This window comes from Anopheles darlingi, chromosome X (genome assembly GCF_943734745.1).
Source record: "Anopheles darlingi chromosome X, idAnoDarlMG_H_01, whole genome shotgun sequence".
NCBI lineage: Eukaryota > Metazoa > Arthropoda > Insecta > Diptera > Culicidae > Anopheles > Anopheles darlingi.
The window spans coordinates 11454687-11522744 of record NC_064873.1 but is presented as its reverse complement, the minus strand read 5'-3'; the positions used below and the strand labels follow the sequence as shown (position 1 = coordinate 11522744).

Here is a 68058-nt window from a genome sequence, read left to right as displayed (position 1 = left end):
ATTTTTGGCTTATTTTTGAAGTTGAATAACTGGTGCTTTTTTCGATTTTCCCTCAAAGAACAAGTTTTACTTAATTTATAATAAAAAGTATCAACAATCTTTGAAAACTGGACAGGGTTATGTACAGATTAAGTGTTTAAAATCAAATCATTTCAATCGATTGATTCAGATTCAGTTCCGTAGTATACGATGGGCACCGACTTTGAAAACGTAGATTTTGATAAATGTTTTGAAAAGCGGTCTTTCAAAAATCAATATCTTTATCAGTTTTGCTTCAATTTATTCAAAAATGTCACACAATATTCTTGAAAGAATCAGCATTCATAAAAAAATATGAAAAGTAAATGTGGAAAGAAAGTTAAATACCTTAGCCCACACTAAGTCAATACTACTCTTACACGGAGAGACACACGAGCTAATCCCAAAGGCTAGCAGCAATGGTCTCGCAGCATATCTCTTGAACCGTTCCCAAATGATAAGGAGCTGCATTCACCTTTCGTTAGTCTATTAATATTGCATTACGTTACCTCTCTTTGTAACATCGTTTTCGAGTGTAGCGCTCATGTGGCCTCAAGTCTTTCCTCTTGTGTAGTCCTCTTTAAATCTGCGAAGCAACCTCAACGATCGCGAAGCAAAGATTTGTAAGATGACTACATTTTATTACGCACAGGCAAAGATGCATTCGATACATCTTTATGGTTAACATTATCGCACGTAAAAGGAGGCATGCGATATTATGTTGGTATGTGGCTTGGCGTCTCCATCATTCGATTAGACACGGACCGTTTTTGCTTTGAGAAATGCGGTAAAAGGATTGCAGAAATTGCCGCCGGTCTGGGGAGAAATACAACCTTTCTTTTGTTGAATCGGACTGATTTATCATCGTTGGTTTCATCGTTCGTACAAGAAGAGTAAACCTTTACGGTCAGCTTGCGGAACGTTAGTAGTGGGCTAAAGGGTTAGAAACCGCTTCATGGAAAGCTACTCACGGCAAACATGTGATGGAGGAAGGAAACGTTCTATAACTCTTTACATATAAAGGGCAAACCATTCTTACATAAATGTATGGAAAAGGAAGTTTGGATAAGGATTCTTAGTCGATTCATGCTGGTTGATGCGGCATATCCACAGACCAAAACAGCAATTATCTGTTAGCAAATCATTCCATATGTATTTATAGCTTAAAGAGATGCATTTTCCTTTTCTATTTAGGAAGAAAAGTTAAAAACTACAGTAGTTTGAAACGATCTCCGAAACCGCGATCCCGTTGCGAGAAAAAGCAAGCGCTAATCCCTCTCTCGCTCGATCATACAGGCGAGATGCGAGAGTCTGCCGCTGCTCTCCGCGGCGGGCTCTCTCGGGCGTACACACTTGCACGTAGGCACACAGCCCACATAGCAGTGAGAAGACTTCTCACTATAGAAAAATCGATCCGAGATCCAGCCGCCAACGGAACGATACATACATTTGGCAAATATGTTGGCGGCCCGATTTCGTCCACTAGGGCCGGAACAAAATCGTCTCGATTTCAACCAATCAAACGTGACCCTTTCTCTCGCTCTCTCCTCTAGTCCCCTTTCTTTCTTTCCTATACTCTTTCCCTACCCAAAATGAAGTACGCTTTGATTGGTCCGTAAGCCATCGCGCAATGGCGGTGGCGTTTATTTTTCCTAATTGTTTTGAACCCACCCCGTGACGCCATAACACTTTGGTGATGACGTCGTCATGGTGTGACGTCGTCATGATGTGATGTTCGCCGTTCTTGCTGTTGGTGTTGGTGGCGTCGTCTACGTTGGTTTGGTGGCGTCGCTGTGCTGGCGTCGCTGTGGCGGCGTGATCCGGGCTGCATACAAGAACTTTCCTGTTCGCGCTGATGATCGCTGTAGACTGCACCGCGTACACCGATCGTTGGCGCGGTTTCTTCCATCGATGCACAATGCTCGGGCACATGTCGGAGAGAAAGAAAACATCAGAATATTAGATCACTTACGGGGCAACGTAATGTTGTTTTAACTTACCTTGCAGATTGCAGTCAACACCTAGAGTATCACAATCACTTTGTATCTATATTTGTTAACTTTTCTAACACTTAGCCGCACTTGCACTGCACCGTCAGCGGAACGCGTGCTTCCCGGGACTTAGAAAAATTTCGACTGCCGCGATCGGGACTTTGCCGAATTTCGATCGGGGTTGCTCCGTTTCGTTTTTCTGTTCCCTTCTCTTGCGCGCTGCCGTTCGAATCGCCCCTCGACTCTTGCGCCCTTCCCACCCCTCGTAATCGAAACCCACAAGCTCGCGTTCGTTTTCGTTCGCCCTTCTTCTCTTCCCATTCCGCCCTTCCCCCTCCGCAGCAGCGTCCCACAAGCTCGCGCGCGAAACCTCCTCCTCCTCGCGGTTTCTTCCGCTCTTTCCCCCGCTGCCTACGAGCGGTTCCATAGTGAACGTCGCATTTGCCCCTTCCTCAACCCCGTCGCAGGCCGCGGGGGTTTCGTTTTCAACCTCCTCAGCCTTCCTCTCGCTGCGTCGCAGGCAGAGGGGTTTACTCATTGTTCATTGGGAGGCAATGTACAGCGAGATTACGCGCTCTCACGGCTTCCGATCTCTTGTGAGACCCCACAAACCATGGAATCCATGTTTTCGTATGCTCACTGTAGGAGTGAGCGCGACGTCCGATGAAACAGCGCTATACGAAAGCGCCATTTGCAGATTTGTGTGTGAGCGCGAACGAGATGGCTGATGAGACGGCAATACTTTCGGCCGCGTTCATCGGCGCCATCATGATTCCGCTTGAAACGCGCCGAACTTTGTTCGAATCTGGATGCGACACCGTGATTTGATTTACCTTTTTTGGCACAATTACCGCGATTTCCGACAATAAAAGCGCATCAAATGGTCGTACGATAATGGTAGACCTTGTCGCGAATGAATTTGATCTGCTTTTCAGTCAACTTTAGCCGTTTTATCTATTGCACCGCAGCTGTTCGCATTCAATGAAACAGCCGCAAGAACTTGCATTTTTCCATGTTTCTAGCCCCATTCCTTCGTCAAAAAGGATTGCATGATGTACATGTACAAATCTACAACATTTTTCCTGATTATCCGAGTACATTTACCTGCCACAATTTGCCACAAAACGGCGAGGAACAGAGCTGTTTTTCTTAACATAAAAGAGACGGAAATGATGATCCGTTTCTTCGCACTGTTTTCCACGGCTGTAACGAAGCAGATCATCATCGATGCACCGGTCAGGATATGAAAACGGCGTTAGAAAAGATCTGTCCTGGAAGAGCTAGGCAGTGATGAAAACGCAGCGCGATCTCCGCCCACGACAGCAAGAAAAGACGCGCGCGTTTCTTGCGTGGACGAGAGTTGGGAAAGGGGCGAAGATGTCCATCTTCACAACATTTGAAAGGGTTAAGAGTGGAGCGGGAAAATGGCTAAAACCAATGGATGTTTTTGCATGCTTGTGCAGTTGCCCAATCAGAAGAGAACAACAAAACAGCAGCAGAACAATCGGCAACAGCATCCGGTGCCAAGCACGAAACGCAGAATGCAGAACAAAGGACAATAATCAGCGCAGAATGTAGGAACAATGGGGAGAGGAGGGGTTTGTAGCGAGGAGAGCGTGTGCACCAAGGTGTTTACTACGCATTGGTGATAGCCACCGAAAAGGGCGTTGTCGATGCAGCTAACAGCAGAAGAAAACGATCGCGAATTGGTCGTGTGTTGCCGCATTTTGATAGGCGGAAAACATGCTCAAGAATGGCTGAGTTTTGTGCTCAAAACGGCATCTTTTAATGTTGCATATTCCTGGGAAAACCAACGACAATTCGTCGATAGCTCTTCTATCTTTGCTGCGCAAGAAAGATGCATACGAAGTGCATCCATCCAGACGCACATTGCGTATAGCGATTGGCCAAAAGTTGCGTTGATTTGTCATCACCGTTTTATGGTGCAATTGATCTGCACAATGTTCCTGTTGTGCGTGATGATCGTGTGGGCGGTTTCCAATACGCACATGATGCGTGACACCATTTTTTTGTTGAACATAATGTTTGTTTTTCAGTAAAATCAATGTGAATCATGATGATCATTCGAAGGCATGTTTGTGACATTGTGAACAATTCAAAATGTATGAACTTTTTGTCACAACGCACGGTCTCGATTTCACGTATTGATGTAGCGTTTATGAACAGGTGATCATCAGCAAAGTAGTTAGTTCAGTGTGTTGCGTGTTAGAAATTCCCATCCCCAATCCTATCATCTCCTTAACATCATTCCACTTCATAGACATTCATTCATCAACATTCATACACAACGCAGACAAACATACCGACAAATCTCGACCACGACCACGACCTACGACGATGACGACAAAGCGAGCTAGCTAGAACGGGGAGGGAATGAGACAGACAGAAGATCGTCGATCCGAAATGGCGGCGATCGCCATTTCTTTTTCGTTTTTGAAGAAAATTTTTGGCCACGCCTTTTAAAAGCTCTCCAAAAGTTCTTGTACAAAGTCGAACTCTCATCACTCCGAAGCCACATGTCAAAGCACTACAAAGTCGAACATCAGAGCTTTTTTCGGCTTTGTACAAGATGTTCGGCTTTGTACTAGATTTTTTTTTCAAAAGCTCTCAATTTGGTTTCTCGGGGAAGCTCTTTCCATACCCGAGAAACCAAATTGAGTGATTTGAAAAAAAAAAATTAATACCATCTCGAACTTCACAGAAAAGCTCTGATGTTCGAGTACACACTATTTTGGCAGGTGAGTAAACACTGATGAGAGCTCCAGATAACACTAACTTTTTGAACCCATGAATCTAAACGTAAACGGATGAACCCTGAGAACTTTTAAGGCGTGGCCAAAAATTTTCTTAAAAAACGAAAAAGAAATGGCGACCGCCGCCATTTCTGATCGACGATCTTCTGTCCGTCTCATTCCCTCCCCGTTCTAACTTGCTCTCTCGTCATCGTCGTAGGTCGTGATTTGTCGGTATGTTTGTCTGCGTTGTGTATGAATGTTGATGAATGAATGTCTATGAAGTGGAATGATGTTAAGGAGATGATAGGATTGGGGATGGGAATTTCTAACACGCAACACACTGAACTAACTACTTTGCTGATGATCACCTGTTCATAAACGCTACATCAATACGTGAAATCGAGACTGTGCGTTGTGACAAAAAGTTCATACATTTTGAATTGTTCACAATGTCACAAACATGCCTTCGAATGATCATCATGATTCACATTGATTTTACTGAAAAACAAACATTATGTTCAACAAAAAAATGGTGTCACGCATCATGTGCGTATTGGAAACCGCGCACACGATCATCACGCACAACAGGAACATTGTGCAGATCAATTGCACCATAAAACGGTGGTGACAAATCAACGCAACTTTTGGCCAATCGCTATGCACAATGTGCGTCTGGATGGATGCACTTCGTATGCATCTTTCTTGCGCAGCAAAGATAGACGAGCTAACGTAGGATATAGCACAGCTTATAGTTGGTTTTCCCAGGAATATGCAACATTAAAAGATGCCGTTTTGAGCACAAAACTCAGCCATTCTTGAGCGTGTTTTCCGTCTATCAAATTGCGCCAAAACAACACCAATTCGCGATCGTTTTCTTCTGCTGTTAGCTGCATCGACAACGCCCTTTTCGGTGGCTATCACCAACGCGTAGTAAACACCTTGGTGCACACGCTCTCCTCGCTACAAACCCCTCCTCTCCCCATTGTTCGTACATCCTGCGCTGATTGTTGTCCTTTGTTCTGCATACTGCGTTTCGTGCTTGGCATCGGATGCTGTTGCCGATTGTTCTGCTGCTGTTTTGTTGTTCTCTTCTGATTGGGCAACTGCACAAGCATGCAAAAACATCCATTGATTTTAGCCATTTTCCCGCTCCACTCTTAACCCTTCCAAATGTTGTGAAGACGAACATCTTCGCCCCTTTCCCAACTCTTGTGCACGCAAGAAACGCGCGCGTCTTTTCTTGCTGTCGTGGGCGGAGATCGCGCTGCGTTTTCATCACTGCCTAGCTCTTCTAGGGCGGATCTTTTCTAACGCCTTTTTCATATCCTGGCCTGTGCATTGATGATCATCTACCTCGTTACAGCCGTGGAAAACAGTGCGAAGAAACGGATCATCATTCCCGTCTCTTTTATGTTAAACAAAACAGCTCTGTTCCTCGCCGTTTTGTGGCAAATTGTGGCAGGTAAATGTACTCGGATAATCAGGAAAAATGTTGTAGATTTGTACATGTGCATCATGCAATCCTTTTTGACGAAGGAATGAGGCTAGAAACATGGAAAAATGCATGTTCTTGTGGCTGTTTCATTGAATGCGAACAGCTGCGGTGCAATAGATAAAACGGCTAAAGTTGACTGAAAAGCAGATCAAATTAATTCACGACAAGATCTACCATTATCGTACGACCATTTGATGCGCTTTTATTGTCGGAAATCGCGGTAATTGTGCCAAAAAAAGGTAAATAAAATCACGGTGTCGCATCCAGATTCGAACAAAGTTCAGCGCGTTTCAAGCGGAATCATGATGGCGCCGATGAACGCGGCCGAAAGTATTGCCGTCTCATCAGCCGTCTCGTTCGCGCTCACATACAAATCTGCAAATGGCGCTTTCGTATAGCGCTGTTTCATCGGACGTCGCGCTCACTCCTACAGTGAGCATACGAAATCGTGAATTTCATGGTTTGCGGGGCAGTGAGCATACGAAATCGTGAGTTCCATGGTTTGCGGGGTTTTAGAAAGATTTTGGCCACGCCTTAAAAGTTCTCCAGAAGTTCATCCGTTTACGTTTATATTCATGGGTCAACTTGTACAAAGCCGAACTCTCACTACTCCAAAGTCACATGTCAAACTGCAAGAAATTCGAACATCAGAGCTTTTCTGTGATGTTCGGCATTGTACAAGATTTGTTTTTTCAAAAGCACTCAATTTGGTTACCGTGGCACCAAGGTGTATAGATGCTGCCACACGGAGCGAAAATTTGCGCGCAAATTTGCACATTAATGCCAAAATGTTTTCGCTTCGTGTGGCAGGCGTAAAAACCCGAAAATTTATGCCGAAATGTCAAACGTATTGTTTTCATCTGTGTTTTGGCCGCTGAAGTTGATTTCCGAATAAATTTTGCAGTTTTTAACGATTTTGTTGCTGTTGCTGTTATATTTATATTAAAAATGCAAAAACAATACGAAAAGAACCTACATTTTCGTAAATAAAGCGTTCGATAGCGTCAAGGGTTCAGCGAAAAAGTCCGCGGACGTATAAAAGTTTGACAGCGTGCAAGGGTTAAGCGAAACCGTTTTGGCATTAATTTTTTCGTTTGCGCTAGAGTTTTCGCCCCGTGTGGCCACGGCTTATCAAATAAGAAGGCGAAATAATTCGTAATTGAGGGCTTTAAATAGGCTTTGAGGCACTTGAATGGCCTTGAGACACAACGGAAAGGCAAAAGGGCCCATGTAAATGGGAGGAATGGGAGTCACTCCATACAAATCCTGAAACTATTCTCACAGCGTGGTAGACTTTATTCAAGAACTTTCATGAGTTGAATCAAGGTATTTTAATTACAGAGGTAAAGTTATAGTTCCGCACCGTCCTTGAGACACACAGTGTCTGTGGAAAAACTTGTGCCTTTTTGCCTCGGCACTGCCACCCTTGCTGTGAGTCATCTCAAAAGAGGCACACAGCGGCATGATGGTAACGGGAAATCGAGTTTAGTGGGTGAGAGTCCCGCATTGTTCCGGAGGGCTTTTTCAGGTTCGTGCAATAGTATTCTAGTATGAAAAAAAAAGATAAAATAAAAAAGATACCATAGATGTTAGTGACAATGGTTTGGGATCGCAATGCAATCGGTAATCTAGATGATTATCTTTACAAAGTGCATCTGGATCAATCAATATCAATTGTACTACGGTGTCCGCCGCTTTCTGGACAGTTGCCTCCTGCCTAATGTAGTTTTTCCGGGTGCATCACTCGACCGTTTAGCGAGGCAATATAGGCCCAGGACTGATGAGGCAAATATGTGATCAGGAGGAAAAAGGATTTTATTTTGTCGCCCGTTTCATTGTCCTAGCATCAAAAATTGTCCGGTGGAATCCTTTCACAGACAATGTAATGTGAATCTCTTTTTACTGGATGTCTCTACGTTACCAACTAAACCGTTTCATCGCAATGCCCTATTTTTGTTGTCACAGCACGGTACAACTGTCGCTATCTTCCAATCAGGCAATTGCTTATCTGCTACTCAGGGTTAATTGGTTAACATCCGCCTTAGAACAGCCGAATATGATGAATCACATTGCACTCGGGCGCAGGATCCTTTTCTCATTTAATCACTCATCTCATCCCTCCCTATCTCCCCACTCCACTACCAATCTGATTTTTGGTTAACAAAGCGGAAGGCGCGTCTTGTCGACATGCAATTCGGCTCGGCTATAGCAACAGTCCATCTCGCTCTGGGACCTATGTTTGTGTTGTATAAGATCACCGAAGGTCACTATCGCAACCAATGGCATTGAACAGGACGAAGTTTGACTCGAATGCCGGTTAATCCTATTATCCGAAGTTAATAACCATATCGGTGGAGGATTGGTTGCGAACGAAGGCGCTCACTTCGGGAGCCCTTGGGGTGTTTATCGCGTTCGCAACTAAAGGGAGGAGGGTGGGATGTTGTTGAAGTAATTAAAGTTGCGGCGCGATGCCGTCCGCCGCTAGAAATCGTTCAGCGATGAAGACGAGTGTGCTGAAGGCGAGCAGAGCGACGAGTACCTCGAAAACCCCCAACAGCTGCACAAGATGGATTGGAGCCGGTTGGGAGGCAGCGATGGTGGCGGTGTCGGCATTCCCCTCTCCTTGGTCACGGTAGTCACCATAGCGTCCGGCCCAGCGCTTGAGTAGCCCGGCCGCGACGATCTGTTCGATCTGGTCGTCGAACCCGGGCGTCAGCATGGAACGCTTTGGGTAGAGGATGGTGACGGTGTAGAGGGCTATTGGCTGGCGGGCAACACGCACCCGCTGCCCATCCAGTCGATGACGCATATTGTGGTAAGCCACGTGGTCTCGCGTACACATGCTCACGTCCGGATCGTCCGGGTGTTCACCGACCCAGCGTAACCGGGCCGCTATGCTATCCGGTACAGCCGGCAGGTAGCGAAGGCGAGCCAACCGGTGCGGGTACGGTTCGAAGTAGCGCCGGGCGGAATCGCTGATGTGGAAGGCGGCCCGCGATTGATCTATCTCGGCGAGCGTTGCCATTGGCGGTCGGCCGCTTGAGCGCTGCAGATAGCGATAGAGCGAACCCTGGTAAAGGATCTGTAGCACCAGACAGAAGTTGATCCAGAGCAGGAGCAGTGTCCGTGCCAGGCACGCATGCGGTGGAAAGGGTAACGGGTTGGCGAACAAGACGCGCACGAGATTGAGGGCCGGTTCGGTGGCGCTGGCAAATGCGCGCCGCAGTATAGCCGGCGTCGATCGGCGGTTGAGCGTTGCGCTGACCAGCAGCCCGACCACGATGTATACAAGCGTCACGTACCAGATGATACTCCGGAACGGCTGAAATAGCTTTTCGAACGAGCTGTATGGGCGACCGGGCGGCACAACCAACACCAGCGTCGTCGTAAAGTGCACCATGCCCGCCTTCAGCATGGCACTCCGCTCGTACGACACGCCCAGGCAACCGATACCGAAATCGACCTCGGCCGTGTAGATCATCCGCATCATGCCGGTACTATTCTCGAACGCAGCTCTGCCCCACTGTTGTGCTCGTGGCGGTATCCGTAGATCGACAGTGAACTCGAGCTTCTGGGCGAGGCATTCGAGAAGGTCTCCCTCGAAACCGCCGAGCCGGTTGGTCATCGTCGCCGGCAGCAGCATCGTGAACGGGCGCGTCTCGAAGGTACCGACGCGCAATGGGCAACCGTGGAAGCGGAGGTTCTTTCGGGGAAAGAAGTCGATCGCGTAGAGTGCGGTATCGTTTGGCCAGTTCAGCAGCAACACCGGTTTCGGCACCCGACACAGACCCGGCGAGAATGGCAGGTACGTCCAGAGCTGGATGGTATTGATTGCAGTGGTGTAAGCTTGGCGGATGGCGACCACCACGTTGACAATTTCGCGTGCCCACAGATCGTTGAAGAGGCTGTTGACCGTGGCGAGCGCGGTTTCTTCGGCAATCAGCACGATCACGTAGTAGCCTGATACGTCGTAGCGGTTGGTGGTGGCAAGACGGTCGTAAACCGTGCGTAGCGCACCATAGCTCTCAGCTAGCAGCAGACAGTGGGTCCAGGGTGGGGCCCACCGGTGCCACTGCCGACTACTGCCAGGTGCCTCCGGTCGCAGCTGCACTACCAACTGACCGCGCACGTGGTGGATCAGAAGTTCGGACAGCAGATCCTGCAGCTGGCCCCTTCCCTCTACTGTCTCGCTGTGCAGAGTGACGAGGGTGGTGGTGTAGGGGCGCAGGAACTCGGTCTGCAGCACCACACCCAGTACCGTACCGAGTGGTGTGTGTAACGTTGTTGGTAGCGCCGCTCGTTGCCGCAGGATGCTAGTATATGCTGGATTAGCACTGAGTATCATGAACAGCGCCACAAGGTGTACAAACGCCATCGTCGACGGTATGATCGGGCGACCCAAACGGCACACACACCAAAGAGTGGTGGTGCCGTGTCAGCGGTATTGAGCTTAAATACTGGTCACCCTCTCACCACTGCTCACTAATGAGCCCTGAATAAAGGGACCATTGTCCTGGAGCGAACAAAAGGTACTCAGCGCGGATGGGCGCTGGTCAGTTGAGGCGATGTTACTGTCATGGTTGGTACTGCTGCTGCTGCTATCGCAGGTGTGTTTGGCTCGAGCAGAACTGTGGCCCGTTCCGGTGAGCCCGGCCAGTGAGCAGTTGTTGGCGCGCGTCGTGGCCGAGATGCTGCGCAGCTACTTTCACCATCCGTATCAACCGGTCTACCTGTACGCGGACCTCACGGACCACGGGCGGCGCGATTTGCTTGACCAGATTCTGCAGCTGATCGGCCCGGAACTGATGCTTGCCTGGGATGTGCCACCGGTATCGCCATCGGTTCCCCGTCTGTTCAATCTCGTGCTGCTCGATAGCATGTCGTTGGGACCGCTGTGCCGGGTGCTGGACGAGCGGAATGATCCATCCGGTCGGTACGTAATTGCGCTGACCCAGCGCTACCCGACGCAACGTCTCCTCGAGACGCTGTTGATCCGGTTATTTGGGGAGCTGTTCGAGCGGCGCATCCTCAACGTGAACGTGCTGGTGCACGAGTGGACGACGGTTGCGGTCTATACGTACTACCCATTCGCACCGGGCCAGTGCCAACAACCTCGGACACGGCTCGTTGCCCGGTACGGGCCCCGCGAGCGTACCTGGCCACCGGGCACGATGCGTACGCTGAATCTGTTCCCGGGTCGGTTGTCGGATCTGCACAACTGTACGCTTCGAGTCGGTACGTTCGAAGCAAAACCCTACACGATGATACGGCGCAAGGTGGACGGGTACGGGGAGCTGGGTGGTTTCGAGGGTGAACTGCTGCGATTGCTGGGCCAGCGTTTACGATTTCGCGTCAACCTTACCGAGTCGCAGCATTGGGGCACGATCGGGCCGAAGGGTAATAGTACCGGTATGATGCGGTTGGTGCAGGATGAGCTGGTTGATCTGGCCATCGCTTGCCTGGCAGTCGATCCAACCCGCAACACCTACCTGCGACCCGGTACGGCCCACTACACCTCGACCATCCGTATGGCGGTACCGCAGGGCCGACCGTACAATGCGTTCGAGAAGCTGTTCCGACCGTTTCGCACCGACTGCTGGATCGCCATCAGCTGCTGTCTACTGGCACTAGTCGGGCTTGTGGGCGGTTTCGTTATGCTCGGTCAGCAGTCGGTCCGTGATTTTGTGTATGGAGCGGGCGTGCGAATGCCACTGCTGCGTGCGCTCTATCTCATGTTCGGTGGCTCGGTGCAGCCTTGTCCGCGTCGTAATTTTGCTCGTACGCTCTTTATGTTTTGGCTCGTAAAGACGCTCGTGTTGCGCACGGTGTATCAGGGCTCGCTCTACCGGTACTTGCAGCGGAGTGCATACTATCCACCGCTGGCGACACTGGATGACGTGTACCGGTCGTCGCTTGACCTGCACATGGTCGACATCGCGATGCGATTCTTCGTTGATCGACCGGAGCTGCGGGCCCGGGCCCACTTTATACCGGCCGGACTGGATACGCTCGGTAGGATGGTGGCCGGTATGGCCGAACGGTACCACGACCGGGCCGTCGTCTGCCCGATCGATATGGTCGCGTACACCAATCGCGTCAACAAGCTGGCGCAACGGCGCCACATGGTGCATGTGACACGCGATTCGATTACCATGTTTCCGCTCACCATCTACTACCCACAACGGTCGATGCTAACCACGGCGTTCGACCGCGAGATACGTAAGATTGCCCCGACCGGTTTGATGCAGTACTGGGTGCGCAGCTACGGAGACTATGATCTGTTCGGACCGGACACGGATGATGGCTCACAATCGTCGACTGGTCGACCGCAGCAACTCACCAACGGCCATCTGGCCGGTGCTTACCAGGTGTTGGTCGTTGCGCACACCTGGGCTGTGTTGCTGTTAGTGCTTGAGCTGGTATCGCAGCATCTGCGCTGGCTGCGGCAACTGTTCGACTTCTTCGAGTAAAGCACTTGATGCCAGCGGGGAAACCAGAGTAGCCGTTTGTAATAATCGTCTAGTAAAGCGCGCTTTCAATAAAGTCCTCGACGAGATTCTGCTGGTTTGCGATGACAGAATGGAGAATTGGATCAACGGGAATTGCGCCAAACAAGCGAACGAAATAGGAAAGTAAGTCATCCAGCACGTGTTTTATCGTCCGTCAGAAGCCCCATACCAGGGCTCCTCAAGGAAACCCGAATGGACCTTTTTCATGGGTGTTAATCCCGGCGTTTCCACAGCACACGTACAAGGTTTTTGCTAAAAATGGCTACACGGTTTGGATCGCAAGCGTTAGAGAAGTGTAGCGTTTTTGCGATTTGTATGCAATTTTACTAGTAGTTTAAAATCAATACCTCACTTCGTGGATATTTCGAAACCAAAGTTTGATACGCGATCCAAGGACATACAATCAATAGAGATTCGAATGAGTGAATCGGAATCATTTCGGAATATCAACTACAAACTAAACGTGTTTCAAAAACTAAGCTACCTAGAGGGGAGTTTTCAGTGCTTGAAACACTCCTCTTCCTGCGAAGCAGCGAGAAGGAAGGCAGAGGCAACTGAAATCAAACCTTCGATATGCGGCAAGACGAATAGGGAACGAAAACGAACGCTAGCCTGTGGGTTTCAATTACCCAGGGGAGGAGAGGGTGGTATGAGCCGAGGGTGGTATGAGCCGAGGGGCGATGGGCGAGTAGGGAGTAGAACAGAACGGTAGAGCAAGCAATACTGGAGTGCCTTTGATTCTCCGTGGAAAGGAAAACGCTCGGGGTGCTATCGGCAGATAACATCGCCAAAGAGATGTGTAAGCCAGAGGAAACCTGAAACGCAGTAAACAACGGAGTGATAACCCGCAAACTGCAAAAAAATGGAGAGAGGATTAGTCGCACACTTAGGAGTACCTAGCGAAAACACTACGTCTTATGTTGATGTTTTCGATACATTATTTAAGGGGGGCTAAGGTATTTAATTTTTTAGTTACATTAACTTTTTACATTTTTTCATGAATGCTCATGAGTATTGTGCATTGTGCTTGTCTCAAGAGAATGTTTATATCAATCGAGGCAAAACTAACAAATTTATTAATTTTTGAAAACTCAATTTTCATACAAGCTTTCAGATATTGTATTTCAAATATTTTAATAATTAATACTTTTCTTAATTTGTTTTTTGAGGAAAAATCGTAAAAAGCATCACTTTTTCGATTTCAAAAAACTATCAAAAATCGAAATCGAAACGGGGATACCTGGATAAACTTTGACAAAAGAATATTGATTTATATATTTCCGATGATTCAGCAGAATGCTATGAATGGCATCAAAAGAAGTAAATATTTGTAGAAACCCCTTTCTACATATGAATCCACGAATGTAGTTTTTAACAAACTTTCCACAAAGTAGAACTAAATATGTTTTAAAAGCTGTAGTTTAATATGAAATTTTGGTAAAAAATAAAATATTCATCTTCTTTACAAAAAATCTTAAAAAATTAGCTTTTTTAGCACCGAATTAACCTAAGCCCCCGTTAGGAAAAAGACCCAAATTTGAAACTGATTTTACTACCAGGATGACGACGTATAACGACTAGTTCGTTGCAGAGATGCAACATGTTTGTATGCGACATGCTGAAACCACATCGCTCCAACTGCGACGAAAATAGTTACTCCTTAGTCACGACGTGTCGAAACACAAAGAAGCCCAAACTGAGCAAAGGTCAAAGGAAAATTATTGCGTGTGGCTTGGTTACTCTCATCTCGGATGGACTATTTTGACAAGTGTCAGTTCAGGTGTCGGCGATTTTCAATGCTCAAAACAGTCCTTCTAGGGTGGCTTTCACCAAAAATTGGTGAGCTCGGCAATTGACAACGAAATGGGCACGCCCATTGGGGAAGCGTCCCTCGAAAGGGGGAATTTGAGGCTAATACTATTGTCTAGGGCTTGGGAGGAACCGTTATGAACCCCACACAATCCGGGCACTTGACGGCCCTTCCGGCAGCGAGCCGGTGGTCGGTAAGGAGCACATCCTCAGGATGGTCGCTAGGAATCGTGTGCGACTTCAAAAGAGCTTCTTCCGATGCTTGATTGATGGTTTGTGGCACTCGCACTGTGTCAGACCGAGGGTGAGACCTATAATTTGTATCTATTTAAGGTCGATTTCCGACAAGATAGCACCCTAGGGGTCGTACGGTTTGTGGTGTTGGAAATGGACTTCCCCAGCATACCAGCATTTCGGAAAAGTTGTCCAACGTCTGGTCCAACGTCCGGTCGCCTCCTGTTGTCGGAATCGATTAGCGTCCAGCGTGTGCCATTAGCCAAGGCACCCGGATGACTAGGCACATTCGGGGTTTGGGGGTTGGGCTCGAGACGGGGGGGGGGGGGGGAGGTAAAGGGGACGCGCTTGGGTATATAACCTGCCTTCATCCACCGGATCCGGCCGCTCACTGGCCAACAGCGTCATAATGTGGTTCCCGTACGTTTCGTTTCTGTTGCTGAGATTAGTGGCCGTTATAACGGCCCCTATTGCGATTGTCTTGTCTCGTTTCCAAGACAAACGTCAGTCTGGTGTCGGTATTGCGAGTGTCTTGCTTGACACCGATTTCTGTCTTGGAAACGAGACTCAGCTGTCTTGTACTCAAAGCTACCAGACTGGGAGTCTGCCAAACAAGACTGCGATTTAAGATTACCGTAACAGTTTTTTGTTTAGCAGACTGGCGGTTGATTTGGAAGAATTTAATGGAATTAATCAATAACCTATTACCAGTAATCGATTATGTTCAATTGCACGAAATGGCACATTTTCTGAGAACCATGTAATGGGCTCAAACCTCAGCATTTGCTTTCGTAACGATCGAGTTCCTGAATAAAAATGCATCAGAGATTGAGAATAATTGAACAAATATTGTACGATTGAAAACATTTTTTTGATGAATTAAAACACGTTAACGGTAAGGAAACTCAAACTGCGCACGATTGTTTACAAACAAAGCTGCGATTTTGATGGCTTTTGACAGCCAAATGAACACTTGTTCATTCAAGTGTTCATGCGACTCTCGCAATACCGATTTTAGACAACCAAGACTCGGCGGTTTTTGCCAGACAAGACTGGTCGAGTCTTGTCTTGGAAACGAGACAAGACAATCGCAATAGGGGGCAACGTTGGTGATGGTGACGGAACCGCACAAGTCGATGATAACGACACGACCGTCAACCGGATACTCGCTGATGGAGATCCGAGCACACACCGTCGGCAGTCAGTTGTCGGTGGTGCTGGTCGAGGTGCTCGAACGCTACTTCGTACGCAATCACTCGGTAACGATGATCGAGCGGTTGGCGGTGGAGGGCCGCTTGACGTACGAGCTGCAGTCGGACATCGTAGACCAAGTAATGCAAGGCACGGCGGACAGCATTGCTTACATCTTCCGCTCACCGGCTGCCCTCAACCGAGTACGCCGTCCTGCTCGCTTCAACCTTTTCTTTCTCGACGGGTTTGCGGCATTCGAGCGCGTGTTCGCGGCGCTCGATCCCGCCCAGCACGATTACTTCGGCTACTACCTCCTAGTGTTAACTCAGCTTGACGATCATTTGCTACCGGCTACTCTGCAACGGCTCTTTGCCCGGCTGTGGCGGCTGAACATCGTTAACGTTAACGTGATCGCGATGGTTCGCGATGGTGATCGCAGCCGGTTGCAGCAGGTCCTGCTGTACACCTACTACCCATACCGGGCGGATGGTTGTGAGCGCATCACACCGCAGCTGCTGCACCGCTACGAGCAGACTGACGTAGATGGTTCCGGATCGTCGTCGCCCGCGCTTGAGCTGTTCCCGGACAAGCTGGCCAACCTGTACGGTTGTCCGCTCACGGTCGCTACATTCCAGCTGCCGCCGTTCGTGATGCTGCAGGGCAATACGTCGGATGCAACGGCAACACCAACACTGATCGGGCTCGAGGGTGATCTGGTGCGCGCCCTCGGAAGGAAGCTCAACTTCAGTCTACGCGTGTTGACTCCCCATGATGGGTACCTGTGGGGTCGAATAGGCCGGAAGAACGATCCGGACACCGCCACCGGCTGTATCTGGCTTGTGCGCACCGAGCGCGCCAATCTGACGTTCGGTCGATTCGCGATCAGGGGCGATCGAAATGCGGTGATGCGGCACGGTCTGAGTTACTATGCGATCCGCATGATGGTGGCGGTTTCACCCGGCCGGGCCTATACACCCTTTGAGAAGCTGTTCCTACCGTTCGCGCCCCGCACCTGGGTCGCCGCCCTGTTCATGCTAGCCGGTGCGACCGTCTTTATCGCCGGGCTCGAGTGGTGTCGGGTGTCACGAGCATGGCTCGCCTTTCTCTATGGGCGCCGTGTCCGGGCACCGCTTCTCAATCTGCTCAATGTGTACTTCGGGGGACCGGTGCCGCGTGACCCAGGCCAGACTTTCGCTCGCACCATCCTGATGCACTGGATTCTGTACAGCTTTGTGATGCGCTCGGTCTACCAAGGTCTACTGTACGACTATCTGCAGGCACGGCGCAACTACAGCCATCCGCGTACGCTCGCCGCCCTGCTCAATCGGGACTTTCGCTTCCTATCGATGAACGGTACCGCCAGCTACCTGCAACCGCTGCGCGGTATACTGGAAAGGTGAAGAGGGTGAAGCAAAACCACGCGACAACGTCAGTGCTGCGTTCTACTGAGTATTTTTTTTCGCATTCACAGGACGCACTGGCTGCCGGATGATGATGTGTACGTGCAGCGTGCGCTGGATGTGCTGGCTGGATATCGCGACCGGACTGCGCTCATCGTCGATAGTGATCGCGTAGCGTACTACAACCGAAACCATTATCGCACCGGGCACGTCCATCTGGTCGGAACCGTGTTGGTGCGGCTACCGATCGGGCTGTACTATCCGCGCAAGTCCTGTCTGACCGACACATTCGATCGGTTGATCGACCAGATGGTAATGTCGGGCTATTTCACGCACCATTTGCGCCGTTACGTAAGCTATAGCTCCCTGTACCGACAAATCCAAGCCGCCAGCCATCCTTTACTGGCGCCGCTTACCAACGATCAGCTGTTCGGGTGCTACGAATTGCTCGGTGGGTTCCTGCTGCTCGCGAGCGCCGTTCTGCTGGCCGAGATGGCTGCACCGACTGTCCGACCGGTACGTGAGCGCTCTTAGCCCCGTTCCAGTCGCGGCGTATCCGTGCCGACCTACAACCTTTCGCAATTCCTCGAAGTGCTCGAACGCGACCACGCACTCCGACAGATGCTGCTGCCTGAACTCGGTAGAAGGAGAGGGCGCAACAGGGCGCAGGCGCACTATAAAGTGGGCCGCCCTTCGTTGGTCGCCATAAAACCCGAATGCAAGATGACGAAGCAGACCGTATAGCGGTCGCTCTGGTGTTCTCGTAGTACCAATACCAGCAGTCGTACTTCATCAGTAGGAGCAGCAGCAGCAGCAGCAGCGATAATACGAAGTTGCTGCTTCTGTGGTCAGAGTCCGCACCGTGTCAGACCACGACGCTCGTGTTGTCAACGCTTTGCTGCCGATATCAGGATGCCTTTCTGTGAGTGTGTATGTGTGTGTTGTCAATGATGGCGATATCAGGATGCCTTTCAATGTGCGGGTGTGTGCGTGCGCGCGCGTGTGTGTGCGTGTATGTGTGTGTGTGAGAGAAAGAGAGAGAGAGATAGAGATAGAGAGAGAAAGAGAGAGAGAGAAAGAGAGAGAGAGAGAAAGAGAGAGAGAGAAAGAGAGAGAGAGAGAGAAAGAGAGAGAGAGAGAGAGAGAGAGAGAGAGAGAGAGAGAGAGAGAGAGAGAGAGAGAGAGAGAGAAATAATATAACTATGTGTGAGTCTTAGGACCTCTTCTGTACGGCGTGTCTTGTCGTCTTTTAGGGCGCTCCCTGGTCAAACGTCCTTTCTATTAAGAGGGAGGAGCAGCGCCAACTCGCACGCCCTCTATTGAGCGCTCTCTCTCTCTCTCTCTCTCTCTCTCTCTCTCTCTTTCTCTCTCTCTATCTCTTCTTTTCTCGTGCTATTATACGCTGCTCTTTTTTACAGCTACTGTTGCTGTAGGGTTATTCTCGCGGTTGAGTGTGCATTCGAGTGACTGACTGTTAAGGAGCGCTGAACCTGATCAGATCGCGGTCTTCAGTCTCCGTACTACACATAACAAACAAGTCAAGATGATAAAGACAAAACCAAAACCTACAAAAAGATATGATAATAAACAGGACAGGACACCTCCCGACAATGGCCTTTTCAGCTTTCCTCTTCTCCGGCTGTGCGGTTTTGCCTTGCTTTCTGGGGGCCGTTGATATGTAAATGGGGTGCTGTCGTCGTAGTCCGGAAACTTTTGCCATTTACATCAAATCATCCTCCGCTCATGGTTCACCTTCCACCAGAAGGATGACATCCCTCATCCCCATGGATATGCCCTTAATACTCCAACATTTTATCCCCTTCCGATATTCGGAGGAATCGATTGATCATCGCCCGCCTACAATGAATTGGAAATAGAACGTAGAGTCCATTCATCTCTTTGAAGAAAGAGCGATAGAGAGAGAGAAAGAGAGAGAGAGCGAGAGAGACCGAAAGAGAGAGAAAGAGAGAGAAATAAAGAAAGAGAGAGAGCGAAAGAGAGATAGAGAGAGAGAGAGAGAGAGAGAGAGAGAGACTAAAGGCACTAAAGATGTGTCAAGGCATACTCCCCCAAAATATGGGTGGTGATGAGGGTTGCAGGCTGGGACTCAGGATGTCAGATTTATGTAATCCGCCGATCAATCAATGTGGCTGCCCAATGCGGTGTCTCTCGGTGCCCGGTGGTAGTATTTGCAAGGACTGCAAGGCTGTCAATAAGGACACCCCATAGGACCGCAGAAGGAGGATCACGAGGGTGCGACACGCTTTTGAGGGCAAGTGAATACGCGAGCGGATAATGTTTTCATTTCACTTGACACTCTGCGAAACGACGAACGATTTTAATGAAAATTGCGGCTAGGTAATTAAACATCGTACATGAAGGGACGTGGGGATGAAAGGAGGGGAGTGGGCGGGTATGACAAGAGAACAAGGATGGTGCTGAATTAATTTGATTACTCCACTATTTAAAAATCGTCAATTACTGCGTTTCTGTGCCTTCATCCATCGTCCGTACTGCATGGATGTTTCAAACTCCAAAATGCGCGTCCTGTCCGAAATAGGATGACCAAAGGATGTGTAGCTGGTCCAACATGCCATTATTCACTCCCCCACTCGATTCAAACTCGCTGTTATGACCGCGGGCCAACTTAGTTTCCCAGCTTCTTATTCGCCCTGAGCGGTATGAGCGTTCTCATTATGTTCCTTCCCTGTTATTCCAGATGTGAACGTGTGTGAGCATGCGGGAAAGAGAAAGAGGAATAAGCGAGAGAAGGAAAGGAGAGCGAGTGCCTCGTTCGAAATTAGACATTATACTCGACACAAGCGACACTACCGCTACCGCGCGGTTAAAGCGTCTTGAAATAATTTAGCGAGATCCCCTTTTGGCAGTAGTTTTGCCAGAAGCGAGAAGGGGGACTATTCTGAGCGCTTATGAATTGTATTCTCCCCACACCATCCGATCCTTGCTCCTTTATCGATCTTCTTTTCCTTCTTTTCTTTCTTTTCCATCTGTCTGTACAAAGGGTTTGGCTTTTTTTCGCGGTACGCGGATGGTTCTTTCCGTTTTTGCATCCTACGGGGTGAACGGACCCCGGTAACCAAATTGAGTGATTTTCTAAAAAAAAACTTCTACAGTATCGAACATCACAGAAAAGCTCTGATCCCCGGTAACCAAATAGAGTGATTTGAAAAAAAAGTTAATGCAATCTCGAACATCACAGAAAAGCTCTGATGTTCGAGTTTGCACTATCTTGACATGGGAGTTTGCACTAATGAGAGTTCGAGATTGCACTAACTTTGAACCCATGAAACTAAACGCAAACGGATGAACTTCTGGAGAGCTTTTAAGGCGTGGCCAAAAGTTTTCTTAAAAACGAAAAAAATGGCGATCGCCGCCATTTCGGATCGACGATCTTCTGTCTGTCTCATTCCCTCCCAGTTCTAACTCGCTCTCTCGTCATCGTCGTAGGTCGTGGTCGAGATTTGTCGGTATGTTTGTCTGCGTTGTGTATGAATGACGAATGAATGTGTATGAAGTGGAATGATGTTAAGGAGATGATAGGATTGGTGATGGAAATTTCTAACACGTAACACACTAGCCGTGGCCACACGGGGCGAAAACCCTAGCGCAAACGAAAAAATTAATGCCAAAACGGTTTCGCTTAACCCTTGCACGCTGTCAAACTTTTATACGTCCGCGGACTTTTTCGCTGAACCCTTGACGCTATCGAACGCTTTATTTACGAAAATGTAGGTTCTTTTCGTATTGTTTTTGCATTTTTAATATAAATATAACAGCAACAGCAACAAAATCGTTAAAAACTGCTAAATTTATTCGGAAATCAACTTCAGCGGCCAAAACACAGATGAAAACAATACGTTTGACATTTCGGCATAAATTTTCGGGTTTTTACCCCTGCCACACGAAGCGAAAACATTTTGGCATTAATGTGCAAATTTGCGCGCAAATTTTCGCCCCGTGTGGCCACGGCTACTGAACTAACTACTTTGCTGATGATCAACTGTTCATAAACGCTACATCAATACGTGAAATCGGGACCGTGCGTTGTGACAAAAAGTTCATACATTTTGAATTGTTCACAATGTCACAAACATACCTTCGAATGATCAACATGATTCACATTGATTTTACTGAAAAACAAACATTGTGTTCAACAAAAAATTGGTGTCACGCATCATGTGCGTATTGGAAACACACACGCACACGCGCACACGATCATCACGCACAACAGGAACATTGTGCAGATCAATTGCACCATAAAACGGTGGTGACAAATCAACGCAACTTTTGGCCAATCGCTATGCGCAATGTGCGTCTGGATTGATGCACTTCGTATGCATCTTTCTTGCGCAGCAAAGATAGACGAGCTAACGTAGGATATAGCACAACTTATAGTTGGTTTTCCCAGGAATATGCAACATTAAAAGATGCCGTTTTGAGCACAAAACTCAGCCATTCTTGAGCGTGTTTTCCGTCTATCAAATTGCGCCAAAACAACACCAATTCGCGATCGTTTTCTTCTGCTGTTAGCTGCATCGACAACGCCCTTTTCGGTGGCTATCACCAACACGTAGTAAACACCTTGGTGCACACGCTCTCCTCGCTACAAACCCCTCCTCCCCCCATTGTTCGTACATCCTGTGCTGATTGTTGTCCTTTGTTCTGCATTTTGCGTTTCGTGCTTGGCACCGGATGCTGTTGCCGATTGTTCTGCTGCTGTTTTGTTGTTCTCTTCTGATTGGGCAACTGCACAAGCATGCAAAAACATCCATTGGTTTTAGCCATTTTCCCGCTCCACTCTTAACCCTTTCAAATGTTGTGAAGATGGACATCTTCGCCCCTTTCCCAACTCTCGTCCAAGCAAGAAACGCGCGCGTCTTTTCTTGCTGTCGTGGGCGGAGATCGCGCTGCGTTTTCATCACTGCCTAGCTCTTCTAGGGCGGATCTTTTCTAACGCCTTTTTCGTATCCTGGCCTGTGCATTGATGATCATCTACCTCGTTACAGCCGTGGAAAACAGTGCGAAGAAACGGATCATCATTCCCGTCTCTTTTATGTTAAGAAAAACAGCTCTGTTGCTCGCCGTTTTGTGGTAAATTGTGGCAGGTAAATATACTCGGATAATCAGGAAAAATGTTGTTGATTTGTACATGTACATCATGCAATCCTTTTTGACGAAGGAATGAGGCTAGAAACATGGAAAAACGCATATTCTTGCGGCTCTTTCATTGAATGCGAACAGCTGCGGTGCAATAGATAAAATGGCTAATGTAGACAGAAACGCAGATCAAATTCATTCGCGACAAGGTCTACCATTATCGTACGACCATTTGATGCGCTTTTATTGTCGGAAATCGCGGTAATTGTGCCAAAAAAGGTAAGTCAAATCAGGGTGTCGCATCCAGATTCGAACAAAGTTCGGCGCGTTTCAAGCGGAATCATGATGGCGCCGATGAACGCGGCCGAAAGTATTGCCGTCTCATCAGCCATCTCGTTCGCGCTCACACACAAATCTGCAAATGGCGCTTTCGTATAGCGCTGTTTCATCGGACGTCGCGCTCACTCCTACAGTGAGCATACGGAATCGTGAGTTTCATGGTTTGCGGGGTGGTTTCAAAAGTAACCCCAAATCGAACTCTCACTACTCCAAAGTCACATGTCAAACTGCTACGAAATCCAACATCAGAGCTTTTCTGTGATGTTCTACCAAGTACATGTTTTTTTTCAATATCACTCAATTTGGTTACCGGGGTAATACTTAGTCTTTTACCGAACTAACGGTTAGAGCAGCGGCTTGCTTATGCCCATGGAAAAGCAAAAAGTTGAGCCGGCTGAATGGAATGGATTAATCAGCGCCGGGAGATCGTAAACAAACTCGTGGTGTTTTCTGTTCAAAAAGCCGAGGAAATAGAATGCGGATTACTTCCGGATTGTAATCATCCTAGCCCCCTCCAAACCCCCATATATATGCAATTAGCTCGTATGTCAAATGGCTGTATGGTGCAGCATTCGCGACCAAGCGTACGTCCGTGTCGGTAAGCAGTGCTTCGATTCGGGGAGTTATTGCGATTGTTGATTGTGGCAGAGACGGTGGGAAGGGGGGGGGGGGGAATGAGGGCGGAGAGGGTTCTTTACCGTTTCCAACTACTCGCCTCACGGATGAGCACGGACGAGTGAGAATGAGAGTGAACGAACGAAACGGATCCAACAAGCGGCTCGGTCGGCTATGCAACGTTGTTGGCAAGCGATAAATAATTCATCTTATTTTATTGCCATTTGTCTACTGGCAGAGTGAGTCCCGGGTGCAAGGAATGTGCCCTGGCATGTGGCCCCAGGCCACAAGTCCAGCGCACGGTAGGCAGGACGGGCGCACGGAATGGAGCACTGAAATGAACTACGTCTTCAAGATTGTGCACACCACAGTCGGGAGCGGGAATGTGACAGAGGACGGAGAGGACGGGTGGCACTCACTCACGGGTGACTGGATATGTGCGCCGACAATAATGGAGATGTCTCGTGGGGGTGGGGTTGGCGTCTGAACGTACGAGCGGCCGGTCTTATAGTAATTGATATCGATATCGGAACGAATGCATTGAAACGCATCGGCCTGGTAGACAGCCGTACGGCAGGACGTACAGTGTCTTCCCGCTCGCTCCCGGAAGGATATAATGGATGGCACCCACACACATACGCGCGCACGCGCGCATACACACACACACACGCACACACACACGCGCGCGCAGGCAGTTGATTTGAAATGCGTTCAGGATGACCTGGCTGGCAACAGCACTAGCAGCAATCGACGCAGAACGACGGCCGCCGTCACCTGAGACCAAACTCACCAAACCGGGGGGGCCTATTCTAAAAGGGGGAGTTTGGGGGGGGGGAGGCTCTCGAAACCAGTTGGACAGAATCCTGAATCGCATGCAGCATCCAGTGTTGAAAACAAAAAAAAACCACACACACACAAACCCATACGGGGATATTTATATTGTGCGACATAATCGGAAGAGAGAGGGGAGGAAGGGGGGCCGAGGATAATTTATGCATAGAAGGAAGGATGCTTCGTGTTCGTCGTGGCCAACGACGGTGATGCTGCGTTCTGGTTATTGTTTTTCGTAGCGTGATTTGTCCAATCGATGGGTGCTGGGTGAAGGATGGGGTGGTAGGTGGGGAGTTGCGGTTTTAATCGGTTTTCCGAGGCCCGCTCTTAGCCCGCCAAGGACTTTTCGACCGAGCAGACCGCATCCTTAAGCCAAGAGAGGGTAAGGGTATTGCTCCGTTCGATGCCTCCGTGCTGGAGCCAGAATTCTTCTTGAGGCAGAGTAGATATTGCTGCTGCTGCTGCTGCTGGGGCGATTCGGACCGACCCGACTTCTTTAACTAACCCTCTCACCACCCTCCCGCTCGCGCTGTTTCCTCCCGGTTTTCTTGGTCGTTTGAAGTTAAATATTTGTCTAGGACACGGCTACGGCCACGGCGGCAAGGAGCAAGGGGGTGTGGAGCTAGGGGAAAGTTTTTGTTTTTACAGGCCGGCAGTTTAAACCAGCAGCTTTTGCACACGTCGACACGGGTTATGGGGGAGGGGATTGCGATGGCTAGGAAGGCGGATCAAGGGCCCCAAAAAGCGTGTCGCGTCGCACACACACACACACGCAGGCCAGATGCTTAAGTTTTAATGACGGCCCATGCCTGTAGCTTGATCTCCAAGATGCTGCTGAGCCTAGCCCTCTGCTGCTCACTTGACACTCCCGCCCCTACCGCTCTACTCGCTCGTCAAGGGTGTGTTTGCCCAAGCGATTAGTAGGCCGTTCAAGGCTGCCAAGTATCCCCGCCCCGGGCCGGACTGCGTCGTGCGTTGCGAGGGCCAATTGATGTCTCTGCGGAGAGATGGGGGGGGGGGGGGGGGGTTGCCTCTGGGGTTCAAACTTGTTGGCTTACTGTTTAGTACTGGATGCTCCTACCCTTGCTGCTGAGCTCATGCAACCAACCTTCTCCACCTCTTTCGTTTCCCTTCGAACAAAAGCATCCCCCCTACCCCCAAGGGCCAGCCTCTGTTTGACCACAAAACTTCTTAGGTCTCAGCGAGCTCAAACGCCCCACAAAAACCAATGCTCCCAGTGCTCCAGGAGAGTTTGGTGCAAACACACACTACTACACGCTCCTCCTATCTGCGTGCGTGCGTTTTTGGACGCACACAACGGAGCCAAAACGATCGGCGATTAGTGTTTGCGAAGCTGCTGCTGCTGCTAGTAACGGTAACCATCCGTAAGTGCAAACAACAGCGGCTCCGAGCGGCGCTGCAAAGAAAAGAAAGGGCGTCCTCGTACAACACCCGCCCGCTCTGAGACAAAGGTTCTGTCAGCCGAAAAGGGGGTGGATGTACCTCCGGGTGCCCGATTGAAATCGCACAGAAATCGAAACGCGATCGCTACGATCGAGATGATGAACTGAAAGCTGACAAGCTTAAGCTCCAGGCAAGGCCGCAATGGCGTAATGAAGCAGATCATTTTAACGAAGTGGCATCCCCTGCTCAGCGGATCCCCTCCGCAGCGCAGCGTGCGCTGTATTGGTCATGATTCGAACATGACTTGGTGCTTGCCAAAACATGCATTCACTCCAGGTCCGGGTTTTTCTTTTTTCTTCGATTCGTTGTCGCTGTTTTGGCTTCAGCCTTTCACGGTAGGCTGGGTGGAGGGCCGGAAACGATGTGGATTTGGGGGAGCTCGTATCGAACGTATGCAGCAGGAGCAAATCCTATTTTGCAATTCTTATTTAAACCTTATGGTACTTCAGGTTCGGTTCGGCCTCCTAGAAAGGGTGGTTTCCTTTTCCCCTTTCGGCCTCCTAGAAAGGGTGGGGGGCACCCGTAGTTCTTCGTTTTGCTTCGCTCGCTCGCATTCTCTTCCCCCCGCTCAAACCAAGTGCGAAAAGCTACGAAGAAGCATGGTTTAACATTGGCCGTTCAGTTCAGTATGAGCATCCGAACCGTCCGCCCGTACGCTAACTTGCACCCTTTTGTGTGTCTGCGTGCGTGTGTGTGTTTATGTGGAGGGGATGGGGAACCAGGGATGGGACACAAGGAATCGATCTAATCCATAACATTCATTCACTTTATTGGAGCAGCATGTGAAAAGGAATGTGCTTGAGAGGGAGCGTTCGGCTCGTTATTGATATGGGACACTCGAGACCTTCTTGGCTTCCACTGCTCTTCCCTGCTCTAAAACAACTTCACCCCATTCACCCCGCTCTCGGGGTGCATGGCGGTGGTGGTCCCGAATCGGTGATTTTCCGATTGAAATCCCACCAATCCCGGATACCTTCCGTTCAACCTAACCCCCCCCCCCACCCACCCCTCCAGGCGACAGACTCGGCAGTCTGCAGTAAGCGCCGTCGAGGTCGAGTTCGAGTCGGTCGGGTCGCCACATATTTCCAACGCGTCTTCCCCCCCCCCCCCCTTCCCCTTCACCCTCCTTCTATCCGTCCCTTTATGTTGCGGAATGTTAGTTAGAATGAGGAGAAGGAGGGACTAGAGGAGGGTTACCTCTGGTTAAGAGAAGGACGAAGTGTAAACACTTTCACGCTTGATTTAGTATACGCCACGACGATGACGGTGACTTGCCAGGTTGCGGCTGCTGCTGCTGCTAGCTGGCTGGCTGGTTGGCTGGCTTGCTCGTTGGCAGCAACAGCATCTTCGGCTCAACTCGGACCGAGTGCAATGTACTAGACTTCCGGACACCGAAGGAATCTGGTTGCAATTATTAATCATTGGTATCGGGGTCGACTTGCTAGTTGCTGCTGGTGGCAGTGGTAGTCGTTTCACTATCGCCGGGAGAGTATAAGGACGAGACAGCCACAGGTTTGTACTTTTTTTCTATCTACGCAGCAGCATTTTCGATTGACCGCGTGCGCGAACGCTTTCCTTTGATTGGATTGGTGTCCTGCAGCTATAGTAGCTGCAGGTCGTTTGTCTCGTAGTTGTTATAGTGTCTACTTCAACCCCGTAACCGTACGTCGTTTGATTTTCGAGACACTTTTTCGTTTTTAACGCGGGGAATATTTGATCCAAGCACAACTTGATCCAAACCCGCATTAACCCTGGTACCAATGGATGTTTCGAAATCCTTCGAACCAACGGATGGGTCTGGTCAGACACCTATGCATTTACGCGTATTTATATAGGCGTATATGGTGTGTTCTAAGCACTTTTTCTACCTGTTGGTCGCACATAATTATGTTGTAGTTTCTCTTTTTTCATATGTGTTTAGTATATCCTCAACTACATGAAAACTCAAACATATGGCCTGAAACTTAAAAAAATCGTAAAAACAAAACACATTTTTGTTATCTTTGTGAGGGTTGGCTCTTGTGTGAGGTTTCACTACTTTATATTACGATCCAACTTTATCATACAATCCACTTCACTATAATATCGTAATTCGTATATCAGAATAGCTCTACGGCGGTAACAGGAGCTATGACCGGTCGCGTGCGCTCTTAAATACCGCGGTGCGGGTGAGTTCCAGCCGCGTCCCGGCACCCACACTAGCGCCCTAATTACGCCTACCCAGATGACCGCGTCTGTATAGGTTGGGCCGCTACATCTTCTTTTTTCTCTTATTTTTGTACGTATAAATTTAGCATATAAAATCGGTTTTCAATGGGTTTTATTATTAACCAAAGCCGATAAAAACCTTTTCATTGATTTTGAGCCCGAGAAAAACAAGTATTTGCGACTTTTGAGTGTTGGTGACAGACTGGCGAGTTGCACGTAGAACAGAAAAAAATAGTTTTACGGCCTAGCTTATTACCTCCGTGTAAAAAAAGGCGGCAGTCTGGTTTGCTATCGGTGCCGCTGATTTGTGTAGCCAGTACATTTGCTGGAAGATTGATTTGTTTTCCGAAGAATGCTTTAATCACTGAGCGAGCTTGAAAATGCTTGATAATATGTATATTATTCATACGTTTCTCAATGTGAGGTAAAACCAATGTTTTGATAAACTTATCTAAAAACCGCATCTACACGGTGGCAACGTGAAAGTGACACACTTATTCCAGGGCCCCCTGTACTAATTCGGACAGCTATAATTCAGATCTTGGTTTACAGTTTGAAAAAGCAGTATTTTTACTGCTGGGTTTGAGTGTTGTTCACCCGGAAATTGTAATGTATTCTTGCAGAGAACAAATCAGAATGTTGTATCTTCAAATCCTTACCAACATTTAAATAAGAGGAAGGCTGTCACATCTGAATTTGAGCAGATTATGCGCGTACAGAACCATCAAACGATTCAAATATAGTGATATGGTTGTCCCCAAATAGAAACCGGTAAAAAAACGGACTGTACGAACTCTAACGACAATTAATGCGGTGATGGAGCGCATACGACGAAATCCGGAACGATCGGAAAGAAAAATGGCTCATGGCATGAAAATGAGTCACACCTGCATGCAAAACATAATAAAAAATACCTTAGATATAGTCCTTTCAAGAAGCAGAGGATTCATGGGTTGACTCGCAAAAACCTCGCCGACAAGTTTGCTAGATCTCGGATGCTGCTGAAGACACACGCTGCTCACAACATATTTTTTCAGACGGCAACAGAAGACTTTGGAGGCAACTTTGAACAAGCAAAATGATTGGGTGCATAATGTGTCTTTTCGCGGTATTTCAACCGATAAAAAAGGTGCGGAGCGATATCAAAATGGCTCATATGTGACGGTATGGAGCGTCATATTTAAAGAAAGAAAATTCCCACTGTTATTTATTGATAAAGTCGAAAAAATCGAAAAAATATTATTTGGAGATCGTTCTCAAGCTCCATTTGATGCCTTGTGCGTAGAAAATATAAGAAAAAATAGATTTTTGTTTGCAACAGGCTTCAACAGCTGCGCATAAGGCATTGACTGTTCAGACATGGTTAGCGTAAAATTTCCCATGCTTTGAAAGCTCATCGGAATGGCATGTATCTTCTTCAGATTTAAACCTACTCAATTTTAAGTATGGGGATACTTGCTAGGGAAGCTGGTTGACACAAAGAATATGACTTTAATACGTTAAAAAAACGTTTTGTAAAAATTTGAGACAAAATGCCGAAGGAAGACGTCCGTGCGGCTGGCAAAAGTTTTGGAAAGCGATTAGGGGCTGTAATAAAAAACAAATGCGAAAGAATGGAAATGAATCAATCAAATTGAAACTATAGCGATAGGACATTCTGTTAAAAATGAGAAATACGTGAAAAATCACATAGTTTCCATTGTATGACAAAATTTAAGTGTAGCAATTGCACGTTGCCACCCTTTAGTGTCTCTTTTATTGTTTCCTTCACCTATTTTACAAATGGAAGGGGCTGCTATTTCCGTAATGTCTAGAATATTGAAGGAAAAAGCAACAATCCAGCGTCGTGTTGGCGGTTTCATAGTGTAGCCCTTGTGTGCAAGCTAATACATATATTTTTAGTAAAAAATGAAAAACATACCATGCAAATGGTTCAAATCACATGTTTTCCCATAAAAATAAATGTTAGTCTGACCAGACCCATCCTTTGTTTCGAAGGGTGTTTTTCAAACTGTCATTTTTTCACGAATTTCAAGGACTTTTTTTTTTAAACAATAGTGTTATCAATTGAAGGCTTATAAAATGTTAGTAAGCTACCTAAAAGGCCAAACCTCTGCAAATAATTGAACTATAATAGAAATAACAAATGAAAATGAAAAAGGTCTGGCCAGACCCATCCTTTGGTACGAGGGTTGAATGCGCCCAGTCTCAGCATCTGCAGTAGTTCCTCCATTTGTGAACGTAAAATCTTTGTCATACCGTTATAGCCCAGTGGCCCCGACATTACCGATAATCACAATATTTCACCATTCCGCCAACACATACGGACAACCCTCCCCTCTCCCCTCACTCCCATTGGGTGCCTCAGCAACAACTAAAGAAATGAAACAAAAAGAAATTGCGTAGAATAAAATGGAAGAAATCAGCCCCCCCCCCTCCCCGGTCGCCTCCGCCACGGGACGGGAATTCAGCATTTTGCATATGACGGCTCGCTACGGGAAGCGGGAGGTCTGGAGGCTGGAGGTCAAAATGCTCGATAAATAGACACACACAGCACACAGCGGGGATGCAGCATAGGAACAGGAGGAAAGATTGATGGCACCGCGCGCCGCAGCGCAAGCCGTGAAGGACGGAAGAAGAGGACGGGTGCGCTCGCAAGTTAGGATTGATGCGCGACGAGACAAGAGAAGAGCGAGTCGAATCGAGGGTGATGTTGCATGGAGAAGTGAGACGCATGGTGGTCCTGGGTGTCCTGCGTACAAGTGATTTTATTCCATTCCCTTGTCTCGTGTGTAACTACCACGACTTCATATCTCCCTACACTTCATAACCACCCCTCCCCTCCCCTCCGCGGGGCGGATGTGAGTGGAGGGAGGGGTGGTCGTGTGGTCGGTTTGATCGCAGCAATACGCGAATGATAATAAAACGGTGGTGAAATCACTTAAGTGCATCCTCATCATCATAATCATCATTATCATCATCATCATCATCATCGTCGTCATGAATTTGATTAAATTTTGAATGTACCCCCTCCCCCTACCGTATCGTACCATCCGGACGCGTATACCATCTTCGGTGGTCATCTTCGAAACAAAAAACGGGACGACGACGGGGCGACTGTTGGTGCGCCTGTTGGATCGATTGGATCAAACGATAAAGTGACTTGGAACTGACTGGCTTTAGGGACCAGTAGTCAGTCCGAGCTACAGCATAGTAGTTGCTGCTCAGTACTGAGGAGTGCTACAAACATCTCCCTCATCACCTGGTAACACTTCGTCTCACCTCTAAATCGACCACCAGGTGTCCCGATTTGGCAGCGACCAAAGATTGGACTGACCAAACTAGTGGTAAATTCCAGCGTGTGGACCAGTGTGATTTCAATAATGGTGTGATTTCAATAAAATGGTGGTGTGATTTCAATAAAATGTCTGAATTATTTTCGTAGTTTTCGCTCTTACCACAATAATCGGCAAACTTAAACCACTGGACAAATTGCCGTTGTAAAATAATGTCGCGACTCAAGCAATCTTCCTTTATTTACACAAACCAAGCGTTCTTTGGTCTGATGGGCATAGAAAATAAAAGTACCACGGTAGGCGATGACGAAAAAGAATTGGTCCCGTTGGTCTCCACTTCAGAGTATCGAATGGCCGTCTCTAGCGTCAAGTTGAAGAGCAGGCAAGTCAGCCCATCCCCCTGACACAGCCCGTTGGTGGTAGCGAAAGGGCTTGAGAGTTTTCCATTCACCTTCACTTGACATGTAACGTTGGTCATGGTCATCCTTACTAGCCTGATCAGTTTAGACGGTATCTCAAAGGCTTTCATGGCATCCTACAGTTTTACCCTGTCTACGCTATCGTAGGCAGCCTTGAAGTCGATGAAGAGGTGATGCGTAACTCTCTTAAATTCGCTCATCTTCTTAAGGACTTGCCTAATGGTGAATATTTGATCAGTGGTGGAACTCCTTCTGCGAAAGCCTCTCTGATAGCTCGGTGGCAGGAGCAAGCTCATGTCTACCAGTGGAGCCTCTGGTGTGTCGTGGAGTTAGTCGTTTAATAATTCATCAAAGGCTGGGCCCATCGCAAGAGGCCCTCTGGCTGGTTACTGATCAAGTCACCATTCTTACTGCGACAGCAGCATACCTTAGGCGCCGATGTATTTTGGCACCTCGCTATCGCTTGCTAAAATTGTTTTGTGAGCCGTGTCGTACTCTGTTTTCCTCCAGCTCCCGGATTCGTTTTTCTTCCCATTATCGCTTCTTAATCCGGTGGAGCTTCTTCTCCTCTTTTCTTAGCCGTTCATAATTCTTGGTACGCACAGTTTTTACGTTCCGTCACTAGTCTACATTCCTCGTCACCTTCTCAGGGCTATCGACCAATGCCCCAAGTATGACGTCAAAATCATTCTTGGGGACTTCAACCCCAAAATCGGTAGGGATCCAGTGTACCGCCAATACACTGGACTTCACAGTCCACACGAGCACAGCAATGATAACGGTAGCAGGTTGATCAATTTCGCAATCGCGAATGACCTGGTGATCGGAAGTACCAAATTTGCGTGAAGGGATATCCACAAAGCAACGTGGGTATCCCTAAATGGAGCCACTTCCAACCAGATAGATCGGGTATTGATCAATCGCCGCAGAGAATCGAGTATGTTAAACGTCAGAACTTTTAGAGGAGCCACTCGGATCACTATCTGGTTCGTTTAGAGATCCGATGCCGAATAGCTTGCACCCGAGAAACGGGCAAATATAACAAGCAGACTCGATACAATACGGCATCCCAGAAGGACAGCAATGTCCAAGCAACTTACGAAAAAGCAATCAGGGATGGCCTGCTACTGACCCAAGAAAGCAATACGAGCGAGCGATGGCCCGCTCTAAAAACATGCATAAATAGCTGTGCCGAAAACATTCTAGGACGCCGTCGTGGCAACACCAGATCTGGCTGGTTCGACGAGGAATGTAGACTGGTGACGGAACGTAAAAACTGTGCGTACCAAGAATTATGAACGGCTAAGAAAAGAGGAGAAGAAGCTCCACCGGATTAAGAAGCGATAATGGGAAGAAAAACGAATCCGACAGGCTATTTCGTCCGGAATCATCGTGAGGTGTCCACGGCGCGTGGTCTCACAGGGCAACAGTCTCTTCCAGCTCCTCGGCGATACCCTACACGTTGCTTCGGCAAACGTTTCTGACTGGCGCGGCGTAATCGGTCGCGACTAATCGCCGGTGGTACCTTACATCTGGTGACAGCGTTGGGATCACGGTCAAGTGGGACTGCGATACCCGATCCCTCGCGTGTGCCGGTATACTGCAAAGTAAGTGCAGTTATTTTTGGAATAGTGTGTGCTTAGTGAAACTGCGATTTATCGCCGAACGACGAAGCCACCAACACTTACTGTACCAGGCAGCCGAGCGATTTTTTTTTTGTGTGGGAAGCGGAGAATTAGTGCAGCGGCGTCTAACTCACCGACACATCGAGGACACTCCAATCACAACACCTCGGCCAACCGATAAGTGCGGAGTGAAACCATTGAAGGAAAGTGTGAGTAAGATCGCGAACTTGAAACCGCCAACAACTGTGAGGGAGGTCAGGTCCGTGTTGGGGACGGTCAATTTTTACGCCATGTTTATACCTGGTGTGGCCCATATGCGCAAGCCGTTGAGTGACTTGCGCAAAAAGGGGGGCAAGTTCGTGTGGACAGAGAAGTGTCAACAATTATTTGATAGCCTTAAGGCCGCACTTGTGAGTGAGCCGTTGTTGTTAAGGCCTAATTATGCTGACACGTTCGTTTTAACCACCGATGCCAGCCAGTATGCGATCGGGGCAGTGTTGTCCAACGAGAAAACCGTGGAACAGCCTATCGCATTTGCTAGCAGGGCACTAGTAGGAGCTGAAGAGCACTACCATACGATTGAAAAAGAACTGCTAGCCGTCGTTTGGGCGACAGCATACTTCCGATATTATATTCACGGTCAGCGTTTTATTGTATACACTGACCACCGGCCCCTTGTTTCTATGTGGCGACTGAAAGAGACGTCAACAACGTTAACCAGGTTGCGTCTCAAGCTACAGGGCGTTGACTGCGACATTCGTTACAAGCACGGGTGTGAGAATGTGGTGGCCGACTTTTTGTCGCGGTTACCAGCAGACCAGGATGAAACCGGAGAACCGGTAAAGAAGCACACTCCGGTCGTAGCAATGATCACCCGATTACAAGCAAAGCAACAGTAAGCAGAAAAGGCCGAGATTCAGGCCCTGTCGGAAGTACCGGAGGAGGAGGAAGTTGTGAATACAGGGACGACGAAGAAAGAAATATCCGACTGGGATGGTCTAATGAACCTCCCAGTCCAGGAGGAAGAGGTTGATAGGGAAAACTCTCTCGATCTAGAGTTATATGACGATTTTGTAGAAAACAGTAGACATACGCAAGATCCGGCTACTAAAGAATCTCGACACCGATCCCTCCAGTTACAGACTCACGATTTTTAATAGCCGAACTGTTACGAGCGAGATTTCTAGATTTTGGACCCCGCCTCACGGACTAAACGGTTACACTACCGAGTCTGTGGTGCACATGTCGAAGGCGAAAATCGCCGGGGTGATTTTGGAAGGGAAGAAGAACTCCCTAGTGGATAGTAAGCTTTTCCTACGCAAATTTTCGAGGTGTCTCGAAGTGGTTACCTCTACGGAACGGGAACTGTCTATTCTGTCCTTCCGTAGAATTAAACAGATCGAAGTGCTCGAAATGATACAGTTTTTGGGGGAGCGAAAAGGAGTTAATTTCGCTCTCTACAACGCCAGCGCGGACCGAGTCGAGGTCACTGAAGAGGACGTGCCAGCGTTATTGAAGGAATTTCACGATGCGCCTCTAGGGGGGCATATTGGCGCCAAGCGCATGTGGAAAAAAATTGGCGCTATTTTTCGATGGTGAAACACGAGACACGACATCGACACTTATGTCGCCAAGTGTGAATCGTGCCAGAAAAATAAAATCGGCCGATTCAACAAAATTCCTATGAAAATAACAACCACGGCCGCGGCGCCATTTGAAAAGGTGTTCATGGATATCGTGGTGTTACCCGAAACCGAAAGAGGGAATCGGTACGGGTTAGTGATTCAAGATGATCTTACGCGGTATCTTATTGTAGCACCGCTAGAGAATCAGGAAGCCACCACGGTGGCGAGAGCTTTTGTAGAACATGTAATTTGCATGTTTGGGGTCCCCGAGGAATTGGTCACCGATCAAGGAACCAATTTCATGAGCCAAGTAATGATCAGCGTATGCAAGCTACTGAAAATTAAGAAGATTAATACGAGCGCGCACCATCCCCAAGCGAATCTAGTAGAGCGAGCTAACCGAGAATTGAAAATGTATCTCAGGCAGTATGTGGTAGGGGACCCATACGCCTGCGATCTGCACATTCCCTACTTTTGTTTTGAATTCAACACTACTCTGAATCCATCGACAGGGTTCACCCCGTTCGAACGAATGTACGGGCGTGAACCCCAACTGCCCACCTCTTTTTATAAACAAGAGAGTCACGAAGTCAACTACCACATTTATGCGGACGAGTTGCGCAAGATCTTCCGACACATCCACGACGTTGCGCGGGAGAACCTTAGGCAGTCCAAGGAAAGGCACAAGGCAATCTACGACAAGAACGCACGAGAGTGGAGTCCCATGTGGGGGGGTAAGATTTTGGTCCAAGCCAACCAAAAGGAGACCCTATACGGTGCTGGAGATATCCAGTGGTCAGACGGTGGTGATAAGAAGTAGACGCAGGCTAGAGCGGGTCCACGTTAATCAATTGAAAAGATTCCGGGAGCAATAGTAGCAACTTCAGGATCGTGGAGGAATTAGAGAAAGCATGGAACAATGAGATGATAATAGTCGCGTAGACGCCCGACAGTAAGGACGGAGAAAATAACGAGCAACGAGGTTAGATAATGAAGAGCAGGAACATTATCAGGAAAGCGAAGAAATCAAGCATAATAACGATTAAACACACTGAAACAAGGCGAAGACGTCCTTTAATGAATACAAGAAGATCAGAGAAAAACGAAACAAAAGAAAGACTATTTTTGTAAGATCTCAGTTGTCGGTAAACTTCATGTCGACAAATGGAAACGGAAAACATCAGTGGACACGGTATCAACTCTGCCCCCGGAGTTGCGTAAACCGGGCAGCGACAATTGGAGAGAGAGTCGGGGAGACATGATGGCATTCAACAAGACAGATGGAGGGAGGAATAGATGAAAGCTGGTGATCGAACTACAAGGAGCTGAATTTGAGTGGCGCTTACCCAACGTGTGCCTTCATACTCGGGCAATACGGTCTCGGTGGCGTGAACGAGTCATCAGTAACCGAATTTGGACACATGGAGGAATGTAGGGATCAATCTCGAAGGACGAAGTGATCAGAATCGCTTCTACACACGCAAATGGATCGCACGTCGATTGTCGATCTGAGTGTATCATAAGTGAACTCATAGTCGATCTAGCACATTCTCTCATACTCGGCGCAGGTGTGCTACACGAGAGCTTGAGAAGCACGGTCTACGTCCGTGGACGCATCAACCGATCTGATTACTCGGCCGTTCAACTGAGCCGAGAATAATCTCTTCATACTCCCAGCACCACCACCCAGTTCATCCACCAGACATGTTAGCCAGACAGTGGTTTATCTGCCATTCAACGCCACCATGGTCTTACCACTCTTTTCCCCAAGCATCTACTCTACCACAACCAACAAGTCATCGGAATCAACGAGTTGAACAATGCATGTCGATAGTTACCGTTTATCTGAGATCAAGGATAAGGATTTGAGTTTTTTTTTTAAGGAAAGGTATAGGATTAGTGTCAAATCAGCAAGACAGAAGCATCGTCAGACACATAACGTTCCCCGTTCGTATGTCGATAGACAGGACGTCGGACCACGCTCTCGTCTTCCGGATTTTCGTTGTTTTAGATAGTGCGTGTTTTTAAGAAAGAAAATGACTGTTTGATTTACTTTCGCTGATGTGGAAATGAGAAAAGCCCGTGAGTGGTTATAAAAGAATAAAGCGCTCTAGAAATAGGGGTCCAAAGAAGACCACAGCTAGGAGTCTAGGAGAGCCCAGCTTAGTATTGCGCGCAAAGACGCGAAAACCCGCGAGAGGCAATAGTATTCGGCGCAAAGACGCGAATGTCATAAGAAGCAGAAGTATACCGCGCAAAAGACGCGAAGGCCCAAGAGAGGCAGTAGTTTCCGCGCATAGACGTGAAGGGCTACGAAACCAGCGGCTCCGTCCGACTGGAAGAGGAATAAGCAGCAATGGAAAAAAGGAAGTAATAGGACTGATAAATCAAAAGCAAAATTAAAAGGGACCTAGGTAATGAGAAAATTATAGACAGTAACATAGATTTAAGGATAGGTTAGAACTAACGCTCGAGGATCATACTGACTAGTTGATCCCCGAGCGCAAATAAGTGGGGGGGAGATGAAGCGCCTCGCCTCGCGTTCTCGAGTCTTGACGCTTCTTCGTATGCCTAGAAGTATGCAACTGCATAGCCTTTGGAGAATTGGCCAGTTCACCATCGCAGCACAACACGACATCGGAGCTACCTGCGCAGCCGATGACCGATGCGAGGCGACGACGTTGTGACATGACAAGAAGACAACATGCGCAACATGTCGCTGCCAATGCACCCTGATGACGATGTCACAACGATGACGAGGTCGCAGCTTTGACCTCATTCTGCAAGTGCGGAGCTGTTTGTATGTGGGTCATACAAACAGAGTAACCCAAAGCATCCTCGGTCGGTCCCGGAAGCAGCGGATAAACATCGGTGTCTGTTTGGTTTGCGGAGTCAGCAGTTGAGACTCGGGAGCGAAGGGGGTGAGAGGGGTGGCTTCCCCACTTAGAACTTTTGAGTATAAATAGGCTAAGATAGACCTTAATAAATGGGAGTTGGAAGTTTGTACTCATCACCTAACCATCCGCGTTTGTCTTGAGACCGCTACGAATTACAGCTCATCCGAAAGCCTCAGCTATTCGATCTTGCTCTGGGCCCCACCCGTGGTACAAGGGTTACCACCGAATCAGCACTCGACAGGCCTTTTTGTCCGGAATCATCGTGAAGTGTCCACGGCGCGTGGTCTCACAGGGCAAGAGTCTCTTCCAGCTCCTCGGCGATACTCCACACGTTGCTTCGGCAAACGTTTCTGACTGGCGCGGCGTAATACGTCGCGACTAAACGCCGGTGGTACCTTACACCCGATGATATCGGACTTCAACCGTTGACCTACGGCGAAGCCCGTTCCAAGAATGTGGTGTTCCGCGTGGCAGCTATAGTATATATCGTAGCGGGTGCTACCACGTCTATTCCGAACACCACTGTCTAGCCAGCGTATCTCTTGCAGTGCTACTAGGTCCATGTTTAGCTTGGCTAGTTCATCGTCTAATTGGTTCCGGCTTGTTGCAGAGTATGTACGTTCCATGTGCCTAGCCTCATTGAGCCAGAATTCATTGTCCGGGGGCGTTGCGTTATGTCGTCGTCGTTAAGTCCGTGTTGTAAATCTTCGTTGGCTTTCGGATCCGGTATTTTTTTACGGGGCCGGGTGGTTAGCCCTGCGCCCAACCCCCTGTGACGAAGGAGGAACACGTGGTCAACTGGATTAACGTCCTGGTGGCCGATGGAACGAGAGAGACAGCCGCCCGTAACCTGGAAAACATACGCTCCAAAGAAGAAACCTCGTTTGTTGGAGGTAACTTCTCCCCCTCGTCTCAGCCATACCCCTCATCTTCCCAAGGTGTTGGTGTTATCCGTGTACCCAAGCTCAGACGTTCGGGGGGCATGTTACCGCTCTACACGAGCAGAACCCATGAGCCCCGCGAGGACGCGACGAGTAGGAGTTAGGGAAGGAGAGCCTATATTAGCCTAGGGCTTCGGATCCTAACCTCATTTGTAGTGCAAAGGTTTTCATCTAATGTTTTGAAATAATATCCAATCTTAGCTCTTACACATCTTAGCTAAGCTTAATACAAAAGTACAATCTCGTGGAACTAGGCAAGGCATTTTCCTGGCAATAAAAATTCCCGTAAACATCTGTATATCGACAACGCTGCTAGGCGTGATTTCAACCACTTTTATCCGGGCCTTGACTTCAATTTATCATCGCAAAGTGTGAAGTCTGATCTATTACTGTTGTTTGCCAGGTCATAGCGTTATGTTCCGGTCTATCATAGTGTTTTGCATGTAGTATACACTCCGTCCAGTTACTATAAGACCACCATCAGTTTGTTCCAGAAAATCTTCAAGGATCACAATTTCAAATCGAAACTTTTTATTACTTTTCTCTACTCTAAAAATAAGTTATTAAACACTAATATGGATGGATAAAATCACAGGTTGAATTTTGGCGGCAAATTAACAAAAAATGAAGTGTCCAGTTAGTATAAGACCACCTTGATTTATTTTTTTTATCAGCGAAAAGAAGTAACCAAATCATCTAAATCCCGAAAATAACTATTCGTTATCAAATCTTAATGGTTTCAAATGTGTAAAACGGGATTTGGCATGCTGTTTATGAATTTTGGTTTTTTTAAAAGCAATGACTCTCATATGTTTCTCCAAACCGCTAAAATCATCGCTTAAAGCTCAAGAAACGAAGAATACTGTTTTCGCCCAGCATCCCATTTACTAATTCGAATTCAGAAGATGTTTTCCATTTTATGCTATACTGCGAGCAGATATGGCCAACAAATCAATTTTCTGATCTTTATTCGAAGCCGTAATCTTCTTTCTCAAGTTAATAAAAGCATTATTTCACTAATATGTTAACTTTTGCACACCGTTTTTGATCAAAAACGATAGCAGAGATTCTCCTTGAAACGTAGATGTGCTTTGTTAAATGGAAAAAATACAATCTTGAGCCTACCGGCTATATAAAGTTTCACCCAAACTATGCAGGAATTCCCAATAAAATAATAGATGCAAAATAATGGTTTTTTGGTTCATTTAACCATTCCTGGTTGTTTACAACGGTGAATAGGCGTTTAATCAACATGTTTCTACTGAATTCATAGATTAATGTCGTGATTTTGGAAGTTCAGAGCCTCTTTCAGCACCTGTTGGTTTAATGGGAATTCCTGCATAGTTTGGGTGAAACTTTATATAGCCGGTAGGCTCAAGATTGTATTTTTTCCATTTAACAAAGCACATCTACGTTTCAAGGAGAATCTCTGCTATCGTTTTTGATCAAAAACGGTGTGCAAAAGTTAACATATTAGTGAAATAATGCTTTTATTAACTTGAGAAAGAAGATTACGGCTTCGAATAAAGATCAGAAAATTGATTTGTTGGCCATATCTGCTCGCAGTATAGCATAAAATGGAAAACATCTTCTGAATTCGAATTAGTAAATGGGATGCTGGGCGAAAACAGTATTCTTCGTTTCTTGAGCTTTAAGCGATGATTTTAGCGGTTTGGAGAAACATATGAGAGTCATTGCTTTTAAAAAAACCAAAATTCATAAACAGCATGCCAAATCCCGTTTTACACATTTGAAACCATTAAGATTTGATAACGAATAGTTATTTTCGGGATTTAGATGATTTGGTTACTTCTTTTCGCTGATAAAAAAAATAAATCAAGGTGGTCTTATACTAACTGGACACTTCATTTTTTGTTAATTTGCCGCCAAAATTCAACCTGTGATTTTATCCATCCATATTAGTGTTTAATAACTTATTTTTAGAGTAGAGAAAAGTACCCGAGAAACCAAATTGAGAGCTTTTGGAAAAAAAATCTAGTACAAAGCCGAACATCTTGTACAAAGCCGAACATCTTGTACAAAGCCGAAAAAAGCTCTGATGTTCGACTTTGTAGTGCTTTGACATGTGGCTTCGGAGTGATGAGAGTTCGACTTTGTACAAGAACTTTTGGAGAGCTTTTAAAAGGCGTGGCCAAAAATTTTCTTCAAAAACGAAAAAGAAATGGCGATCGCCGCCATTTCGGATCGACGATCTTCTGTCTGTCTCATTCCCTCCCCGTTCTAGCTAGCTCGCTCTGTCGTCATATCGTCGTAGGTCGTGGTCGAGATTTGTCGGTATGTTTGTCTGCGTTGTGTATGAATGTTGATGAATGAATGTCTATGAAGTGGAATGATGTTAAGGAGATGATAGGATTGGGGATGGGAATTTCTAACACGCAACACACTGAACTAACTACTTTGCTGATGATCACCTGTTCATAAACGCTACATCAATACGTGAGATCGAGACCGTGCGTTGTGACAAAAAGTTCATACATTTTGAATTGTTCACAATGTCACAAACATGCCTTCGAATGATCATCATGATTCACATTGATTTTACTGAAAAACAAACATTATGTTCAACAAAAAAAAGGTGTCACGCATCATGTGCGTATTGGAAACCGCGCACACGATCATCACGCACAACAGGAACATTGTGCAGATCAATTGCACCATAAAACGGTGATGACAAATCAACGCAACTTTTGGCCAATCGCTATACGCAATGTGCGTCTGGATGGATGCACTTCGTATGCATCTTTCTTGCGCAGCAAAGATAGAAGAGCTATCGACGAATTGTCGTTGGTTTTCCCAGGAATATGCAACATTAAAAGATGCCGTTTTGAGCACACAACTCAGCCATTCTTGAGCATGTTTTCCGCCTATCAAAATGCGGCAACACACGACCAATTCGCGATCGTTTTCTTCTGCTGTTAGCTGCATCGACAACGCCCTTTTCGGTGGCTATCACCAACGCGTAGTAAACACCTTGGTGCACACGCTCTCCTCGCTACAAACCCCTCCTCCCCCCATTGTTCCTACATCCTGCGCTGATTGTTGTCCTTTGTTCTGCATTCTGCGTTTCGTGCTTGGCACCGGATGCTGTTGCCGATTGTTCTGCTGCTGTTTTGTTGTTCTCTTCTGATTGGACAACTGCACAAGCATGCAAAAACATCCTTTGTCTTTAGCCATTTTCCCGCTCCACTCTTAACCCTTTCAAATGTTGTGAAGATGGACATCTTCGCCCCTTTCCCAACTCTCGCCCACGCAAGAAACGCTCGCGTCTTTTCTTGCTGTCGTGGGCGGAGATCGCGCTGCGTTTTCATCACTGCGTAGCTCTTCCAGGGCAGATCTTTTCTAACGCCGTTTTCATATCCTGGCAGGTGCATCGATGATCATCTACCTAGTTACAGCCGTGGCAAACAGTGCGAAGAAACGGATCATCATTTCCGTCTCTTTTATGTTAAGAAAAACAGCTCTGTTCCTCCCCCTTTTGTGGCAAATTGTGGCAGGTAAATGTACTCGGATAATCAGGAAAAATGTTGTTGATTTGTATATGTACATTATGCAATCCTTTTTGACGAAGGAATGAGGCTAGACACATGGAAAAATGCATGTTCTTGCGGCTGTTTCATTAGCCGTGGCCACACGGGGCGAAAACTCTAGCGCAAACGAAAAAATTAATGCCAAAACGTTTACGCTTGCCGTTTACATGCTGTCAAACGATTATTGGTCCGTGGAGCGTAAAACCTAGCGTAAAAGCTTTTTGCAAACGGTAGGGCTCACAATATGTTCTTTTTGTGGTTTACATCGACAGTGAGTGATCATTGCTAGTGTATTCAATCCTTTTCTTCAAAAAAACGATTTTAATTTCCTCAACCCGGCCATGTAAACATATCGAAGCGCAAAAGTTTTGGCATTAATTTTTTCGTTTGCGCTAGAGTTTTCGCCCCGTGTGGCCACGGCTATTGAATGCGAACAGCTGCGGTGCAATAGATAAAACGGCTAAAGTTGACTGAAAAGCAGATCAAATTACTTCGCGACAAGGTCTACCATTATCGTACGACCATTTGATGCGCTTTTATTGTCGGAAATCGCGGTAATTGTGCCAAAAAAGGTAAATCAAATCACGGTGTCGCATCCAGATTCGAACGAAGTTCGAGGCGTTTCAAGCGGAATCATGATGGCGCCGATGAACGCGGCCGAAAGTATTGCCGTCTCATCAGCCATCTCGTTCGCGCTCACACACAAATCTGCAAATGGCGATTTCGTATAGCGCTGTTTCATCGGACGTCGCGTTCACTCCTACAGTGAGCATACGAAAACATGGATTCCATGGTTTGTGGGGTCTTATACACTCCGTTTCATAATGATAGCTTCACCCTATTTTATCGATTTCGCGCTCAAATAAGGCGTCCCAAAAATAATTTAAATGACTGTATATTCTCCTTTTATCTCTAGAAAACGTATGCAATTTGAATTTTAAAAATATCTCAAAAATTGTGGATGAGAGAGCCAAAAAACCAAAAATGAGGTGTTTCATAATGATAGCCTCACTAGGACATATTTAATTTTTACTAACGGAAAACCAAATGATAAATTGCTCTTCTAAAAGGATACATCAACTAACCAATAAACCAAAGTTTATTATTGATATTTTGTGATTATTGGATGTGCAGTACTGTTACATGAGTGCAGAATTGTGCAAAATGGTGCATGGTATGGTACAGAGAAGTTTAACCGTATGATAGCAGGCCTGCAACTTATATTAACGATGGATGTCAATAACTACTTGATAGAACCTGAAGAAAACAGGATTTTGAAGCCTTGTGGAAGCCTACAAGCATAGTTCTCAAGGAATAATAGGTTAAAATTGCGGACTGTTTCAAGCTAAACATACGATTACTCGCACTTTTAGAACGATTTGTGCCTGATTTTTATCAAAAAAAAAAATTTCATCACACTTCTAACATTATGGAAAGACTATTGGAAACAAAACTGCTTGATCAAAATTGTAACTAAAATTGTCGGACCTGCTTTACCACCACAACTGATAACGCGAAGGAACGATTGTAACAGTCAAAGTTATGATGTTCAATTTTTTCGTATGTTTTTGGTTCCGTATCAATTTAGAAAGTCTCAAGAGTAATGAAATATCATTATCCTTGATGTTTCAAGTGTTTTATTTCATTTCCGGTAAATTTTCAAGCGGACTACATGATTTACCTTCAGTTGAAATTTTAACGGTTTTTTGCATGTAATATCGCAAGTATTCTGTAGCGATCCCACGATGGATTGGATGAAACTGAATAGAATACTGTAAGATATCATCCTTGATCAACAATTTGAACTGTTAATTGGAGAATTGCAACGTTTTTCCGGCGATTTCTAATTAAAAAACCGCGATGGCCTACGAAAGGAATCCAAACAAGGCGTGGTTTGACCGATTGTAGATCAACCTAATAACCTTCTAGCACTCTATTTGAGCTTAATATCATATAATAAAGGTCTAAACTTGTTAATATCACTACGATTCACCAGATTGAACCACCTTGGGATCATACAGACGCTTAAAGAGTCCATAAGCTATGCACAGAGGTTTCTATCTAAGAAAAACATGACAAAAATACCAACAAGTGAACAGAAACTCATCTTTCTGGGATGAAACGATAACAGAAGAAGCATTGATTACTAAAACATCTTGGATTTTGGATGAGATTTGCAAAAATATGCAGATTTATATTTAAAATCCTTAGTGAGGCTATCATTATGAAACACCTCATTTTTAGTTTTTTGGCTCTCTCATCCACAATTTTTGAGATATTTTTAAACTTCAAATTGCATACGTTTTCTAGAGATAAAAGGAGAATATACAGTCATTTAAATTATTTTTGGGACGCTTTATTTGAGCGCGAAATCGATAAAATAGGGCGCGAAATCGATAAATAGAGTTCCATCAGGTGGTTTTCCGGCAATGTACTCAAGCAAGTAGTATCAGAATATTAAAAATGAGTATTTTTAACAAGTCAGGGAAGATATTAATACAGTTTTGGAAATATGTTGATGCTCTTTTAGGGTGCATCGGTAAAAGAAAACCAAAATCAAATAAAGTGATCAATATCATATTGAAAGATCTACAAAAGTAAGCAATTTCGCAGCGAAGGTGGTAAAAATCAATTACGTTGATGAAAAACAACTAAAATGTTGTGAAACTTGTAAAATCCACTAAATTGTTGCAGATATTCATATTTCTTTCGGCATCTTCCAGTTTGCTAGGAGACTATCCCTACGTTTTTGCGTACTATCCCTTACATAATCCGATTAAAGATGAATTAGTCTCCAGTCAGATACACCAACAGAACGAATTGTAGTTAGTACGACTCGCCATAACACGTCAGTGGATACGGTGACTTCGCGCTTTGTCTAGCTCTGCTACAGATGAAATCTTGAACATTCTGTTAGAATTAGAACAATGGTTTTTTTGAACTGCAGGTGATCCTTTTTTTTTTTCTCCGTTTGACAAACTAGGTGGAATACTAATGTACGAACCTGAGGAAAGTCCTCAGGAACAGTGTGGGACTCTCACCCACTAAACCACTAGCTTGGTTTCCCGTTACCACCCTGCTGTTGTGTGCCTCTTTCGAGATGACTCGCAGCGAGGGTGGCAGTGCCGAGGCACTTGCACCGCGAAAACACAGGTCTGAAACGACTATATTTTTTGGAGTGATGTTGTTCAAACCACCTTACATACTAGTCACTCCCAAAAATGTTCCTCCCAAATCTAAGACGGACCGTGCCTAAGCACCTAAAGGTTGCGCCAAGGCACAGGCTTTCCCCCAGCCACAGTGGGTCTCAAGGTCGGCGCGGGTCGCCGAAAAGCCCAGCCGGATGTCCGAGAAGCATCCGCTTGTTTTCCCTTTTACCTCTGCATTTGTTGCTGGTCCTCGCCAGTGGCCTGAGAGCGCTGGAATTCCCGCCATTCCACGCGTAGCCTCTCCATTATGCGGCCAACGCAGCTGCTAGCGGTGTCGAAAGCCTCCCTGCTCTCACACATCCGCTGCACCACGTTCTCTACTCTTACCCCTCCTCCTAGAGCTGCGTCCATCTCTGTCCTGGCCTCTTCAAACCTAGGGCAAACGAACAAGACATGCTCTGGTGACTCAACAACGCCCACGCAGGTTGAGCAGTCCGGCGACGGCGCACGCTGTATACGGTGGAGATACTTACTGAAATACCCATGTCCCGATAGAAACTGGACAAGACAGGGGTTGATCTCACCATACCTACGAGACAGCCATCTCTCGACATTGGGAATAAGCCGATACGTCCATCGGCCGTACTGGTCATTTTCCCACTCTCTCTGCCAGCGCTGCAGCGACCTGCGTCGCGCCTCCGTTCGAGTGCCCGCCACGCCACGACCAGCGTAGCGTTCCCTGTCCTCGTCGATGAGGATCCCAACCGGGATCATGCCGGTAATCACACTAATGGCCGCCGAGGATACGGTTCGGAAGGCACCTGCAACCCTAATCCCAGTGAGCCGGTGGACACGGTTTAGCTCGACCCGACTCCGGGCCGACAGAGCCTCTGCCCAGACAGGACCCGCGTAACGCAATACCGAAGTGACTACGCTGGCTAGTAACCTCCTCCTCGAGCAACTGATGCCTCCCGCTCCACGCATAATGGCAGAAAGAGCGTTAAGGGCCCCACGCGCCTTAGTGGTAGCATGATCAACGTGGCTGCCGAAGGTAAGCCTGCGATCTACCATCACCCCGAGGTACCTGATCGCTTCCTGAGACCGAACCACTAGACCATCGAGGTCAATCGATATCCCTTGGACGGCCTGCAGGCCGCTAACAAGCACCACCTCGGTTTTGTGACGAGCTACCTCAAGCCCCACCCCAGACATCCACGTTTGCACGGCTTCGATCGAGCGCTCCGCGTTAACTTCCACCTCCTTCAGGCTCTGTCCACGGACCGCTAGGACCATATCATCGGCAAAGCCAACGACCAAAGTCCCGACCGGAAGTCTCAGCCGCAGAACCCCATCAAACATCACGTTCCAGAGTGTTGGCCCTAGAACGGATCCTTGGGGAACGCCAGCCGTAAGCGGCATTTCCTGTGGTCCTGAGTCGGTGTCGTACAGCAGAACGCGTTGATCGAAGTAGCTTCCCAGGATACGGCAAAGGTAATCGGGTACCCTCATACCATGCAGCGCCCGGGCGATCGCTATCCAGCTGGCGTTGTTGAAGGCGTTCTTCACGTCAATCGTGACAATAGCGCAGAGACAGTCAGCGCCCCGCCTTTGGCGAACACCACTAGCAGTTTCGACCACCATCCTTATCGCATCGACGGTAGACTTCCCCCTCCTAAAACCAAACTGCCTCCCAGAGAGGCCGCGGACTCCCTCCGTGAACGCCGTCGAAGGTGATCCTTTTTAACAGAAAGATGCCTAATTTTGGTCGTCCTTATGATTTCACAGGCAACTGGCGTGATTTACGAACAACAGAACACAGAAGAGAACAGAAAGATTCCTTCTCTCGAGTTTTTTCACGAACAACTCAAATGATTAGATTGGTATGTTGTAAAGGGCGCAGCTCGATGTGGCTGTGGGGGGACGATTTTAATAATTAGATACAAGCTCCACGGATCTTTTTTAATAATTAGATACAAGCTCCACGGAAAAAAACATTTGTTTTTGCTAGATTAACGCCAGAATTCTCACCAAGTCGTTTAACAAGCCATGGTTCAATACTCATAAAATCGTTTGTTTTTAGAATGGTCACCTGCTTAGATAGATGAATACCGATAAAAAGCCATACAGTAGCAGCCAAACTTATTATTTTACTTTAAAATATTTTCACCCCTTCGCGGATTTCCTCTTTCGAGATTACAAACAAAGGAGAAGCAGTGCCAAGGCACTTGCACCAAGAAACAACCGTCTAAATCGACTTCTTTAGAATGATGATCCAAACCATCTACTTCATCATTCCCAATCCCAGATTTCTCACCCAAATTAAGACGTTTGTACCAAGGTACTTTAAAGAGCGGCTTCGGCCTAGGCCTTTCCCCTCTCCTCATAGGGCCTTAAGATCGGCGCGGGTTGCCGAGTGTCCCTGATGGTCGTACTAGGAACAATCATCTTCCTACCCTTGTGGTACCAAGTTGCGGTCGTTGACAGCCTGGTGTCCTTGGAATTTCCGCCATTCCAAGCACAGTTGCGTCATGACATGACCCACGCACCCACTTACCGCATTAAACGCCTCCTGGTTTCTGTACATCAGTGCCACGATGTTCTCCGGTCGGACCTCCTCCCTTGAGATCCCCCGTAGCCTGGCCCTGGCTTTATCGAACCTGGGGCAGTGGAACAAGACGTGCTCCGGAGATTCCACGACCTCCACGCAAGCAGGGCACAGTGGCGAGGAGGCTCGCCCTGTACGGTGGAGATTTTCCCGGAAATAACCATGCCCCGTGAGGAACTGGGTTAGATGGTAGTTTAACTCCACGTCACCGCGCGATGTCCAGAATTCGATGACCGGGATCAGACGGTGCGTCTAACGTCCGCGCGCATCATTCTCCCACTCACGCTACCAGCGCTCCATCGTCCTAAGCGTCGCGTCTGCGCGAATGCCCGCCCTTCCGCGGTCCGCGTAGCATTCCCTATCCTCTTCAACGAGGATCCCAACTGGGATCATGCCGGTTATCAAACACACGGCCGCAAATGACATGGTGCTGAAGGACCCTGCCACCCGAATCGCAGTGAGTCGGTGGACCTGGTTTAGCAAAACCAGGTTGCTTTTTACCGTCAGCGCCCTAGCCCAAGCAGAACCCGCGTAGTGCAATACGGATGATATCACACCAGCAAGCAGTCTCCTCTTGCTACCACTCAGACCCTAGGTTCTGTACATTTTGCTCGAAAGAGCGTGGAGGGCCTTCTTTGCCTTGCTGGTGGCGTATTCTACATGGCTTCCGAAGCTGAGCCTGTAGTCGACCATCACGCCAAGATACTTGATCGCTTCCTGAGACTGAACCACGTGACTACCAATCGTGATCGATGCCACTTGGACTTCCTACAGGTTGCTGACAAGGATCATCTCAGTTTTGTGGTGAGCAACTTCCAGTCCTACCCCGGCCATACACGATTCCACCGTTTCAGAGTGTTTGCTCTAGAACGGATCCTTGGGGAACGCCAGCCGTAAGCTGCACTTCCTGTGGACCTGATTCGGAGTCATACAGCAAGACCCGACTATCGAAGTAGCTACCCAGGATACGGTAAAGGTAATCGGGTACCCTCATACCATGCAGCGCCCGGGCGATAGCTGGCGTTGTTGAAAGCGTTCTTCACGTCAATCGTAACAACAGCACAGAACCGCTCACCTGAATGTCTTTGAATACGTGCTCTGTTAGCAGATGCAACAACCATACGAATCGCGTCAACGGTAGACTTCCCACGCCTAAAGCCGAACTGTCTATCGGACAGGCCATTGGCTCCCTCGGTGAACGCCGTCAACCTGTTTAGAATCAGGCGCTCGAGGAGTTTGCCCATGGTATCCAACAGGCAGATCGGTCTACAGGATGAGGCGTCCCCTGGCTTCCTACCGGGTTTTGCAAACCGGGCAAAAGCAAAAGCTTCTGATGTTTCCAGTGGTCCGGAAATACGCACTCCTCCAGGCACTTTTGAAGAGCCTTCCGAAACATAGCGGGACAGGATAGCAAGGCGGTATTCAGGGCGATGTTTGGGAGTCCATCCGGACCCGGAGCTTTGCCCGGGACCAGACGTTGAGCTGCTAGTTGCAACTCCTCATCCGTAACAGGCGCCATCACCTCGCCGTCGACTGCACCGTAGGGTGTGTTCGGCCGTACGTACGTTCTCTGTTTGTAAAACAAAAACAAAAAAACAAGAACGATAGACATTCGAGGAAACAACTTCATGTAGCCGCGCTTCGAGATCGAGATATGAAAGGTTTGTCGCATCGTACCGTCATTAGATTGAGGGGCTGACATGGAATAACATTCCTTATCCTAGCCCGCTTTTCCCCTCGCCATCATAGAGAACCCATGCAAATTTTTCTCCCCCCCCCCCCCCCCTCCGTCACCCCCCAAAACGCACTCACACATAGCTTCTATGATTGATCGCGAGTACGAAATATGCATTTCGAGACGTGTATAGAGTAGCACGCGCAGGTATGTGCCAGCTCCAACCACGGCACCACAGGTCCAGGTCATTCTTTTGCGATTCGGCGAGGTAGGGACGGAGAAGCCGACAGTGATTCAGTGGATTCATCCCCAACCCCCCACCCCCCGCTACGCACTTCTTCCTTCCGCATTTTCTCGAGTGGCGACGAGCGGTGACAAACGCCAGGCGCTCGCCGACAGCACGAATGACGAATGTCTAATCGTCAGGGGTTGGCCTCTTGAAGGGTGGCACAGTCCCAAAACCCTCCGTTCCCCATGACTTTCCTTCGACAACGTACCCGCGGACGGTAATCCATTTGCCCAAAGGGGCACCGGCAAACACGTACGAGTTCCCAAGCCGGGCTGCTGCTCGTCGGTCGGCTCGTGATGATCGCCAGCAGCCAGCGCAAGGGGTTCAGCATCACTCGCACTTCTTCTCTTTCCCCGTGTCCTCTTCTCCCTTCAAAACTGCTTCATCCCTCGCTATCTCGTCCTGTTTACGTCTTCGCAATCCTTCAACACAACAGCCTCTCGCTTTCGCTCGCAGCGTCTCCGATCCGCAGCAGCCAGCAGCCAGCACCCCGTCCGGAACCGGGTCTCTGTCGGTCGAAAATATTTTGCGAAGTTAATTAAATTGAACCCGTACCCGTCCATAAACAAAATTGGAGGCAGCGTCGGTGGTAGCGGTAGCGGCGCGGTGCAGTCCTCCTCTCCAACCTACAACTCTCGCTGCCTGAATGGTCGAGCCCGTGGCCGAGAAATGTGTCGCCGCCGCCGGAATGGTCGTGCCAAACGACTTCTGGGTGCGCAGAACACCCGAAGCAGGATGTGGGCTGCATAAAAATCATGCGAAAGCCGCCAAACCCACCAAACCCCTCCATCCCCCCCGCCAACTCAAGAACGTGAGCATTTCACTTTCACCGTTCACCTCATGTGCGTGCGTGAATGTGTGTTAGATTTTTATTTTTCGCACCCGACTCCCGACTCCCGACGCTGAACTCTCTGCCCTTCCCCGGCGGCGGCGTCATCTCAGACGAAGGAAGGTGTTGCGCTCGCAGGTGCCTCACCGGTGGTAGTAGTATGTGGTAATGTAAGGTGGTCCGGAGCCGGACAGGACGTCCGGTGGTGGGGGTTAAGGCTCGCCTCCCCTCGCTCAGGGTGGTTGAAGTAGAGAGAAAAGTTTGCCGTAGATTGGATAGCGGCGAGCAGGCGTGGTGACAAAAATAATGAGAAAACTTTTGTCTTTGCTCAAAACCCTCGACGACGTGGGAAGCTTTAGGACCCCAAAACACACACACACACACACACACACACACACACACACACACACACACACACACACACACACACACACACACACACACACGCTCGCGCGCACATGTACACATACGCACGAACACACACATAGGGGAGCCGGTCACAGGCGAGCTGTCGAACGAGTTGCCTTATATCGCGCTCACGTGGCGTCATTCGCGCTTTCATCGCTCTTCAACGGACGCTTCCCTTTGGCGGTAGATTTTTTCTGGAATCTCGTGCGGGAGGGGATTCCCCTTTTTCCATCTCTTTTGATGGGTTTCACAAGGACCGAGGAGGAGACCTGTTTTCTTTCTTTCCTCTTTGAGTCAAGAATTACCACCGACGATAGTCAGCGAGCTAGAGCTAGCGCTAGCGTGCTGGTTATCAGAGTGGCGTGGCGATGGAACTTTCTACGCTTCGGCCAAACGGCAGACGACTAGAGGAACGTTGACGGCTGCAGCGAAGTTTGCGCGACCAAACTTAGCGAGTGACTGGCGCTGCTACTGGCGACTTGATTAACTTGTTTGTGCCATCCGATCTCGGTGAGGGTGCGAGCAACCAAAAATCAACCAGACACCTGTTTTTCTTAGGAACATCATCATCAACAAAAGCACCGCACCACAACCACAAACAGCAACAACAACAAACCGCAGCCGCTGCTACCGCTACGGGTTTTAGCATAATTCAATTAACAAAGCGCGTAAACAGGGCAGGGGGTGGGGTACGCTCCATTGATCCCGTCACCGCTGGCAGCTGCTGTCGAGCAAATGAAGCAGGGCGCGCGCGGCTGGGAGTAGACTATCGCCTCGCGTGTGTACGTGTTTGTTTGCAGGCCAGACCAAACTCCGACATACCGACCAGAGGACCCGAGCGGTCCTTTGGTTTTGTAGGTTACGTTGTGGTCATGTTATGAAAATGAAACCAGACAGTTAACAACCAATGACAGTCCCTGATGTGTGTGTGTGTGTGTGTGTGTGTGTGTGTGTGTGTGTGTGTGAGTGGGCCACAAACATCACGCCATCGACAGAAGGACGATCGCGACTCTGATGCCGCTAGTCTATTGCTGCTGCTGTTGCTGCTGCTCTGGTGTCTGCTCATCTAAACCCGGAATGACTCGACGTGGTCTCGAAGGAACTCGGAAACCAGCTGGACCAGCTAGTCGCTCACTCGCTAGCGGACGCCTATAGTCGCCGCTATTGCTGCAGCGCGGTACTAACGGTGATCCGAAACGGCTTGTGCCAGGACGACGACGGAAGCAAAAAAAAAACACCGAAAACTTCAAAACGAAACAGGGCTGGCCCCAGCTATAGCCTGGCTCCTGGCTCGAACATTGTGGCTGACCAGAGTGACCTCCGATCGACCGACCGACCGACCGACCGACCGACCGACGGTCGATACTAGATTCCATTATCGCGCGGTGATGATGGCGGTTGCATCCCCACATACCATTGGGCACAACATCAATAAATCAATCAACTGCTACCCGAAACTCCCGGGTTTTTGGTGACCTCGCCACTCGACGTTCGGCGTCTGGGTGTCAGTTTGTCAATCTGGTTCCCTTGATATGTAGTGAAAAGTGGAGAGCTAAATGGTTTTTTTAAGTGATGAATTACGGACGGAGCCGTACATATTTCTTGGGCAGAATTGTTACGACGAGGGAAAGGGAGAGAGCAGGGGACAGTGGTGGATGTGCCCTTTTTGGTTTCAATATTTCGTTCACTATCGCGCTGCATTCACGCTGCATTTTGCTTGTCTGGCGTGACTGACTGGCTTGTGACGAAACGTTTTTTTTGTGCCCCTTGCTAAGATACTTGATTCTGGATAAGGGGACAAGTGGTAATGGTATTTAAAGCCAAGATGAAACAGCCAAAATGAAACAGCCATATGCGGGAAGCTCTATTGCTATGCATTCATTTGAAGAAATCGACTGCCGAATCCCATAAAATGCTTGCAGAGGGCTATGGTGACACAGCACTATCGACACAGGCGTGAAAATCGGCCCAAAACTGTTGAGGACCATGAATTGAAGGATCTTTTGGATATGGATGCTAATCTAATCGCGAAAACTACTTGCCCAGCAGTTGTGAATTACTAATAGTAGTAGTAGTAGATTTTATTCGGAAATAGTATACAATACATTGTAGACAACGTATTTTATAGTATGTTTTAAAGCGGGTTCAATTTCTTAATTTTTCCACGCTGGTTTTGATCATAATTTCTATGCGAGGTACTAGCTGTCTAGCTTGTTGGGTTGCCCTTGGGGTGTTTGGAAAAGTGTTTCACAGGAAAAATAAATTAAAAAACCTGCGGTAGTACATGTAGTTCGTTTTACCTTAAGCTGCTTTCACATCGAGCGCGTTTTTAAAAACGCCAAAGTTGGCGTTTTTTGACGCAAAAGCTTATTTTATTGTTCACACCTAGGTTGCGCGAAGGTCGATTTAAAATACACGAAAAATAGCACCATATCACTACCGCCACCTTATCAAATCATGATAAATAGTTTAATCTTCACGCAAAATAGTTATTACCCGGATTTCAACACATTCCTGCCAAAACAAATTGCAAAACCAAAGGGCAACGCTGGCTTGCTTGCGTAGCCTGCTACAGTCGGCTCAGAACCTGCCACAATCTGTAGATTTTTACAGATCCGAAAAAAAACGCCAACTTTTAAGCTCTTCAAAAGCTCCAAAAAATAGCTTTCGGTGCGTTACGTGAACACTTCCATATATTTTGATGTGATACAACCGTGTTTTCTGCGTCAAAAAACCTGCTGCGTCTATTAGTGGCGTTTAAACGCGCTCGATGTGAAAGCACCTTAACTGTACAATTAATGCTAATCTATTGGCTAAGACCTTTCACGAGGGCGTGGGGGTGTGAGAGGCAGTTGTCAGGTACCTCAATCGAATTTTATTCAAATGAGTCCTTATCCGTTCAGTACCGCATCTTGAGTGGGTACTTGCAGTACTGTGCCAAGGAGGTAGGTTAAGTATCATTTTAAGAATTTTGTTCTGCATTATCTGTAATTTGTTTAAATGTGTGTTTGCACAGTTTGACCATATAGGGGATGCATAGGTTATGATAGGACGGATTGCAGCGGTGTATAAGAGCAGTTTGTTATTTAGATTTAGTTTTGATTTCCTATTAAGGAAGCAATACAGTGAACTAAGTGTTTTCTGGCCTTTAATTATTTTGTTTTCTATGTGTTTATTGAATGTAAGTCTTTTATCTAGTGTTATTCCTAAGTAATCTACTGTGGTTTTCCATGTTATGTGTGATTTGTTTAATTTCAGGAGTCTGGTTGGTAGCTTGCGTTTACTTGTTTTGTAAGTGCATTTCGCATTTCGAATTATTTATTTTAATTTTCCACATTTTGCAAAAGGAAGCGTATTTTTGGAGTGCTTTGTTCAAGTGTTTGGTGATTGTGCGCGGAGATTTAGATATTGAGGTGATTGCAATGTCATCCGCATACAAGTAATGAGTACATTCAGTATTCGGAGGAATGTCATATATGTATATGTTAAATAGTATCGGGGAGATAACGCTCCCTTGAGGAACTCCAGCTATAGGAGTATAACTATCTGAGCAGGCAGTTCCTATGTGTACTTTGTTTTTTCTGTTCACCAGGAAAGATTGAACCAATTTGATAAGATATTCTGGGAATTTAAGTATTATCATCTTATAGAGAAGTCCTTTGTGCCATATTGTGTTTTTCGGCGCCGAGAAGGGCAAGTCCTGTACTTTTTTTGTTACTTAGGCTGTTAGCAATATTGTCTGTGAGTCTATGTATCTGGTGTGTAGTTGATAACGATTCTTGGAAGCCAAATTGTTCTTGTTGAATTATTTTATTCTTGTTGTTGTGCGAGCGTAATCTAGATGCGATTACTTTCTCTAAAATTTGTCCTAAGCAACTTAGCAAGCTGATTGGTCTGTAGTTTTGAGGGAAGCTATTGTCTTTCCCAGGTTTTGTTATAGCAATTATTTTAGCTGTTTTCCAAGCCTTTGGAAAATATCCTAGTTTAAGGCATGCGTTGCATATGTGAGTTAGGAGTATTATTCCTTTATTTGGAATGTTCTTAATTGTTTTATAGTTTAAGTTGTCTATTCCGGCAAATTTTTTTGGGCTCAACTTTTTGAATATCATCTTGATGTCTTTAGGTTTAACCCATACGATCTCTTGCGGCTGTGATAGCTGGGTATCAGGACCAAGCAGTTGTGAGTTTCTGAAACAACAGTTTCCAAATGGTTAAGAAATTGGAAAATAAGTAACCCATGAATTGAACAGATGAAAAATGAAATGACGTCAAAACGCAGGGGAAATGTTGCTTTCTAGACTAAAAAAGAACCGTTTCTGCATCTTGTGGTGAGTGGCGATGAACAAAGGATATTTTTTGAGAATCCAAAGTTAAGAAACGTTAGTAGATCCCGATAAACCATCAACTCAACTTCCTCAAAACCATAATCGCTTTGGACGCAAGACGATGCAGCGCGTTTGGTGGGATCAGCTGAGTGTTGGCTACTGTAAGCTGTTGAAACCTGAAGAAACTATTGCATGAGCATTGCAGGCATTAACAATTAATCAAATTGCTTGCCGAAGAGCGATTGCTTCACACGCTTGCCGAAGAGCACTTCGATTCGTATAAAAATGACTTGACGAGTGGTTTGCTACACAAAATGAAGAATTCTTTTGGCATGCCATACACAAAGTGCCCAAAAGATGGGGAAGATATGTAGTTAGCGAGGGAAAAAACTTTGAATAAACTATTTCTTGGCTTTCTATTTGTTGTGCTTCTTCAACAAAAAAAAAAAAAAAACAACAGATTTAAAGTTATACACCTGGTATATGTAAACAATCGATTGTGGGCGATCGATCGATTGATGGGAGCAGAATGAGCGGAGAGCAAAATCGACGAGAACAACTGTCACCGACAGCAAAGGCGTCAAGAATAGGCGTCCAGAATTTTTGGCATGCGGTCTCGAGTGCCAGTCACAATTCTAAACATGATCGTGGTAGTGAAGTGTTTTTTTTTCTCGAGTTGTCATTATTGTTTACGATTGTTAAGATTGTGGAGTTAAACAACGCGCACCGATGTGGTCTCCCTTCTCTCCCTCTCTTCCCCCTTCCTTTACTCGTTCTCCTTTTTTCGGGGATTATTTTTCAATGTCGCTACCATCCGGTCACCCCATGGAGCCACCCTTCGAGCCGTTTGCGCGTACGTTCCACTCTGTTATACTCATACTTTAAACTCGGATTCAGAGTTATGAGTTTGGGCAGTGGTCACTGGTCGGGATCAGCTAGGAAGAACCAAAACGGTAAGATGGAGTGGAAAAGCGAGCATGGGGAAAGCAGCCCTTCTCCCCACACCCCCGGAAGTTGTTTGGCACTGCTTGAAACAACAGCAAAGGGGGAAAGCGGGGGTAGGGGAGGAGAGGTTCGGTGAGACGTGCACGCCGTGGTGCGTGTTCCAGAAAACATTTAGACTCACCCCCATCCCCCTGCCGTAGCGAGGAATCTTGGGCAGCCTTTGAGATCGGTTTGGCATCGGCTGTAATAGATGTCAGCACCCCGGTCTTTGTTGTTGCCCTGATGCCGCTAGTCCTTACTTCGTCTGTTGTTACTGCGGTGGTGCTGCTGCTGCTATTTATTTATGACTCCCACGGACGTCACCGCGTGCGAGCAGGCGAGGCTAACCGTTTGGTCTGGTGTTGCTGCGCACTGCAGGGGATGCATCGAGCCCCACCGTCCCATAAACCCACACACACCAATCGATCGGCGATCGGTGCTGCTGCGAGGTTACATTCCTACAATTCCCAATGCAACGCGGACTGACATCCTGTTTTGGCCCACCCTTGCCGTGGGGGTGAGTGACCAGCGGTCTAAGTGCTTGGTGCTCACTGTTATGGTCAATGTTTGTGAAATATTTATGATCCTCCTCCTCCTGCCTGGCGGTTCTCCTCATTCTCATGCATTATCTGCTGCTTGGTTGAAGGTAGCCTAATGGGTTTCACAGGGGTGTGGTTGGTTGGTTTAACGAGAGGTACGAGGGGAGGATTACAGTAGTGAGAGCTAAATAAACAAATGTCAGACAACAACAACAACTACTACTCCTACCGAAGAGAGTTGTGGTCGCACAGTCCTGCCCTAGAGATGAAAGATTCCAAAGACAATTATTAACCCGGCGCCCGGGGCGTTTGGTGGTTAGGTTTGGTTTGGTTTGGTTTGAGGTTTGGTGAAATACTAGTTCTGCTATTGCTGCTTCATTGATGTTTCGGAATGAACACCGGTGCTAGTAGTAGTAGTAGTAGTAATAGTAGTAGTAGTAGTAGTGACAACAGCCATGAGATATCAGCAGTGGGGGGAGCGCGGGGGGGGGGGGGCTTAACATGTCGCCAAATCGCATGACTGGGTGTTATAAGCTGTCCATGATGATCGTGTGGTACTAGGGGAGATGGCGAGTGTTGTACTAATTTCGGACGACGAGCACGTGATGCTCTGTACGATGATGATGATGATGATGATGATGTCGATGGTATCACTGATGCGGGTTTAATTGGTAAAACCCCGCGTTCTGACACCCTCTCTTCCCGATGATGAAAGGTGCCAATGGGGCCTATGATTCGCGGAATGAGGTGCTCCGAAGGGTTGAAATTCAAACAGATGAATCCAAGGTGTTTTAAATAGGGAGGTGGTGTCTTAGCCGCTTTGACAGGTCACCATATTGAATTTGTTTGACAGTGGTGTCCTGACGCTCTATATCAACAAAACCACGTGAGTTTCAAGAAGAAGAAAAAGAAGACATGGGCAAGTTGATTAGTTTTATCAGGCAAAGTACCTGATTTCACTCTTTTTCGAATGTTTAAATGATTCATCTCTCTATTTAAGATCAAACGAGCGAACGAGTGTTTTACAGCGAGTGAGCACGGTCCAGGAACGTTAGCTAGCTCTGGTTCTAGGCCGGGTGGCAAGACCTACGGACCGATACCGATAGCATGGTGGGAAACCGTGCACAAGCAATCAATTAGCGGGCGGGTGCTGATTTATGTGTGTGTGTGTGTGTGTGTGTGTGTGTGTGTGTGTGTGTGTGTGTGTGTGTGTGTTTGTGTGTTTGTGTGTGTGGATGTGGATGGAGTGGGTTACTGTTGAGTTCAGAAACATCGAAGAATGCAAATGCAGGTAAAAAACCAATATATACACCTCCACCGATTCGGTAGGCTTCCGGTTCTAATTGCACACATTTAGGGGCCAAACATTTCAAAATTTGGCGGTTAAATAACCAGTGGAATGAACAACAACCTTAAACATGAGATTAAATCAAATTATGGTGCGAAAAACTACCCAAATATTATCTTTCGACATTGAAAATGTAATGGCATCTCCCTCCCCTCTTCCGTAATAGCTCTATTTAACGTTTAAAATGAATTTTTAAAAATATTTAGCTGAAAAGGTGTGTATGTTTTTGAGACAATTATTATGTTTAAATAATCTTTTTATCTATCTGGAGGGACGGGGAGAGGTACAAGCGATATACTAGATATGTACTCGCCGGTAAAAAACCAAAACATACACCTCAACCGATTCAAATATTTTTTGCGGTTATCCATTTCAAAAATTTGCCGTTAGATAACCGATAGAATGAGCCGGACACAGAAATACATATGGAAAGTGGAGGAGGGGTGGGGAGGGAGCGAGTACATACCTAGTACATGGCTTGTACCTTCCCCCGTCCCTTCCAGATAGATAAAAAGATGATTTAGACATAATAATTGTCCCAAAAACATACACACCTTTTCAGTTAAATATCTTTGAAAAATACGTTATAAACGTACAAGAACCTCATCAGACCTCGAGAAATAGGGGCTCCCATACAAATCATTGCTACCTTTCATGGATTCAGCGCCTATTGGATGCAGCAAACATTTTTTGCAAAGCAACGCATCGGGAAATAATCACAGTGCACTATGATTTGTTCATAACTGACTCGGAATGAAAAAAAAAAAATTAAAACTGAATATAAATTTTAAGAACGGTTTAGGATCGTTGTAAATTTGTTGATTACATTTTTTTAAGCAATCAATAAACTCAATATTTTGTATCACATTTTCTTATCAATTAGGCAATGGTTTCCAGGTATATTTAATTCGCAATAAAATCTAAGTAATCTGGTAAAAATAAAGCAAACCTATCTGTTGATATTGTAAAATAAACATTCAACCTAAAATAAAAATGTAACAAAAAACATGCCGCGGCCACGAAAATCAAACCTTTCAAGACAAAGTCGAGATGTAGAAAGAATGCGGAACGGTCGCAATGCAAGGGCTAAAGAAGATCGAGAAATGGCTCTTGAAGAGATTGCTATTAGAATGGATCCACTACCCGAGCCTCAGTCACGCGTTCAAAGATAATCAGCCCGTGAAACGGCTCGGTTAGCCGCGGGAAATGCTCGATCGAACACCAGGCATCAAGAAATAGATCAATTTCGACACAAAAGAAGATATGCATCAAGTACTGATTTGGATAGAGCAGCGTTTCGATACGATTGCAGTATTGATTACAGCTCGCATCCTTGCGTTAGCTTTGGCGCAATGAATGTTGTTTGTAAGTACTGCCATGCATCAAAGTGTTCCGGAGAAATGCCAGGATGTGCTGCCTTAATGGCAAAGTTAAATTGCCACCTGAGCCATTACATTCATTGCTTTCTGGTGAAACTCCCGAGTCTCGCCATTTTCTGGCGCACATCCAAAAATGCAACAGCTGTTTCCAAATGACTTCGTTTGGCACAAACGTTATCGAAGAACGAGGTTTTAATCCAACGTTTTATTACATATTTAACATATTTAGAAATATTAAAAGTAAAATATTTTATTCTTGGTCAATACGAAGTATGCCGGGGTTGCTAGTTTATTCTGAAATTAAGAGGATAATAAAATCTGGAATAAAATAAAGGGGGGACTTTTTGTGTCTACTCAAAAATAACCTACAAAACATTTAAGAACTGGAGAATCCTAAAGAATCTAAAATTTAACAAATTTAGAAGTGTAAATAAGAAATGAAATCAATCACGAGGACGTTAATTGAACTCATACGGGGTGGAGTTACAGTGACCGGCATAAGTAAAAGCCCACCCCTAGATTTTTGTAGATTTTCGACTGTAAATCCTACATTTTCTATCGTAAACGGCAAGTGTTGTGTTCTTCTTGAAGGTTTAACATTCCTCTTTCAATTTTCAAATAGCTTTCATCTCTATTGGATTGATAAAAAAAAATTGATAAATGTTTAAATGAGAGATGGTCGATCGCAGATGTGACAAAAGTAAAAGCCCACCTACAATCAAGCTTCCTTAACAATTAATATGGTCCATCCTTAGCCCGGATTTCAAGTTACAGGTGTTTTGTCATGCCATCTACACGATTTCAGGAGTATTTAGGATCAAACTTGTTGAATAACTTCCAAAAAAATAATTGTTTTTGATAATAACATAATTCTTAAGCAAATTGTTATCTAAAATTCCCCACAAATTTTTAATCCGTTAAATCTTGGCTTTGAGAAGGCCATTTGAGAAGGGGAGTGACACGGGAACATAAAAAAATATTAGTTATTTTAGCAGTATGTTTAGGATCATTGCCCTGTTGCATAACAAAAGTGCTTTTAAATGGGCTTATTCGTACTGAGTCCATCAAAGAGTTATTTAGGGTGTCAACATTATTTTCACCCGCCGTAATACCATAATTTTCTTTAAATTGTCCACAAGAGCCATGAAAAATCCACCCCGCAACTTCATACTACCACCTCCGTGCTTGATTATGACCGGTACATTACGTTCTTTCAAACCATGGTTTATTTTCCGCCAATCTCTTTCGTGATAGTTTATATTAAATGTTTCCATTTATGATTCGCCAGACTATAGAACATTGATTTAGCCTTCTTTTAGCTTGGTTAACCATTTCCGGGTGAAATTCAAACGTTTAACCATATTTTTGGCTTATAAACGGAAGACTTTTAGCATACGCACTCTTGAACTCGTGTAGAGCTTATCTAATGTGGCATAGTTTACTCCAAAATAGACAGCGACAGGGTTTTCATGATGGAACAGATAGTCTAACGATTTCCTAATCTCTGGAATGGTTTTTATCATTTGTTCGATCATTCGTCTTCCTAGAACGTCCGTTTTAAAATCTCATTTGCTGTTCTGATGAACATTGGTGATTAGTCATGATGGCATAAAGGCGTCCCCTACTAATAATATTTTTTCTGCTAATATCTGTTGAGACACATGGTTCAATCAATGCTGCATAAGAAGATTTCAGGCATGCAACGATTTTTTTCCTCCTATACACCCATTTCTTTTGCGAAAACCCGTGCGCAATCGACTTACTACTGGAACTGCTACGATTGATGGATTAAATTACTGTAAACAATAATGGTGGGGGAAGGAGGGGGAGGAACCTTAAACTTTAAAACAGATGTAAACTAAAGGCCAAACGAAGATATAGTAACCAGAGCGCTTTATTAGAGTCACAGTAATATTTACTGTAAATTGGACTTTTACTTTTGTCACATCTGTGATCGACCATCTCTCATTTAAACATTTATCAATAATTTGTGATCAATCCAATCGAGATGAAAGCTAGTGAAATTGAAAGAAGAATGTTAAACCTTCAAGAAGAACACAACACTTGCCGTTTACGATAGAAAATGTAGGATTTACAGTCGAAAATCTACAAAAATCTAGGGATGGGCTTTTACTTATGCCGGTCACTGTATAATACCATAAGGTAGTAGGAAGCGTGGATGAGGAGAAGACAGGAGCGTGGGAGGGAGGGAGGGGAATGGCTGGCGAAACGGGAGATCGGATGTCTCGGATGCGATGGAAGCCATTACCAGAACCAGAGACCAGCCAGCCAGCCAGCCACCCAGACACACAGCTAAGTACCAGAGACACCATGTGATGGTATTTGGAACGCCGGTATGACGGAGCCGTAGTGACGATGCAGAGGCGGTGCGACCTTAAGGTGTGGTCAACGGTGGGTGGTGGTGCTGGTATCAAGGAGAAATGTTTTCCAATTTTATTCCATAAATTAATTCTAAATGAACAAGGAAAAGTTCCACCCCACCCTCCTGCACACACACACAGACACACACACACACACCCATTCTCAAATGATTGATTTCATTTGTATAAAGCGCACTTTCAAACACAAGTAGTTTTTTTTGTGACTACCAACATTTTTTTCTGTAACCACATTTTGTGGTCCGCCGTCATCACCACCATCGTCTCACCACCCACGACCTGCTCGTTATGTTGCCGTTTCTGCTTCTGCTCCTCCTGCAAGGATGGCTTGGGGTTCCTTGGGGCCGGAACGGACCGCGCGGAACCGCGACTATCCGTCGGAGCTCTTCCGGAACAGCTCCATATAATAAATTCGATTTTTATTTGCGTTTTCCACGTTTCAGATTTACCATGACCTCCCTTCCTCTCCACCGTCCCTCTGTTTGCCTGGTCAGGCGGAAGTGCAATCGCATGGTGCAAGCCTGGTTAGCTGGCGCTGTTCGTTGTTCGTGGTGCGCTTTCACGCTCCGTCAGCAGTCGCGGCAGCAGCAGCCCGCTTTTTCGATGCTGGTGGAATGGATTTTATGCAAATAACCTCCCTTACCAGTGTGTGGCCGAGCTCCCCCTCCCTTTAATACGCTCTATGCCGAATAAGACCGCTTCCGCGCATTCTAGTGGCGGCATTCTTGGTCTGTACCTCCTGGCCACTTGAACCCCCTTCCCTCTTCATCATCTCCTTTTGCTCTACCCGCTCCCCTTATAAACCCCTTTCCACTGACGGGTTGAAGAGGAAGCCACTTGAAGGATCCACGGTCTTCCCCCCCCCCCCGCCACCTTGGTCCTGCTCCCTCCCCTTTCAGAGTGCTGTTAGTGGCGGTGATGGTGGTGGTAGCAATTATTTTCAGGAGCTGCGAGTGTGATTACAGTTTTGTCGAAGCGTTTGCGTCCTTGCGTCGACTCGACATGCTTGTGTGTGTGTATGTATGTATGTGTATGTGTGTGTGTGTGTGTGTGTGTGTGTGTGTGTGTGTGTGTGTGTGTGTGTGTGTGTGTGTGTGTGTGTGTGTGTGTGTGTGTGTGTGTGTGTGTGTGTGTGTGTGTGTGTGTGTGTGTGTGTGTGTGTGTGTGTGTGTGTGTGTGTGTGTGTGTGTGTGTGTGTGTGTGTGTGTGTGTGTGTGTGTGTGTGTGTGTGTGTGTGTGTGTGTGTGTGTGTGTGTGTGTGTGTGTGTGTGTGTGTGTGTGTGTGTGTGTGTGTGTGTGTGTGTGTGTGTGTGTGTGTGTGTGTGTGTGTGTGTGTGTGTGTGTGTGTGTGTGTGTGTGTGTGTGTGTGTGTGTGTGTGTGTGTGTGTGTGTGTGTGTGTGTGTGTGTGTGTGTGTGTGTGTGTGTGTGTGTGTGTGTGTGTGTGTGTGTGTGTGTGTGTGTGTGTGTGTGTGTGTGTGTGTGTGTGTGTGTGTGTGTGTGTGTGTGTGTGTGTGTGTGTGTGTGTGTGTGTGTGTGTGTGTGTGTGTGTGTGTGTGTGTGTGTGTGTGTGTGTGTGTGTGTGTGTGTGTGTGTGTGTGTGTGTGTGTGTGTGTGTGTGTGTGTGTGTGTGTGTGTGTGTGTGTGTGTGTGTGTGTGTGTGTGTGTGTGTGTGTGTGTGTGTGTGTGTGTGTGTGTGTGTGTGTGTGTGTGTGTGTGTGTGTGTGTGTGTGTGTGTGTGTGTGTGTGTGTGTGTGTGTGTGTGTGTGTGTGTGTGTGTGTGTGTGTGTGTGTGTGTGTGTGTGTGTGTGTGTGTGTGTGTGTGTGTGTGTGTGTGTGTGTGTGTGTGTGTGTGTGTGTGTGTGTGTGTGTGTGTGTGTGTGTGTGTGTGTGTGTGTGTGTGTGTGTGTGTGTGTGTGTGTGTGTGTGTGTGTGTGTGTGTGTGTGTGTGTGTGTGTGTGTGTGTGTGTGTGTGTGTGTGTGTGTGTGTGTGTGTGTGTGTGTGTGTGTGTGTGTGTGTGTGTGTGTGTGTGTGTGTGTGTGTGTGTGTGTGTGTGTGTGTGTGTGTGTGTGTGTGTGTGTGTGTGTGTGTGCTCTTCATATGGTAGACACGGTTAACATAAGGACTCCACGCCACGTCACGCGTTGATGATTAACAATTTGTTTTCGCCACTTCTCGCGAGGCATGGGGAGGCTCCATGCCAATGGCCGCTAAAGGCACCTTTCTCCCTTTGGCACTATCAGGGGTTTCAAGGCAGGGCTTGTTCCCCACTGCTCACCGCTGTTTGCGCTGCAGCAGGCTGAGATTAGAAAACAACACTCCTTCACTACCAGCACCAGCAGCCTTTCCTTGCCAATGGCATTCTACCCATGTCTCTTCATCTGTTTCTGGCAGATGTTTACGGTGGATAAATGTGTGTTTCGGATTAGTCTCCTGATATGCTAATACACAGCCCACGCAAGAGGTTTTTTCTTCTCTATAGCGTGTGAGAACAACGAGAGACGGTTGTGTTTTTGCAGCTGTGGGACAGAGCATTCGTTCCTACGTGGGTCGCTATGTGGGTCTCTAATCGGCTGACCATTATTGGCCTCCGATTTAGTTAATGCTACGTAAAAATAGATTTTATTTGGTGTGAGAAGAGATAGGAGATAGGAGACAGGATCATGATACATTGATACGCAAAGGCATGCGGCCTCAGGTGTCATCTGTCGTGGTAGTCGTGCGGTCGGGACAGTTATGCTGAATTAACATCACAGTGGTAGCGCGTTGCAGCACTTCAAAATGCAGAGTTAATTTACCCCTCTACGATTAAGGTTCCATCCGACACGCATCGGAGATACTTTGGTGGCTCAAACAATAGCTGCGTGTGTTGAACATGCCGGTGATGATGTGTTTATATTTACCGACACCGACGACGATAGTGACGATGGTGATTGCTTAATGACCCGTTTAACGGCAAAACGGGATGAATGTGCCAGGCATGCTGATTTCTTCGTTCGATGCACGGGAATATGCATCGGAAAGGAAGAGAGGAGATACCGTTGATGTACCGTTAGACCGCAAGCATTTGCATCTTGCAACGTCATCATCAAATACATTTATAAAAAAAAAACACTTGGTTCAGTTGCACTTTACCATTAGACATAGAATAATATATGTGTTAAAAAAAAGATGCACTTACACAAACGCACAGCAGCATGCTGGAAAATTTGGACTGCTACGGTTTTATGACACAGACTGTAGTAGTGAAGTGGAAGTGGCAGTGTCGTTCATCGTACTTCTTCCTGGTATAGTACTGTGTGGTTGTGATGAACATTGGGATCGACGCGACGATCCGGAGCAACTAAGAATGAATTGGTAGCCACTGCTGGTGCTGCTGCTGGCGCTGGTGCCGCCGCCGCTTACCGAAGCGAGAGAAGAGAACGAGGGCACTGCGTAACCAGCATGTGTGATCATGTGTGTGGTTCGCACCAACACGCTGCCGACACAACCCAGCCGAAAGTGGTACTACCACCGTATTTCACACACACACACACACACACACACACACACACACACACACACACACACAGCGGCGCGTTGAGGCGATGTGTAAATGTGTAAATTATTCCCAAATGATTTGTTATTCAAATTTTGGTCGAACCCATTTCAGGATGGCTTTCGTCGTCATTTCATCCCAGACGTAGCCGTCGTAGACGGTGCTCCTGCTTCGAAGTGAGGCGTTGCCGATGTTGGAGTACCAGAACTACTGCCCCAGGGGGCTGCTGATTAGAAGTGTTTTGTTGCTGTAGCTGCTGGTGCTGCTACTGCCGGTGGTCACTAGCCGTAGGATTAACGGCGCATTCAACGCCGTTTAGCCTGCAAGTAGCTACAGGAATGAGAAGAGGGGGGGGGGGGGGGAGAGCTGAAATTCACATCTACACTTGTTATATTACATGATGTGGTTTCGGCCCGAGACCGGTCGCCCATGCCTGCCATGTCATGAGTTGGCAATTGAATTCCTGTCCTCCGGAGATTATTCCGGAAGTCTTTTGCGAGGGCCGGGGCTCGATGTCAAGCGGATGGGGACGACTAGCCGTTGGACCGTTGGACTAGCAGAACGCAATTTGATGCTGGCGTAGTTGCGTATGCGTGTGTCCGCGTGTGTGTGCTTGTACAATCAACTCGATAGCTTAACATCACGACGAGGATGATCTGTTAGATCAGGGGTTTCGGTCACCATCAACAGCGTCATCATTATCATCATCATCATCATCATCATCATCATCACTACTCCATTTGCCAATTTTGATCGCCTACCTACGCCCGGAAACTGTCAACCCGATCAACTGTTGTGTTTTTGAAGTAATTCAAGCCGATTCTGACAGCTGAGTGTGTGTGTTCGTCGTCTGTGCGATGAGCTCTCGTCTCGTTACTCGGTCCCAATCAAACCGAATACCCGGAATACGGGCAGAGAGGGGGGGGGGGTGGGTAAGGCAGCAGGTAGACGGGGAGACCATTAAACTTCTTCGCTCGCAACTGCAACCATAAACCGTTGGCGATATCGTCTTCGTGAACGGAAAAGTTCGTGCGGGAACACACACACACACAAACGCAAAACAAAATGACAATCGAAGGCGAACCGTGTAGGGCTGCTGCTACCCGAACAAGACGTTGAACTCTGAGTCCGAGCATGCAAATTCAATTTTAATGATGTATCCAGCCGACGCTCATACATTCAGGTTTGGAAGGGCTTCAAAACTTGTGTAATGGCAACAGCGTGCCACCCCCGCCAGTCGTCACCATGTCACACACCGATACAGGGAGAGAGAGAGAGAGAGAGAGAGAGAGAGAGAGAGAGAGAGAGAGAGAGAGAGAGAGAGAGAGAGAGAGAGAAAGAGAGTGGCCCACATTCTCATACTCTGCTCGCGCAGACAAACCCCGAAGCGGAGATAACAATACCTGCCAATTGTGCTGCGCGGGTGTCCTGCTGGTCCTCGTCACTGGTAGGCCAACATACCGGTATTGGCACGTACGAGTCGTACCCCTAACCGAGTTCCTTTCTCTCTCTCTCTCTCTCTATCTCTCTCTCTATCTCTCTCTTTCTTTCTTTCTTTCTCTCTGTTCATCATTTTCTACTACTTTCTTCTTCTTCTTCTTCTTCTTCTTCTACTGCTACTGCTATCGCACATTCCTTCATTGGAGGCAGCATCGGCAGCACCTCACGTTGGCTTAATAAAGCGTAAACAGTTATCAGAACGGGAAAAGAATTCAGAATTGGAAGCGCTTCGCACAGGCCCAGGCTTTTCGCCCCGCAGGCGGGGCACGCGTATATGCCGGAGCTGGCATGGCCACAGGGAGGCCACTGCGAGGCGAGGAGTGTTTGTCATCCGTGGGCCTGCCTCGATTTGCTGGATTTCCTGCACTAAAGCTCGAGTTCTCGAGTCGAGCATGCCGGCTCAGCTCAGGTCGGTTGGGTTGAAGGTGCAAAAAGAGCGATGCAACGGGGCGAAACTAGGGGTGGGGGGGGGGGGGGGGGGAATGTATTCAAATTGTTACAATTGAGCTCCGGTGAGCACACACACACAAACGTACCCTGCATAGGCAAGGCGAAGCAGACAAGTTCGAGTTCGTGGCCGTGGCGTCCTTTCTACAAACAAGCGTTGAAGTATGTCAGACAGTGTGCGCGCCCGCGCGTACGCCCTTGTCTGTGTGTGTGTGGGTGTGTGCATTTGTGTTAGCTGTTTATCTTCCATTACGATTACTGCACCCTACACCCAAGATTGCGACAACGCGATGCGACGATTTTTCCCGAGCGCCGA

The 68058-nt window shown here is 47.1% G+C and overlaps 3 protein-coding genes across 3 annotated transcripts; 2 read left to right on the top strand and 1 right to left on the bottom strand.

The window, feature by feature from the left end:
• Nucleotides 1-8712: 8712 nt before the first annotated feature.
• Nucleotides 8713-10635, bottom strand: LOC125959493 (uncharacterized). Its single transcript, XM_049692321.1, has one exon. It carries the CDS (start codon nucleotides 10633-10635, stop codon nucleotides 8713-8715), a length of 1923 nt encoding a protein of 640 aa, XP_049548278.1.
• Nucleotides 10636-10825: 190 nt separating this feature from the next.
• LOC125959482 (uncharacterized) lies at nucleotides 10826-12730 on the top strand. The gene has a single exon (XM_049692308.1). It carries the CDS (start codon nucleotides 10826-10828, stop codon nucleotides 12728-12730), a length of 1905 nt encoding a protein of 634 aa, XP_049548265.1.
• Nucleotides 12731-15924: 3194 nt separating this feature from the next.
• Nucleotides 15925-45155, top strand: LOC125959471 (uncharacterized). Its single transcript, XM_049692297.1, has 3 exons — nucleotides 15925-17399; nucleotides 17475-17919; nucleotides 45024-45155. The coding sequence occupies exons 1-3, from the start codon at nucleotides 15925-15927 to the stop codon at nucleotides 45153-45155; spliced, it is 2052 nt and encodes a 683-aa protein (XP_049548254.1).
• The last annotated feature ends 22903 nt before the right edge of the window (nucleotides 45156-68058 follow it).

Excerpts from the sequence above, each read along its gene's own strand:
- LOC125959482 (XM_049692308.1), top strand. The coding sequence starts at position 10,826 with ATGTTACTGTCATGGTTGGTACTGCTGCTGCTGCTATCGCAGGTGTGT.
- LOC125959493 (XM_049692321.1), bottom strand. The coding sequence starts at position 10,635 with ATGGCGTTTGTACACCTTGTGGCGCTGTTCATGATACTCAGTGCTAAT.
- LOC125959471 (XM_049692297.1), top strand. The coding sequence starts at position 15,925 with ATGGTGACGGAACCGCACAAGTCGATGATAACGACACGACCGTCAACC. Across the intron at positions 17,400-17,474 it reads CTGCGCGGTATACTGGAAAG|GACGCACTGGCTGCCGGATG; the intron begins GTGAAGAGGGTG and ends TCGCATTCACAG. Across the intron at positions 17,920-45,023 it reads CTGCACCGACTGTCCGACCG|ATATTCATATTTCTTTCGGC; the intron begins GTACGTGAGCGC and ends AAATTGTTGCAG.